Source organism: Daphnia pulex, chromosome 12 (assembly GCF_021134715.1).
Source record: "Daphnia pulex isolate KAP4 chromosome 12, ASM2113471v1".
Taxonomy (NCBI): Eukaryota; Metazoa; Arthropoda; class Branchiopoda; order Diplostraca; family Daphniidae; genus Daphnia; species Daphnia pulex.
In genome coordinates, this window is record NC_060028.1 from 6,430,791 (window position 1) to 6,500,890 (window position 70,100).

General features: G+C 40.0%; 5 protein-coding genes and 3 long non-coding RNA genes across 12 annotated transcripts in view; 6 read left to right on the top strand and 2 right to left on the bottom strand.

Annotated features, from left to right (window-relative positions):
* The first annotated feature begins 299 nt into the window (after positions 1-299).
* Positions 300-5,897, top strand: LOC124209849 (peptidyl-glycine alpha-amidating monooxygenase B-like). 2 transcript variants are annotated; one of them, XM_046608070.1, is made up of 16 exons: positions 300-1,525; positions 1,585-1,727; positions 1,786-2,004; positions 2,062-2,126; positions 2,195-2,313; positions 2,425-2,575; positions 2,665-2,900; positions 2,965-3,177; positions 3,243-3,376; positions 3,526-3,657; positions 3,721-3,838; positions 3,896-4,070; positions 4,147-4,326; positions 4,391-4,618; positions 4,694-4,891; positions 5,134-5,897. In XM_046608070.1, the coding sequence occupies exons 1-16, from the start codon at positions 1,391-1,393 to the stop codon at positions 5,307-5,309; spliced, it is 2,622 nt and encodes an 873-aa protein (XP_046464026.1). In that variant the 5' UTR covers positions 300-1,390; the 3' UTR covers positions 5,310-5,897. The 2 variants fall into 2 exon arrangements, with proteins under 2 accessions (XP_046464026.1, XP_046464027.1); XM_046608071.1 differs by having other exon boundaries at positions 1,136-1,525; positions 4,697-4,891.
* Positions 5,898-10,308: 4,411 nt separating this feature from the next.
* On the top strand, positions 10,309-11,640 carry LOC124209850. The gene is made up of 3 exons (XM_046608072.1): positions 10,309-11,139; positions 11,200-11,328; positions 11,399-11,640. The coding sequence occupies exons 1-3, from the start codon at positions 10,498-10,500 to the stop codon at positions 11,477-11,479; spliced, it is 852 nt and encodes a 283-aa protein (XP_046464028.1). The 5' UTR covers positions 10,309-10,497; the 3' UTR covers positions 11,480-11,640.
* Positions 11,641-11,708: 68 nt separating this feature from the next.
* Positions 11,709-13,713, top strand: LOC124209851. Of its 2 annotated transcripts, none has more exons than XM_046608075.1 (7): positions 11,709-11,916; positions 12,001-12,103; positions 12,168-12,352; positions 12,429-12,689; positions 12,764-12,972; positions 13,035-13,199; positions 13,268-13,401. In XM_046608075.1, exons 4-7 carry the CDS (start codon positions 12,608-12,610, stop codon positions 13,385-13,387), a joined length of 576 nt encoding a protein of 191 aa, XP_046464031.1. In that variant the 5' UTR covers positions 11,709-11,916; positions 12,001-12,103; positions 12,168-12,352; positions 12,429-12,607; the 3' UTR covers positions 13,388-13,401. The 2 variants fall into 2 exon arrangements, with proteins under 2 accessions (XP_046464031.1, XP_046464029.1); XM_046608073.1 differs by having other exon boundaries at positions 11,713-11,916; positions 13,388-13,713.
* Positions 13,714-37,419: 23,706 nt separating this feature from the next.
* LOC124209853 lies at positions 37,420-38,361 on the bottom strand. The gene is made up of 3 exons (XR_006881086.1): positions 37,900-38,361; positions 37,669-37,839; positions 37,420-37,536 (listed from the first exon to the last, which is right to left on the bottom strand). It is a non-coding gene; the product is annotated as an uncharacterized LOC124209853 (long non-coding RNA).
* A 6,039-nt stretch (positions 38,362-44,400) lies between these two features.
* Positions 44,401-45,555, top strand: LOC124209854. Its single transcript, XR_006881087.1, has 4 exons — positions 44,401-44,483; positions 44,546-44,822; positions 44,883-45,205; positions 45,269-45,555. It is a non-coding gene; the product is annotated as an uncharacterized LOC124209854 (long non-coding RNA).
* A 13,686-nt stretch (positions 45,556-59,241) lies between these two features.
* Positions 59,242-70,100, bottom strand: part of LOC124209855 (putative mediator of RNA polymerase II transcription subunit 26) — a 12,088-nt gene continuing 1,229 nt past the window's right edge. Inside the window, exons 1-7 of one of the 3 annotated variants that reach the window (XM_046608078.1) lie at positions 62,692-63,383; positions 61,717-61,803; positions 61,400-61,657; positions 61,134-61,222; positions 60,815-61,046; positions 60,334-60,651; positions 59,242-60,267 (exon numbers count right to left, since the gene is read on the bottom strand). In XM_046608078.1, coding sequence (XP_046464034.1) covers positions 59,389-60,267; positions 60,334-60,651; positions 60,815-60,817 — 1,200 coding nt within the window. In that variant the 5' untranslated portion in view covers positions 60,818-61,046; positions 61,134-61,222; positions 61,400-61,657; positions 61,717-61,803; positions 62,692-63,383 and the 3' untranslated portion in view covers positions 59,242-59,388. Of the gene's footprint in view, positions 60,268-60,333; positions 60,652-60,814; positions 61,047-61,133; positions 61,223-61,399; positions 61,658-61,716; positions 63,384-70,100 lie in introns of those variants that run through there. The other 2 variants (XM_046608077.1, XM_046608076.1) reach the window with 2 other exon arrangements.
* Positions 65,258-66,628, top strand: LOC124209857. The gene is made up of 4 exons (XR_006881088.1): positions 65,258-65,425; positions 65,482-65,708; positions 65,793-66,058; positions 66,119-66,628. It is a non-coding gene; the product is annotated as an uncharacterized LOC124209857 (long non-coding RNA).
* On the top strand, positions 66,915-67,920 carry LOC124209856 (endoribonuclease dcr-1-like). The gene is made up of 3 exons (XM_046608079.1): positions 66,915-67,158; positions 67,215-67,287; positions 67,356-67,920. The coding sequence occupies exons 1-3, from the start codon at positions 66,999-67,001 to the stop codon at positions 67,675-67,677; spliced, it is 555 nt and encodes a 184-aa protein (XP_046464035.1). The 5' UTR covers positions 66,915-66,998; the 3' UTR covers positions 67,678-67,920.

Sequence of the window (70,100 nt, forward strand, 5' to 3'; positions counted from 1 at the left end):
AGGCGGATGTTGATATGCGCTGCTCGCCTTTTTTATCTGGAACAAGTCAACGAATATTGATGAACTTCACTTCCTCTCCGGTGAACTGATAAACTCGTCATTCTTTTTTTTATTCTCCTCCATGAAAATGTTTTCCTTTTTTTTTTTCTTGACTAGAAAATGTCGGACGGCAACACACAGACACGACACAGTGTGTAGTGAAATAACAGCAACTCTATCTGCGAAGAAAAGAGAAAACTGGAACATTTGTCGAGCGATAATTTCAATGAAATCCGGGCCGTCCGGTCGCTGTTTGGCCTTATGCTGTGTTCGGTTCTATAGAGCGGTGACGTCACCAAGTGCACGCACCATTTTACCTGCGCTTTGGTGATCGATTTTCTATTAAGGCCTACGTATTCGGGTAGAAACACGTCAATTTGTTATTTCAACTCGATGTTCTAAAGGCCCCTGTGGACCCCTGTCACTTGTCAGCATTATTACAGTGTGTTGAATGTAGTAGCTATATTGCTAATTTTATTAGATGCTGAATAGCCTAGTAGGGTAGTGATTCAGAGGCGGGAGATTTAATCATTCTTCTGCTTTTTGTAAATTGGACAAAATCGTTAGATCGTTAGATTAACTAAACAGTATTTTAAACTGATTTTAAATAGCTATATATTTTGTCCTTTAGTCCAAACCCAATTTGTTTAATTTGCCAAAAATACGGTTTGACAACCAAGAAAATCTCCTTTGCCAATTCCCAGCAATGAAACGAGTCGAATGGAATTATGGTTGATGATGGTAATCTCTCCATTTTCAAGTCTCGATACCATTGTTTCTGTTTCTGAAACCCTTCGACGAGAATCCACAGGATTGCGAAGCTATTTTACTACGTAAAGGAGTGCAATACTTGTACTACTAAAGACCTCATTTCGGCATTTCCCCTCTTACGTTTTCCATTTTCGCAACATCTCAAATCTCGAAAGTCGAAACAGTTAAATATCTGTGTAAAAATTGGCATATATTTTTCGGGAGATTTATTTAAATTTACTTCGGCTGTTTTTTTTTTTTTAATTATTATGTCTTTTATGATTTTTGGTTAAATATTTTACATTTGACGGATCAGCGCCATCTTTTGCATTATAGTCGGAATAAACTGGAAGTGTGGAGGCTGTAGCGGCTCAAGCCTCAAGGTCTCCCCAGAAAAACTCTGACGTGACCACCGAACCTCGGTGTTGTGTATTGTGTATACTTATATGCCACTATTCTATTCATCATCCAATCTTGTTTGTGCGTAGAAAAGCCTTTCAATTTTTCCAGGCGCTTAAGGCTTGTAGATTCGCCATCATATTTTGACACGTAAGCTATCAGTTCGTAGTTCCATCTTGGCGAGGAAACCTTACACAACAAAATGGAAAAGGTCCTTGTGTTGGCCATGGTGTTCTGTGCTTGTAATGGATTAATCAGAAAACTACCAGTTGGTGAACCCACCACAAATGGTGGCTCAAACATTAAATTGAGAATGCCAGGGATAATCCCTCAGAAGGTAATACTTTTTCACAACGTAAATATACATTTTACTGAAAAATGAATTCTTTGATTTAGAATGATGACTATCTTTGCACTGCATTTGATGCCAGAGATGAGCAATTATACATCACTCAATACAAAATTGAGGGAAGTGCGGAAAGGGCTCACCACATGCTTCTCTATGGTTGTTCAGATGTTCCATCAACGGAAATGTCATGGTAAACAATTGAATTAGTAAGAAAAATTAAGACATAATCACCTCAATTAATTTTAAAGGGATTGTGGACACCATGGTGTGTGTTCAGGATCATCAAGTATTATGTTTGCTTGGGCTAAAAATGCCCCTCCTACAAGCTTGCCTCCTTCAGTTGGCTTTCGTTTTGGAGGCACTCAAACTTCAGTGAAATATTTGGTCCTTCAAATCCATTATGCACACACTTTACCTCCTGGTGAAAAAGACTACAGTGGAATGGATATTGATGTGACTAGTGAAGAGTAATGATTTACAAAAAAATTATGTTATTTACTGAAATTAAATCTTCCTTTGACTAGACAAAAATATATTGCTGGAATATTTTTACTGATTGGAGGAGCAGTTATTCCACCATTCATGCCAAGTAAGATTTTTCTACTCTTGTTGATTGAATTTGACTGCATGAATCCTTTTGAACCATTTATTTAACAGAGGTTCATGCTGATGCCTGTTGTACTGTTAATGTACCTGCTCCCCTTCACTTATTCGCATATCGCACACATGCGCACGCATTGGGACGTGTCATTACGGGATACAAGCTTGGACAAATGGTATCTTTCTTCTTTAAACTAATCTCGCCTTTGGTTTGCATGAATAGGATTGTCATTTAGTGTTCTTATTAGCGTAAACTTTCAATTGACATACACATTTGACAAACCTAGAACAGGCAAATAGAAGAAATTGCACGAGGAAATCCGCAATGGCCACAGGCGTTCTACGGCATGCCTCACGTATTTGATTTAGAATCGGGTGATATTATTGCTGCAAGGTGCACATATGACTCCACTAGCAAGAACGAAACAACGTATATGGGTGAGTTTTCCCCTTCTTTGTAATCAATCATTAAATATTGAAGTATATCGTTATAAATTTAAAAAAAAATTTTTGATTGTAACCTATAGGATCAACTGCCGGCGATGAGATGTGCAATTTGTATCTGATGTATTACACGGATGCAAAAATTGGAACTTCCTACCAGATTTGTACTGACCAGTGTTCTCGGGTGCCTACCTTATTTCCCCTAGACTCTGATGAACCGCTACCCCCTAATCCGTTGCTGGAAGAGCATGCTCTTCATGGTAGCCATGGTCAAGAAAATGGTACCGTAGTAATTTCCAATAAAATGTCAATTAATCTCGTAAGTTTCTTTTAGAAAAATGAACTGCTGGTGTCACTTTAAAGCTTTCATCTTTTTGCAATAGGAGCAATTGGAATACAACAACGTCTTTGGTACGACAGACGATCCCCATAAGACGATTCCAGAGCCTGAAAAAAAAGACCAGATGGAGTACTTAGCTAATCATGGAGGTCATCGAAAACCTGGTTCACTGCTTCCTGCCCAAGACGATCAATTCAGTAACCATGTCGAAGAAATTACTCAAACGCACTTTGAAACGAAAACCACATTAAGACCGGTGAGTTTACCTATTCGACCATTTTAAATATTAAGTTTTCTACAGTAAAACTATTGGAAATTCAGGAAATTACACAAATCAAAACGTACTCCGATAAATACGTTGCTGACTCAAAATGGTTGTCGACCATTCAAAGTCAACCTTCGGCGGTTGCTATCGATTCTATGGGGAATATAGTCGTCTTTCACAGAGCTGACAGGTATGCAGTTTTAGAAGAACACAAGTGTTCTTAAGATAAGATCGGATCATAACATATATTGGTTAAACTTAACCAATACATGATCCTAGTTGGTGGAACTAAAGAAACTGATTTTACCTTTATGATATTTCTTATTTATTGATTTATAGAGCTTGGGGATTTAATACTTTTGGTTTCGATAACCGTTTGGCCGATCCTAGTATTGGTCCAATTGAAGAAGCGACCATAATCTTATTCGATCATATTGACAGTCAAGTAATCAACAAAGGCGGTCAAAAAATGTGAGTTTTAATATGAAGAAAATAAAAGTGACATTCATTATTCGCGAGATCCGAATTATTTAGGTTTTATCTTCCGCATGGATTAACAATTGATGATGATGATTGCTTGTGGGTAACGGACGTTGGGGCTCACCAAGTTTTCAAGCTAACCCCATTGCGGAAGAACACCAATGGTTTACAGGTAACATTGAAATTATTCTTACGATTGACGAGAGAAAAATCATCTCCATATTCTTAGATTTTACTGGAACTTGGCAAAAAATTAGAACCTGGATCTGGAGATGGAGAGTTTTGCAAACCAACCTCCGTTGCTGTTTTGCCTAGCGGCGAATTTTTTGTTGCTGATGGCTACTGTAATTCTAGAGTTATTAAATATACCAAAGCAGGAATCAAGATATCTGAGTGGAAAGCTGGTAAGTGTTTTGCGAAAAAATTCCATGATATATTGTTTGTTTCCATTATACTAATATTAATTGCTTTTATTACTAGGAACTACAAGTCCTATGAGTGTTCCTCATTCGCTAACATTGGTACCGGAAAGAGAAATGGTTTGCGTTGCTGATCGAGAGAACGGTCGGATCCAATGTTTTTCGATTAACGATGGACGCTTACAAATGATTCTGAAATTTCCTGAATTCCGAACTAGTCTCTATGCAGTAGCCTACACAGGTTAAAAGATCCCGTAATATTTTTGGGCTTGTTGAAATCATCCTATAATTTTTTTAAATATTAGGCGGGAATATGTATGCCGTCAATGGACCCTCCTCTTCAAATGGAAAAGCTGTCCCTGCTGAAGGGTTTATAATTGATATGAAAGGATCCGGAGAAATCGTTTCTGTTTTTGGAAGCAAAGCAAGTACCCATTTGGGCACACCTCACGCGCTTGCCCTTGGTCCTAATGGTTCATCTATCTACATTGCTGATATATCCCCTTATAGAGTTCTCAAGCTTATACCAGAAGGTTAGGAAAACATTTACTATTAGGGTGAATTGTTTAACACATTTTTCTTATGTTCGCTTTGGATCTATTATATAGAAGCTGTTGGTATGGCATCAAATCTCATTAAGACGAAAGAATCGATTCAAAATCCTGCATCAAAATCGTCTTCTATCGAGCATTTAATAGATTTAGACGTTTCTTCGTTTTCTACGTCCATGATTATACTGTCAATCCTAGCGGTTCCTTTACTCGTAATCATCATCGTCGTTTCCATCATAAGGTTGAGACAGCGAGGTAAATGAAGTTTGGCTATGGGTATTTTTTTTCTCCCGATTTTTCACAACTCTGGAAAATTTTTAAAAATAATTTGAGCTTTGCTAAACTTCAAGAAACAAGTTTTTTATTTATGCGCTTTAAAATTCACAAAATTTGTTTGTGTTTTAGTAGTTGTTGAAGGTTAATTGTTTGGTTCAATAAGTTACGGTTGTTAATACTGTTAAAATGTGTAAAATTTATCAAATGTCTTTTCATTTAAGGTTGTTGTTCAGACAGCAAGAGAACTGCTAAACTGGATTTGGGCAGCTTACTTGGACACCGCGACCCGATTCGCGGAGGCTTTGAGAAACTTGCAATGGAAGACAGCGACGGAGAAGGAGAATTGGATTCAGATTCTGACGCTGATGTGGTTGAGTTCACCAAGGCAAGCGCTTAGGAACTTGAAAATCCCCCTTCTGATTTTTTTATTTTTATATTCTGGAATATGCACAAGGCCGCGTTCTGTCATGTCAAAAAGCCTGAATACTTTAATCATATTTTTTTCTCATAATTGATCTTGGTTGCGATTGATCTTCCATACTCGGCAAACGTTAATGTTAGACATTGTTTCATTTGTGAACATTCCTTGTAACCTAACATTTGAAAGGCTGCCTTATCCACGTTATCTAAATTAAGTATTAATATGGTGCAATCGAAAATTGGTGTAATTTTTCTCACTCCTTTTTCTTTGCTTTGACGCCCCTCAAATTAACTGTAAACTGTGGTTGTGGTTTTACGTTTAGGTTGTGTCGGGGTTGGTTTTATGTTATTCATAAAATGTGAATGAAACTCGTGTGGTTTTACAGTAGGTAAGATACGAAGCTGTGTTGAAAAAACCCCATTCCGCTTTTTGATGATTTATGGTTTCCTCGGTAGTTTCTTTTAACAATTTGTTTAAAAATTCGTTTATTGTTGATTGAAGAATTTGATGAATTATATCCAGAATGTAAAAAAAAATCACAAATACAAATGTTACGGCACCGAAGATCTTTCCCATTTTTTAACACGCAACAAACAATCCGCCACTCGAATATTTTTTTTTATTCTTCTGCGTTCTCAGAATGATGATTAGTCCTTCCAGATCGAATATTTGAATTTGGCGGCTTTGACGATGCCATTGTTTATTAATTCATTTGACAGGGGGAAAACCATGAGTCCATTACACACACGGACAAACCTTGGTCTGGTATATTAGAAACCCGAACTTTTCATCTAAAAATTTAACCAATTGTAGTATTTTCCGTCGACTTCGCGGGATCAGGTACCACAGAGGGAAAGGGAGCACCGCGGCAGACTTGCATTTTCGCCAACAAAATATGAATACTAAAAATTTTTTGAGGTCTACTTTTTGTAAAAAAATATGACAACAACGTCGCAGGCTCTTGGACTATAACCTATACTTACTGAATTTTGTTTCTTCATTTCATTCCCATCCATATATCACAAGTAGTAAGAAGTAGTTGTTTTTTAAGTGCCATCGTAGCTGTTAGCACCAAAATATCGCCATAGATCGGGTCTGCCCGTCTGGCTAAAAACCATAACAGAAAACTAGAAATACGTATATGCGTTATTGATTTCACTGTGCAGACTGTTAAGAAATGATATCACCGAATAACTAACGGATATGAAATTTTTTGGCTTGTTCCAATTGACGGATAATATTCTCTATTTCTGATTTATCCTAAAACGTCCCGTTAGATTTTTTAAAACCACGATCGAAAAAGTACGATTCATTACGAAAAAGTATATACAAGTTTCGTAAAACAAAGTAAACTAAATAGTACCGCTATGGCGCGCTATGGAGAAAAACGACTAACTAACCAAAGAGTTAAAGTAATTAAAACAGGGGGATTGGGGGGTTGGTTGATAAGGGTGACGCGAAACGATGGTAGCCGCCAATTCAACCAATTTTTTTTTTTAAAGCACTTCAGACTTTCTAAACTGCTTCCTTTTTGCTGTCAACAGTAATAGTTTTCCAATTGGATTCTTCTTCTTCAGCATTTTCCTGTTCTTCTTGTTCCAATTGGTCATACCGCGAGTTGGTTACGCAACCAGATTTGATGTGGGCCATCAACTGTAATTTTAAAAAATAATAATTATCAATCATTCACTACAGACGATGAAGGTGCGCATATTTTGTTCACCGCTTGCTGATCCATTTCTCTGATTGAATCTGTGAACGGTCCCGTGGCATTGATGACACACTTAGCTCGGATTTCCCATTCCTTGCCGGTAATCTCGTCACGTACACGGGCACCAGATATCTTTTCTTGGCCTTCGTTATCTTTATTTTTCATAAGACTAACCTGTAAGATTCAGACAAATATAAGCCAAAATTCTTAATAAGAGTCATCAGTCGATGATGCTTACCACTTTCACGTGATTGTCCCTGTAGCCCCAAGTAGGGCTGTGGCCCGGGACGTTTTTAGCGGGGTTTTTTATATGGGTTTTTTAGACGGGTTTTTCTTCTTCCGCTGGTCGGAGCGGGTTGGGCCAACTGAGTGAACGGGTTTGGCCCGGGCCAACCCATGGGTCAAAAAATTTTTACCGGTCGGGTAACGGCCCGGGTAAAAAATCGGGTCAAACACACTTTTTTTTTACAATCTTCTAGTATACGCAATGCGTATTAGACTGCAGCACTCTTTGCGACTTTCACGTTTCAGGTTAGAAGTAAATTTCATTTTTAAGACAGTAAGGAGCAAAAAAAAATCAAATGTTTGGAAAAGAAATGTGGACAATTGGCAATCTAGTATACGCAATGCGTATTAGACTGCAGCACTCTTTGCGACTTTCACGTTTCAGGTTAGAAGTAAATTTAATTTTTAAGACAATAAGGAGCAAAACAAATCAAATGGTTGGAAAAGAAATGTGGACACTTAGCAATCTAGTATACGCAACGCGTACTTGGCTGCGGCACTTTTTGCGACTTTCACGTTTTTCCCCAAACCTCGACTGATGGGAATGGAATCAACATTGAGCGTGACACAGGTCAAACCCATGATCTTTGTCTCTCTATTATTTAAAAAAAAAACATTAGCATAAAAAAAATTAGTAATATGTCTACTTCTTACACGAACTCCATAGCTTTTCCAAATTTTCGATGAATGGTCTGGACAGGGTTCTTAGGCCAGTAACTGATTGTTCCTCCGGGGGCAAGAAGTGGGGCGATAACCGCCCACGTTATGTCATTAGAAAACCCCGAGTCTTGGAATATAGCCCCGGCAAGGGCTTCCTAGACGTCAGCCAATTCCTTAGGGGGCTCAGTGAAGGTGGCGAAAGGCAGTTCTGGGTCGTCCACCGACTCCACTATCTCAAAAAACTATCAAAACAACTTTTTGTTGTTTTGATATATATTTATATGCTAAAATCGTCCCGGGCCACGGCCCTAGATGTGGCCATGATGTTTTTATTGTAAAATATGACTTTGAATTATTTCGTGAATCGTGTATGGGATTTTTTGGCGTAAGAGGTTATAAGATTATTTCCCTGTATAAATATTTAAGAAAATTCTATTGGAAAAAAATAAAACAACTAAATGATCTCAGACTCAATGCTGTACTACCGAAATCTACGCTCTAATGAATTTGAACGTACTTCTAGTCGTAGTATTCGTAGTAGTATTCGCGCGGTTTTTCTTCAAATATAATATTCAAAACATTTCGCTTTATCGACTTTTTTTGGTCAAAAAGGTGTGTAAGAGAACCAAGGTAACATTTTAATCCTAGCTTTGGCGCTGACATCACATTGTATTCGCGCGGTTTCTTTTCAAATAGTATATTAAAAACTTATTGCTTTGTCAAAATTTTTACATCAAAAAGTGTGTAAGAGATTCAAGGTACTGTTTGAATCCTAATTTTGGTGTTTTTTTTTGCCAAGTGGGGTTAAAGAACCAACCCATCTTGGGACAGCTGTTGTTAATTGCTGATATTTCTTATCAGAACTCCCAGTTTTCTTTTTATGAATAGCCATTCTAAAATAATTAACTTAATTATTTCTAGTAATGAAACGTAAGTTAGAGACCAAAGAGATGGGTGTGAGCCCCCTGCCCAAGAAGAGGATATGTTTGGACGGGAAAGCCATGGTTGAATTTTTGTTCAACGGGCTTAAAGAAGTGGAAAAAACTATTGGCTATATCTTCAAAAATAAGTTGCTGCTTATTCAAGCAATGACCCACTCATCTTACAAGAACAATTGCCTCACCGAGTCCTACAATGAACAGGAGTGGATAGGTGACCGAGTATTGGGTAAGCTAATTTCTTATTTCTTATAAAATTCTATTATTCTAATATTCTTACTGTTTATTTTTAGGTTTTGAAATGGCAAAATTTGTCAGTCTGAACTGTCAAGACACGGTGGACGCAAAGTCGGCCACTTTTGCAACTCTGACGAGTAACGAATTTTGGGCAGTTCTCACCGTTAGGCATGGCATACATAAACACATCAAGCTATGTGATAACAACCTAACAGCTAAAATCGATGCCTTTGCCGAACAACAGACCCGTAATGGACACCAACACATGCATGAGGTAAGAGATTCTTACATATAACAAAACAATCTTTGTGTTGTTGTTGTGTATATAACAAAAAAAACAAGAGAAGGTGCCAAAAAAACCTTTGTGTTTTTATGTATTTGAAGTCCGTCTCTCAACAACTTCCATGGTGTAGTGGTTATAGTACTCGGTTAGTAGAACATATTGAGCAAGAATGTTCCGAGTTCGAGTCCGGTGGCGGACAATAAATTTTCAAAAAAAAGGCTCTCAGGTACCGAGAAATAAAATAGGGGTGATCCCTCAAGGGACGAGGGGTGGGCTCAGGGGTGCGCAAAGGGGCGGCCAAGGACGCTACGGAAGCCCGGTAAACCAAAAACTTTAAAGTCGATTTACTCAGGGATGCGTTCATTTGCACAAACTTTCCCATATACCATTCGAATCGGCTTAACGAGCTCTATCGAATGGCGTTAAGTTTGATTAGATTGGAGATTCCGTGCCACTCTAGGCCACTGCCGAGAAATGTTTCAAACGCTGTTGGTGCTGTTTCAAAGAAGATCAAAAATCTGATTCCTAGAAAACATAACCAGCAACGTCTTCATACGTAAGAGGAAAAACAGACAATGTAGCAGAGACTACTAAATAACACATATCAACCCCGACTCTAATAAAAAGCCCACCCCCACCCCAAACACTAATACCCACCCGACACTACCCACCCCCCTCCCCCCCCCCCAAAAAAAAATAAAAAAAAAAATAAAAGGGAAAAACAGTAATGCATATCATTTCGATGTCTAGACATAAACGGCTTCAAATTACACACAGCTCTGATGTTTGGCTCCACAACTTCTTAACCGCTTCACACAGCCTCAGTATGAAACTAGTCTTGGATCGATCAAGAACAAGATCTTTCAAGTCCTCTGCGCATAGAAAGTGTATTATTTTTTAGTGAGTGTTAGGATTATTTTAATTTTGATAAATCATGAGCCGTTGGTTCAGTAAGCTATTTTTAGTAGTTGTCCTTACTGCGTTGGGAAAGCCAGAAAGTGAAGCGGAAGACAATGCAGACGGTCTCCAAACAATTGAAGGTTCAGCTGGATGGGATTCGACGGAATGTCAACAGTTGCAGGATCGTCTCGAAGCCTTGGAATCGGCCGTGAAGAGCATCGTGTCAGCCTTGGCAAGTCAGAAGAACGAAATATTCGCACCGATAACTGCAATTCTGGAGCAGAATGCAGCCCTGCGTGTTATTCTATCGTCACCTCTAGTATCCCAAGGCGCGTTACTGAAAATTCAACAATTCATCCTGATTTTAGCTACAACACGACTATCAACACAAACAGTAATTCTAATTATTATGAAGAAGAGCCCAATCTTTCTGGGAATATTAACGCCTCGTTAAGCAGAAACAAATCTATTGAAATAGAATGGACCCCACTATTCCCCGAATGTATCGCATACAATTCCGGTGTCTGGATTCGAGTCTTTGAATCCGACACTCCTTCGTCAGCAGAGACGTACTTGTCCATCCCAAGGAAATGCTTGACCGAGAAATACAACTCCATCTTCTCTTTTGTCATACACTCGCCCACGAAATCTGACGACCCGAAGGAAAGCGATTGCCACTTCGAGCTAACGAATGTTCTGATCGAGTGTCGGTCTTACAAGATTGAACTTATTCCGAATTATGAGTCACTCAAGGGGAGACCACTTACCACCGAAATTGTTACTCCTTCCACAGTTGAGTACAGATCTATCAAATGCAATCAAAGCCAAACTTAAATTAATTTTTTAATTCAGAATGGCAACTCAATCGATATGAAATCGCTGTTAAGCGTTGCCACTAGTTCGAGTTCGTTGTCTTTAAATTGGAAAGACAATTCCGGTTGCGCAACTCAACTGACATCCTTTAATTTAAAGACTTTCCTTGTAGGCCTACAGCTCACTGAAACTCAGTTTTTTATATTTAATCATATCATAACTTTGAATTTATATCAAGGATGGAAAAGTGAATGCTACAGAAGAAGTTGAACCCGCACTTGAAGTTTCCCCGCACTTGTCTGGACCAACAGAGGAATGAAAAGAATCTGTTCTCACTTACTTTATCTGCCGATCACACATGCCCGGTGAAATGGACGTCGTTGGACGCTTGTAGGAAGTACGCATTTGAAATGAAATCAGAGTATTCCAAGACTTGGAGTAGCGCGCCACATTTTTGGGAGACATTCACGTCCCAACAAGGTCCTTTTCCACAAATGCCTTTTCTATAAAGAATAATCAGTTATCAATTTTCTGTTTTATAAGACGTCGCCCGATAGATAATAAATATTATTTTCGCTATTGCTCGGAATCTGAGGGTTTTTATTGCATGAACATTGTTTATCGCAATCAGCAGCAGCAATATTATTTGCGCGTTCTCGCGGTGTTACTCAGCCTGGTTGCCTGAATAGAAATCAAATTTGCGATGGACACACGGACTGCGCTTCTGGAGTCGACGAGGAGAACTGTGATGGCAATGTAGATATTATTTAGAGGAATTCACACACATTACAGTATTCTCACTATTTCCTGTTTAATACGGGCCTTTTGTGCAACCTACAGTGCATCGCTGGATTTAAGTGTGGTCGACAATGCATTTCCAAAGAAAAAGTGTGCGATGGCAACTACGACTGTGTTGACGGTTCTGATGAACACTATGATTGTGGTAATTGAAAAGGAAAAGCTCAATAATTTCATTAAATAATACCCTTTGTATTTCCACGTTTAAGAATACGCCAAGTCGTGCAGTGAGCTAAAGGACACTTACGGAAGTTTCTCTTCTTTGACTATCGATTCGGATAACGTATTTAAAAATGCCGCCCAAAAAACTATCGTCGCAATATCGGTACAAAGCAACCAAATCATTTGGCTATCTTTCAGTATGTTCAACACTAAAGAAAACCATTTAGTGAAGGTAGGAAATACGAAATGCCATCTGAATTCTCAAGATGGCACGGGAGAAAATTAATTGCGTTGCATATTCGATAAAGGTTTAAGATGGGCCCTATTCGACCAGTCCTCTTCTTTTGTCACAAAGCGGATCTACTAAACCTTCCTCCATTCGATCGTCAGCCAATAATCTGTATGTGGAATTTCCTTCTTATTACGACAAAAGCTACGGCATTAGCGTGTCCCACACAAGTGTTCGTCTTATTAATCACGAAATCGCATGCCAAGCACAATGCATATCGATGATGCTTCTACATTATTGTGTTCACAGATGGACAACATGGAGAAACCGTTCGTTCCAGGTTTGCATCAATTTTAGATTGAAAAAGATATTTTAAAATGTAAATAACTTATGTATGCCAATTTTCCGTAACAGGGTGCGGCGGTTATGTCTATGGGGACGGTTCGGTATCCTCGCCGAATTATTTGTCTAATAATAATAACAATTTTGACGAATGTTTCTGGTTCCCGGAAGCTCGGCAAAGCGACGGAGTCATATTTGTAAAGAGAAATAGCGCCCCGACCGTCAGATCTCTTCCTTTTACGGTTCTCTCTACGCTTCCTTCTGAGCTTCCCATCATGACTGTACGGCATATTTTCTATTTAGATTTAACTGTTTTCTGCTCTTACCTTATTCTTTTTCTAAGGTCTACGACGGTTGGAACTCATCAGGTCAAGTGTTGTACGATGAATTGGATTCTTCTAAACCAGCTCAAGCCAAAAGTGTCGTCTATTCCGTCAGCCAGAAAATGATGATCCGCTTTACTCGGCCAAAAGTATCTTGCAGCAGTAGGAACTGGAGCGTGACTACCGTATGTATAAAATTAATTTCAATTTCAGGCAATCTTTCAAAATAACCCAAACTTACTAAAATATGTAGATATCTAAGGTTTCTACCACCACAAACTTAGTCGGGATGATAGGAACAATAAACAGCCCCAACTATCCAGCCTTTAGATTTTTAAAAAAGAAAATGGATTTTAACAAATTTACCTTCTAGGTTTACGACGGCCCCACGGTTAATTCTCCACTGCTCCTTGAGAAATCTGGATTATCTTCGACACCTTTCGCCGTCAACTCCTCCTCAAACGAAATGCTCGTCAGATTTACATCGGATGAAAATATTACTCTTCCGGGATTTCTGGCGGTGTACTCTACCGTGTAAATCTTTTAAACTCTTAATTTGAATCTTCTTCTTGTTTTCCCATGTTTTGAAAAAAAATTCTGATAAGATCATGAGGTTTCTTTGATAGTTCCCTTCAGTCGGCTGGAAACATGTCCTGTAGCCACTGGTGGTCAAAATACATAGCCACCCTAAAGATTTAACTTAATTGTCTATGTTTGAGCGACGTCCAGGTACAAATAATAGAAGCATTAAGTCAGAGCCATTTACAGTAAATGGCTCTGATTAAGACCGTCACGGAATTGATCGCCCACTAGGTTTTTTCCATTCCAATTCCAACAAAAACGATGCTTTGGGTACCAAATAATACAAATACACAGATATTCCATTGATAAGTAAAGCGAAATTTATGTTTAATAATTCTTGACAGGAAAGCACATTACAAGAAAACATCAGACATGACAAAACTTACTTGACAGGAAAACGATGACAACGCTCGTGAAAGATGAGTATACTATCATCCACAATTTTTTTCATTACAGTGCCGGTCCACTTATGCGACCACTTGGTGCAGCGGTCGTATAATTGGATGGTCGCATAACCGGCCAAATGAATTAGTAGTATGTAGAAGGTGATGAATGAATCTTAGTAACACTTTGCTTAAGGAAAACAAATTGTTACGACTGACGAAATTCATCTTTGTTCGAAAAAGTCCAACCCTTTTTCAATAATGAAGGTCAACGATGATTTAAAAACAAAATACCTTGAAGTGGATTAAAATAATTCAAGTCGCGGCATGTTTATCGACAGAAAAATTTGAACTAGGGGAATCTCGCGCCAGAAAGTGGTGCAAGCAAAAGGGTGGTCGTATACCTGGATTGGTCGTATGGGCAGGCGGTCTGATAAGTGGACCAGCACTGTACTGTTTTTTATTAATTTTGCAATCTCAAACTTTGAGCAACAAATATTTCCGCCAGTGAAAATTTTCGGTAATCTATACATTGAAAAATACTTGCTCCCACCAACCTCCTCACCAAGATTTGAATTTTGAACTGACAAACTCATACTTCGGAATTCTTCGATTATTAAGTGAACCCTAACCAGCTCACACGTAAATACGTTGCTATAGTTGACCCATATTTATTTCGTGTCCTCCCCAACAAAATAATTAGTTCTAAGATCTCTATATAACAGTTTGGCAATGCTGAAAATGTTTTATTCTTGAGATGGAATCCTCACACGAAGCAACGTTGCCAAATGAGAATATATATTTTTTCTGCGTTGATTTATATGTCTTTGGCAACACTGTATGATGAGAGAGCTGTATCAGAAAGCTGTGAAACTGGCACGCACTCCCACTGAAGGGTCGGAGTCTACCGTAGAGTAGAGACCAGACTGCTCGTCTCTAGGAGTGGATTCAATTCAAGCACGATTGCGTGTCAATTTCTTTTTTAGGGAAACAATTAGGGGTGACAAGATGACATTTTCTTAGCGTAGATGGCATTTTGAAAGTAAATGGAAATTGGCATTGGAAAAGGAAATGAAATTTAAGTTGGCAGATGAAACGGACAAGGAAGAGTTTTCCTTGTCCAATTTGACAAGACATATTTTTTCCTTAGCCGTTTCATATGCCAACTTATATTTGATTGCCTTGTATTTTCTCAACCATTTTTTGTTTGTTTCTGTACAGTGGTTGAACTTCAGCGTGACGTAGTTTTCAATTCTTTTGCATCTAGTTTTTCCTCCATACGTACCGGGGTAAACTTTCTCCATCGCATCTATAGATAACACAAATGCATCAAATATACTGTACCTCGATTTTGCTGAAGTTCTTGCTCCGGCAACGGAATGTAGATATCCTCACATTCTTGACGTTTTGTTGCCTTTGACGTTTTTTTATGGATTTCCACGTACAGAGGAGAATAGAGGTGATTAATGAGAGTTCCGGTGACAGCTCTCTCTCCTTTACAGTTCCCTTTATTTTGGACCTTTGACACCCTGAAATCTCCAATGACAGCTCTGTTATGGGGAATGCATCATAAATATATTTAAAAAATGAGTTAATTAAAATATAGTAACAATATATTTAATAAATTTCAATATTTTACCTTCAATGCCTCTAAACCACTTTTCTCTCCGTTTTGCATTTCCCGTGCAACCTCTTCTCGATAGAATTTTGCAAGATCGAGGCGCTGAACGGAAACGCGTACGGAGCGCATCGTACGGGACGCATCGCAGTAGTCGGCAGCGGCGGAAGGAGAGGTTTATTATTTTTTTAATCAGAAAGATAAAGAAGTAGTCTTCATCTTTCTGATTTTTAATTTCCAAAAAGTGTTAGGGTTCTATAGGTAAATTCATCATTTTGAAATATCGGTTCACCCAAAAATTTATCGCTCGGCCTGTCCCTACCAGCGGCATGGCCTTAGGATATGGCGGGGAGGAATCCTTCGTCTACCTAATACTATTTATCTAACTTAACCTTGAGGATATTTTTGAGACTATAAACGTATCTGTGCATTGCATAATGCAATAAACGTGCCTTTCGATCGAAAGATGACAACATTCAGCAGGGAATTCGTCAAACGGTAAATTTGCAGATTTTGTCGCATTGCCTCCAGCGGTAAGTTCGCCAAGGTCGCGAAAAAATTTCGACCAATGGTAGTTTTTCGCAAAATTTTTTTTTCGACCAATCGCAGTTGGCGACACATTTTCGACAAGCGAAGGAACACCACCAAGCGTCGTCAGGAATACAAAAATCTTGAACGAGACGTGAGTCATTCATTCGTCCTTGAAATGCGTGCAACACGTGCCTAACTACAAACAGTGCCAAGAAAGCTTATGCTCTTTTACAACGATTCTCATGGTACGTAGCTATTTAATATTTTATTCTGTGAATCTGTGTCCTAGCGATTATATACTGCCCAAAAACTGAAAAACACCACGCCCACAGTTACGGTGTCTTTTGTTATCGAGCCCTCCACTAGAAAAATTTTGTTGGCCATCTTTTTTTTTCAAAGAGGTTTTTTTCAAACGGTGAAACTTCTTACCGTAGCATTCTTTGTCAGCACATGAGATCATTTCATTATCAACATGTAATTCGCCGTTGCAAATACAAGGAAAATGCGAGTTGGAATCGTTCTCAGGAGATCGTTCGTTCCTAATCACCAGATGATTTTCTTGATCTACTTCAATGATCACGACCTCTTCAACGGTGACTTTAGGGAGTCGGTATCGTCCAACAGTCCAATACTTGGACAACAGTTCAGAGATTACAACATTTAGAGCAAACAACTTAAACTTTGGAATGTTTACATAAACCCAATGTTGATCGGAAAACACGGGGACACATACGAAATCTTTGGGGGTCCACACACCAAATAATAATCTATTTGCATCACATACATACATTTGGACTTGGCACTGATCATAGTACATGTGAGAACGTTTCAACATAAAATTATTTTCTTTTCCTTCTTCGAGGCAAAATGATTTATCAGCAAGAATAGCATCGCGTATGGTGAGATCTCGATGAGAATACGGACATTTAACTTCGATGAGAGATAGACCATGGCATTCGCACAGCACTTTACTGTCGGGTGTAGCGCCTACGAAGGGCTGCTGTTGGCAAATGAACAATCCACACGGAAGCAGAACAGCATCGGGCAAACAAGTCTTCTTAACATGCTCCGTTACTGACTTTAGGGCTTTTTTTTTCGTTGACTCGGCCCCATCTGAATAAATGAAATGCAAAACGTTAGTTTATGCGACACAAAATCCGAACACTGATCAAATGTTACTGAGTCGGAGTAAAAAACGCGGCTCTGTCTGGATAGCAAATCTTTTGAACGATAGTCTTTGAGGGATTTTTCAAATCGGTGTGAAGAACAGCATGAGCGTTACTGGCGGTTATTCTCCCTTCTCGATGTTTACCCCACAAAATGGATTTGAACTGGTTTCTGGTGAGGAGCTCCAGTAAGATACGCTGATCTTTAGTAAAGTTAAAGTTGCTAAGAAAATCTTCTGCCATACTGATCAACTCTTCAATACTGTGGCTTTCATTAGCGGAGTCGAAAATTGATGACATTGGCTTTGGAAGGGGAGTCTTCATTTGTAAAGGAATGAAGTTAGCGTAGGTGCTTTCTTCAACTCGAAGTTGGACACACGGTTTCTTTTCAAGTGCCAGTTGATCAAACATCTACTGCACCTTCTCTTCACTGGCTGGCGGAATACCTCTAGCCTTTCTTGGTGTTGAACTTTTATGTTGTTTACTAACTGCTAGGTCAGAAATTTTGTCAGCCAAATTCTGTAAAAGAGAAATAATAATATAATTATACTCATACAAGAAGAACTGATCAGTATTCAATTAAATGTATATACCAAGTCTTTGTGGTTTGTCGTATGATGGCCCCATTCTTGACGATGGCTAGTACACGCCTCCTTCTTTATGGCCACCAAGCAGAACAACAAACAGCCAATATGTGAACATGTTTCGTTCAATTTGTGAATGAAGGATGGGAAACTGTAGAAATATAATGTGATTTGAACAGCAGATAAAGCTAAACTTCTTACCCAGCTGGACAGTTGCAATGGGCTGTTATTACACCTCCTTCTTTATTAAGCAATACCCACAGCTGCCTGGGTGATTTACTAATAGACATGGAACGCATCACCTAGATTACAAAAAGATGCACTTATATATCAATAAGCAGATGTAAAAATAACGTAAATAATACTGATATAGCAGACCATACTTTTCCCAAAACGATTCCCTTGCCATCCTTCAGTTTATGCAAGGCCTTGTACAGAACATATCCATCTTGAAACTTCTTGTAGCTTTGCATACTCTTCAAATTTTCAGTTCTGTTTCCATCATGACGACTTTTTGTTACATAAAGGTAATCAATTAGGTCGTATTTGGTTATGTTGGGTAAACTTCTCTGTAGTTGGCGAAGATCTTGAACAACAATAAAGTATTTATCGTCAATGCCCCATGGACAGTCATTCACGCCACTGCGTTGAAGCTTTGAGGCGTAATTTTTCTTTTGATCAACAGTTTGGTCCAATGAATAAGCAGAAAACTTAAAAGGAACTTGGTCTAGGCTATCGTTCAACTCGGCCATGCCGAGAATCGCCTAAAAAAACCAAAACAAAGTTTTACATTTCAATTTTTAGCCCAAAACAATTTTTTAGTCCTAGTAAATTATACATCAAATTAACGACCAATATCTTACCTAGAGCACTGTGTAATTCTTTTGAAGAAATATTCCGAATTAAAAACACTATATTTTTTTTATTGAAGCCACTTAGATTTCTTATGGCCTTTGCCATGTAAACGGAAAAAAACTACAAAACGCATGCGTTGCCAGATTTCTGGAAGTCGGATTTTCGTGATCTGAAAAAGCCCTATAGTCTATTAGTTTGCCTCCTCCCAGGTCCCGGTGTCTGCCGTGAAATGACCCTCCGAGAAAACGAAAATTTAGAAACGTAGCCACAGGTCAAACACGAGACAGTTGAGTTGCTTGATGGTGTGTCTTGATTATCCTCCCCCCAAAAAAATTTTCGTCGGCCATCTTTTTTTTCATCCCTTCATTTTTTCAAAAGAAGGGGGTGGGGGTGTTACGGGGTTAGCAAAAAGAAGTTGCCGAATTCCACAGTGTTTTTACGCAATAAAAAATAAAAAAATACAGTTGATGACAACAATCGAAATCATTTTCGGAGATGGTACCGCTATGAAAATGGGGGATGATTGCTGTCACTGGTTGTCGTTAAATTGAATTGCCTTAATGTTTTTTAACGATTATTATTTTTGTATTGTTTGAAACGATATAGAGACTGAAACGAGAGATCGACGGTCATTCGGCAGAATTCGGAGCGGCTTGCCAGCGTTGGGCCTCCTGGAACCCTAAACTTGGCCGGCTGCTGGAGAACCGCTATCACCGCCTGCTGCTTCCCATCCTCGTGTGGACATACCACTTGGAGGCCTTGACAAACCACCGGTCAGTGTAAAACAGATCGATCGTTACCTTACCTTCTTCTTATCCCCCTCACCTTTTGGTTCTTTTTACTTTTTCATTCTTATCTCTACTAAAAAACCCACAATGGGCGCACCTTTTACGGCGATTCGGCTCTCTCTCTCTCTCTCTCTGTGTTTTGTTATTTTTTACGCCACACGAAGCCATTTTCCTCTATCTTTTCTTTATTTCTTTATGTGTCTGTGTGTATTTTTTCACTCACTCACACGTACGCGCACACAAGTGAGAAACAGGCATCTGCTCATCCAGCAATCGGGTCACACCGTCGCGCCATTTTTCGGGTGGTTTTCGTCTCTCTCACCAACACTTCCGGCCGGAACGTTAGATAAGTTCCACTGATTATCGAAAATAATATATTTTGGAGAGAGGGAGAGAATTTTTCTGGTGGCGGGACACGGCAGCACTTCACGCCGGCCGGCCACCGAGAGAGAAAACTCAAAGGAGTGGATCGATTTCTATAAAAATCCACCGCCACCCGTAGATTTTAGATTTTTTAGATTTTAGATTTCGATTTTCCTAGTTGTTTCTCCTTGCCAGGAGTAATCGAATTTCCTATTGCATCTTTGTCCTCCTCCCGGTTAGCGGAGGAGAGAGAAGTCGAGGTTCTTTTGTTTAGTCTAGATTCTTACATATCTTTTTTTCCGTCCAACAGTTTCTTTTCCTTAACACGACCCAAGAAGATTCGCTGGACGGATATCGCACGACTGCGAACACAGAAATGTCTGGCGAGGAGATGGTACCGCCGTCGGCCGTTCCGATCCCAGACCCCAAGATCCTATTCACTGATGCCGCGCTGGCAGTAATTGAAAAGACCCTTGGTTACGAGTTCAGAAATAAGGAAAATCTAAAACTGGCTCTGACTCACATTTCTACAAACCCAAACAAGGTTCCAAGTGAAGACAGTGACCGGTTGGAGACGCTGGGGGACAAATTACTAGGTAATTAAAATTTTTTGCTGTTTTCTGTTTCACCCGAAATAGTATTTTACTAATTTTTTTTTTTTTTTTTTAAATACTAGGCGCCTTGGTGATGGCAATATGCTACACAACATGCCCTACTTATGGGGCAGGTGAATTGGCTAACCTAACGTCCATGATCAACTGTAACGATACTATTTATACTATACTATTTACAGACGAGAGTTGGTTGCATAAGGCAATTCAACAACCGAAGGCCAATGTAAAAAACGCAGCCAAGGAGGCAGGGAAGTTGGAGCTTATTGGCGATCGGGCTCTTGGTAATATTTCGTAAGAGGTTAATTAGTTTTTCAGTGTATTATCTATAGTGAGTAGGGTTGAGACCGAAGCGGCTGTTAGCAAAGCGCAGCAGCCGCTTTGCTCACGCACTCAACTCACCAGATAATACACTGAAAACCATCCATGGGGGGATAAAATTAAATTTTAATTGCTGATTTTTTTGTCCTTTTTTGAATTTTTAGACTTAATTATAGTGGATGAATGCGAAACGCGGAAGCCAGAATATGGAGCGGGCCAATTGACTACCGTCAAATCAGCTTTGACTTGCAACAATACCTTAGCGGTCATCGCGATTAGAAAAAAATTCTCTCTCAAACTTTCGGGCCAGACTAAATCGTGTGCGCATAGCCGTGTGCGTGTGCAGACTAAATCGTGTATTTTTTTCACCGTGTATGTCGTCTGCTCCGCCCCGAAGGGGAGGGGCTTATGACAGTTTTTACACGATTTAGCACTAGCAGACGACTGTTGAAATTGACTAAATCGTGTAACGTTAGTCGTGTATTCGTGTAGAAAGTCTGTTATTGTAGTTGTGGAAGTAATGAGTCAATCATTATATGTTATGTTTGAATGATTATTTTTATTTGTCAAGTTTATTTCATCTTCTTGATCTAAACCCTCGGTATAACCAAGGACAGCTATCTGTCTTGAAGTCGGCCATAACATGCAACGACACGTTAGCTGTTATCGCGGTCAGAACGGGCCAACATTTGTTGCTGCAGCATCGGCTCCCAGCAAAGCAAATAGAAGAACTAGAAAGTTTTGTGGACCATCAAAACAAAAACCAACACCTAATTTCGCTCCAGAAAGTAAGTAATTTAGCTTAAATATAAAAAAATTATAAATCTAACAAATTTATTTTAGGAACTAGTCATTATCTCTTCATCTGAAGGAGACCGAGCCTTTGACATAGACTATCCCAAAGTTTACGCCGATGCGTTTGAGACGCTGATTGGCGCGTTGCGTAGAGATTGCGAACGAGAGGACAAGGTCATCCGAAAAGTTGTCTTAAACCTCATGGGCGACGTAATAGGTAGTAGATTTAAAACTAATTTATTGAACTTTAATAATTTTTTTAATAGTCAAATTCCACAATAACATTCTCGTCTGCCCACTACAACGTGTGAATCAAAATAGGATCAATTCAAATTCAAGTAAAAAAAAATTTTAATAAAAAAAAATTTGAGCTAACTTTTCAAACTTTTTTTTTAGGGAAGAAAAGAACCTTCCAGACGGAACTTTCCACGTCATATTGAAAGTAAAGAATTTGCAATCCTTCCACGGATCCGGGCCATCAATGAAATCAGCCAAGACTGCTGCTGCAAAGCTTGCAATAACATCGATGCCTTGGTGTCCAACCCAAAACCAAGCACAAGGGAGAAAACACAAACGAACTAAAAGTGACCCCTTGTATGGGCAGCTTTTAGAGAAGGGGCTGGGCACGGAACACGGAGCGTGCCATCCTAATTATATTGATCGGCTTAAATAACAGTTGCCGCTTTAAATTTTATCCTGATAGGCTTTGCCGTTACTGCACACGACAAAAAAACATGGATTCCTTATCTCCCCCACGACCAATTACTGCTGCGGAATACATCGAGAAGATGTTAGGCTACCGATTGACAATTGACTACAGTCAAATCAGCTTTGGGCTGCAACAACACCTTAGCGGTCATCGCGATAAGAAAAAAATTGCATCTAGTAATGCAGCAGAAATTGACCTCTAGCCAAGAAACGATCTTACAGGCCTTTGTGGATCAGCAAATTGAAAATAGACACATTTTCAGTCATCAAAAGGTATCCATCCATCCAGCACAAAATATCAGTCTTAATTAACTATTTATTTTTCAGGATGTAAGAATGATTCCATCTCCGAATTTGCAATGGGAAATGGATTACCCAAAAGTATTTGCTGATTTATTCGAGGCAATTCTTGGCGCCGTATACAAGGATTCGGGAAAGGACCTTGAAAATACTCGAAAAGTTGTCCTTGACGCGATGGAGGAAACCATTTGTAAGAAATTTTAATAAATAAGTTTTAATAATATAATTATTTTGATTTTTATAGCGAACTTTCTGCAAAATACCCCCATATGCCCGTTAAGGACTGATATCAACCCCCAAGCAGTTTTCCGGTAAACAATGAAAATAACCTAACCTAACCCATACGTGAACCTATCTGCTTCACTTTGATTTTTTTTGCAACAATCTCCACCTCCCAGATGGGAGCGCTCACGTTACGCTTGAAGTGAGTCCTGCAACGCCACTCCACCCCGCACAATCATTTGAAGCTGCGGGGACAAACATTCAGGCGGCCAATACAGCAGTGGCCAAATTCGCTCTCCGATACCTCCCTTGGCTGTTCATGAAAAACAGAAAAAGAACCATCAGCGCAGGTGGAAGTGGTGAAGCCGGTGGCAGCGGAAACGCCAAAGTTAGCATGAAAAAACGGAGTAAAACCGGAAACTAAGTTAAGATCCATTCCAGCTATCCATTATGAACTCGCATTTTTTGTTTAAGACACACGTGATTGGCAAACCACGGTAAAATCATCATTAAATTTGTAACCTGTTAAAAAAATTCTATCGTTGTAGAAATCTTCTCGTTTTACGTACCCAAATAAAATTGTTGATGGAAAATATTATAAAACTATAAAAACTAAATAAATGAACTAAGTTTATAGACCCTGCTTCAACGTTTTCTATCAACGCTACAAATCTATTCAGGATAAGGCTATTTTCTCTAACTCCCCGTTCGTTCGCAACGAAATTTTCACGTATTTATTTCTAGTTTCGGATTATTAATCGATTCGCCACGATCAGAGCGGACACGAATGTACCCAACGGCGTCCTCTATTTCAACTGGATGTCGCATTCAACTTCCAACCACGGAGAAGAAGGAGGAACATCGCTCCATAAGCCTCTACAGAAAAAAGTGACTACCCCAGTGTCCCTTTCTGAAAAGTTGCCAGTTTTCGGGAACTGGACCTGAGACCCCACATTGCCAGTTCTAGGAAACGACGTTTTGGTGAAAGTACCGTAAATTTATGTTTCCATGACGACAGTCGTCAGAGAGAGCAATACCCAGCCCTTGATTCCAACTTTGACCACCAGGGACCCAAATCAAAACAACACAATTTTCTGCTGTTTTTTCTTAGAACTGGCAACGTGGGGTCTCAGGTCCAGTGTTAAAATCCATAAAACCAAAACACCGAAATTCAAACCATCCACGAAACCGAATTAAGGCGGCGATGGATTTTCGATGTTCCACCTCTTATTTTTTTTACAGACTTTTTTTTTAAATTTCCCAATCTTATACCCCCCTCCAACTATATCTACTTACATGTGTACATATTCGTCATTATATGACGGAAGAACACTAGACGCATTAAGGAGACGACATTTCAGGGTCCCTTTTCTCTTTTTGGGTGCGAATGTGAAAGCAAAGAAAAATAGGGAAAGAAGAGGCTCCGTTGTGTGACGACAGTAACAAAACAATCACGGGAACCCAAGCAAATAGCCATAGTAAATGAGAAGAGGAGGAGGAGGAGGAAAAAGAAAACGAATGGCGACGGCGACGACGACGCGTGAGATGAGAGAAGCGTCGAAATGAAAAAGGACGCCGACATTGCCGCTCTGCCATTGGTCAGCATAGCCTATAACGAGAAGCACACACAAGCACACAGCACACACGGATGGTGCGCGCCTGTGTTTTGATTGCGTCAATGCGCTTCTCTCTCTTTCTCTCCACCATCACCACCCATCCACCCACTTTTTCGACAAAAGAGTCGCGAGGAAATAGGACGACAACATAAAAATGGAGAAACAAAAATAAGAGACGTTGGGAGAGGGAGAGCGTCAACGGCATGCCTCTCTCGACAATCCTAAACAGAAAACTGCAACCAAGTTGATATCAGATGCGACGTGCAACACTGTCGTAATAATAGTGGGCCAGTAGTGATACACTGAGCTACACAGTGACATTCTGCGACAGGTGAGTCAGAAAAACTGAACTATAGAATGAGACTCTGCGTCGGGTTTTATTCCGAAAAACAAGGTCAAAACAAGTCAAGGGAAAGTGGTTAATAATAGTTCAAGAGAAAGGGAAATAGGTAGGTCACAGCAGGTCACAAAAGAGAAAGGCAATTGGATCAACTTTGACCCAGATCAAAATAGAAAGGCGCATCTCAGAATCCTTACAGTGTGTAGGGGAGAATGTGAGATTACATGCGACGACGTACTTCCACTTTCAATGGCTCGTTGGAAAATTTGTTCCACAGTTTTTTTTGCATTCCACATTTACACCCCAGATAGGAATTTCGGTTCCAACGCAAAATCGTCTCAATGGGACGACGGGCGCAGTGTTATCTGTACACTGTATTCCCAAGGAAAGGAAAATGGTTTCAGGACCGGTGACTAACGACGGAATGCTTTGATGATTGAGTTTCCTTTTGGAAGCTTGTCTACTAGAGACTATATACCCGAAGCCAACCTCATTTATTTTACAAGCTGCCGTTCTCGATTTGGTAAAATTTTTGAAAAGAACATAATAGTTTCCATGCTAAAATCTTATTTGCATTTTTTGATAATGTGTTTTCCCTCTACACAGCCAAAATCACCGGTGATACCAGCGCTCCAGCCACCAACTGCGAATATTTTATAACCGCTACAATCGTCATCCTGATTGAAGTTAAATTTGCCTTTCTATCCATCGTCGGGGCCTTTATCTAACCGTGGCAATCAGGGCAGAGGCGAAGGCACATTCTCCAACAATTTGATAACAGAATGGTTTTTTCCTGAGCGGAGGTTTTTTTCTTTTCATTCCGCCCATCCAATTTTCTCAATCAATTTTTAATTAGAAGATTCTTTTGTTTTAAAGGTAATTGGAGGAAATTGGTGATGCTTTCTTCTGAAGAGTCAACGCCCACGCCATGCTGGATGAACGAGGCCAATGAAATCGTTTCGAGGAGGACGACAATGAAGTTTTTCGAGTTGAAGGTAGTGGATCTCATTGAATTATTCGTCTTTCATAATTGATGTTCTGTTTTCTTTTTCAAATTCTAGCGATTTTCAGCCTTCCAGACGAAACTTTTTATTGCTATTACATTTGGCCCCCTGTATGCCTTGATATACTTTGAAATCTTTCCTCTGGGATTTGTACCTTCGCCTTCTGTCTGCCACTACTCGCCATCGAGTTGACCTTCTCCTGATGAAATCTTACTTAAACGGTTTCAATAAATGATAAATTAATGGAGACATTAAAATAAACCAGTGAATTTTTCAAATATGTTATCACGAATATATAATCATGAATGATGAACAAACTGAAACTAGGCTGTTTACGGTCTGTACATTTTTAAACTAAATCAGCTGTAATAGGTATGGAATTACAGACTTTGTGTTACATATAATTCCCAGGTATATAAAACTTGTTCGCAACGGAGTTTACACGGATGTATTACATGTATGTTATCGACATCTTACATATAGTCTGTATTACATGGCTGCTACAGCTTACTTATTTGCGCTCATTATACCGAGCCAAAACAGACATGGGAAACAACCCTGTATCTGGGCTGAAACACAGTCTGTGTTCCCCTTCGGAAACTATATATCTCGATTTCAAGCATTTGGCCGAGTAATAGCATGACATATTACAAATATCCTCCCACAAGTAAACAGTTTACTTGTACACCAATAAATCTGTTTTCCATATAAATTTATTGAGGGACAGAAAGCCCAGAATTTTCTTTTAATAATTTTCTCTTCAATGACAGATAAACATTATTAATTTATAAAATAACTATCAACTCACAAAATCTGTTAAAAATTGTTGAAAAATCTAACAAATTTGAACACAACAACAACATCTATGAGGTTTCATATCCTGAATATTTGGAAAATCCTATTTCTCCCCCTTTGATATAACCAATATAAAAATTCCGGTAACATTTTGACATTTAGTGAGTGAATCTTCAATCTACATTTGAAGTTTATTTTTCCAATTACAAAAGCTTGTTTCCTTTCAAAAGGACAAATCTATCGTTACATCATTTTCAATTAAACCTCAAACCCTCAAATGAACCTATTTACACCGAGTATCTTATTTTCTTCTTTCAACAAAATTTTTTTGCAAAATTCTCAAGGACGCTGAGGATGACACAATCGGCAACGAATGATGGTGGATGTTTGGCGGAAAGGAGTATAAATAGCGATAATAACGCACATTGAAAGGCAGGAAAACCAAGACAGAAACGGAAAAATCGGAGGAAGGGCATCAAAAGTGTCGGGGTCAGTAGCCCATGTTAGTTTTCTTATTGAGAGAACGAAACAGTTGTCGTTATCTGTGCTAATATTTGGAATGTTCATCTAATAGCATTTTTTTCATTAACAAGTGGTATAAACTCACTATACACACACAATTATTCAAATACAGTATTGAAAACATTGTAAATGATAGAAATTTCTTGTTAAAATAACCAGGGTGACATCCCCTAATTGGGATGTTTTATTCTTTTGATGGGATTTTGACACCTGATGGATTAAAATGAATGATTTTGTTAAAAAATGTTAAGAAATTTACATCAATCTTTAATCATTCATTACAAATGAAACGTAAAGAAAAGCAAGCTGAGATGGAGGTATCAAAATCTTCCAGTAAGATTTTTCATTTTTATCCCGAGGCAATGATGCATCATTTTTACATTGGTCGAGAGAAAAAACTTGGCCACTGTTCAAGCTTTGATCCATCATTCATTCAAAAATATTGTCTTACTGACAACTACAATCAGTTCAAATAGTTTGCGGATTTCTTTTTTTTTCAACTGCTACGATTTGATCGACACAAAATCTGTGACCTTTTTGACTCTAACGATCGAGTAACAACTATTTGGCTGTTATATCCATTAAATCCGGTTTAAAGAGATTTTTTGTTCTGATCGTCATTTGAGGGATCGAATTTATCAGTTTGGCAAGACACAATCTGCCAACGGGCATCAGTTTACGCACGAAGTATTATTATAATTAACAAAAAAATATTGAGAGTGCTTTTTACTTGAATGAATAAATTAATTTTTGTTTTTTGTTCTCATGAATAAACTTTGAATATGCCCAAGGCCCCCCCCCAACATTAGCGTACTCGGCAAAACGTTTTAAAATGTGGACAATAATGTGGACACACAATTCCCCAAAAAATTAAAATGCTATTTGAAAAATGGTTGAATAACAGAGCAGTTTTTTTTAGTTCATCATCTAGTGCAATAGGTTGTAGCAGTAATATGTATCCGTTTACAAAAATCATCCAATTTATAATACTCTGGTGGCAAAATATCTTAAAGAACAACAAGTTAATAAAAAATTTCAAAAGACCACCATTCGCTTGTTTTCAACTTAATAAAATATATTAACAACAGCGAAGAGGACGTAAAACCTCGCTTTTTTTACATTTTTTGACATAAAATGCCATCTATAACGTTAGCAAAAGAAATAAAATATGTCTTGTCGTTGTATGTGTCATCGTCGTATTTTCCAAACCTCATTCAAAAATGAAGCAATAAGACTGAATTATAAATCATGCCCTTTGACAGTATAAAAAAGGGTAGCTGGTAGAGGACACTAAAAGTTATTTTTACCCCCATAACATAAAACAATGTTTTATTGTTTTTCCTCACATATTCATAAGATCACTTAGAAAATCTAAATTGCTGGTTTCGTGACTTCTTTCTCTGTAAATTTCATCATTATAGGTGAAAACTTTTACATGTCCATCGTTTTCAGCCACTCCTAACCCTGGCAAAAAGAAAAACCATATTACCCATAGAATTTCATTACAGTTTACATTTTAGAGCTTGATAGAGAATCAGAAATACCGATCAAGAAAACAATTTTAAAAACCTTAATATTATTCATGATTGAGTGCGCAATTGGATTTTTTCTTAAAAACGCTGATTTTCTTCCACAAAAAAGTCTGAATAAAGTATTTATATCTGATTTCTTGATTTCAGACAAAAGACTAGGTAGTACAGCAATGAAAGAGCTCTTCAAAGAAAACTTTCGATCTATTACTGCACAAGTCATTGGCCAGATAGAATACTTTGCATTTGATTTAAAAGGTTTGACTTTAGAGGACTGAATAACACGGAAAAATTACAAGGATGCATTATATTCCATATCTTTGCTAACAATGGTATGCATTACCTAGTTAATACATTTTTATTCTTCTTTATTTATTATCTGATTTGGTTTTTAGGAAACAATGGAGAGCCCATTACTCATGATACTTGGGTACTGTTATTGCTAAAATATGACGATCAAGAAACACAGACTGTTTGGAAAACAAGAACGGATACTCAACCCAAGACCAACTATGGAGTAAAATCAGAACTAGACTCCACCAGTCAATCGTAGAAAATTAGCCAATATGTAAAGAAAGCAGCAAATTTGAACTGCCTCAACTAATGCGCATCACCTGTTAAACGTCAAACTGACAGGACTCGTCTATGTTCTGCATGTGAAAAACTGGTTTACACCAAGACTGTCACACACAAGTAGGTATATGTAAGTGAAAGACAGTCTTCATGAAATGCTTCCAACTGAATTTCAAAAAAATGTGGATTCCTTGTAGAATATAAGTATTAGTATGTAAAGTGTTTTGTGGAAATGTGCCGACGGTGTAAAAATTTATATTTTTTAGACCTTCTTGTTACTATTCTGGAACCAGCAGCGTGTGGTTCTTGCAATTCAATCGGTTCTGTAAGAGTTCTATAGCAGGTCAACTAGAACTATCCGGTTGTATCTAGCTTAGGTAAAAAAACATTCTTCATACATATATTTTCTATTCATTATTTTAATACTAGTTATTATTTTATGGGCAATTTGGCAATTTCGTGTTCACTCGTCAGCGTTCAATTGCATCATATCTGTGGAGCTGTTAGAGAAGCCACTAGTACAGAATACTGTATATTTTTTCTGGTTATACTGGCCAGGATGTTACAATAGCAATAACTACTTTTTTGGGGGAATTTTCTGCTTCTGTGGTTCCATGTTCGACCATTGACATGAACATCCTGGCTCCTCCCAGCGCGGGTGGATCTCTGGGGTTAGGAACGTTTAGATACCATTAAAGCCAACGACAGTCTTTGTTTGGATTTCAAAACTTCTCGATTGTCGGCCAGGTGGAAGGCTAATCAAGCTGTTTGTAGTTCTGATTCGTTGCATGTTATGAAATTCCGTGAAGAGTTTGTGAGAAATACAAATATTCTAACACACACTAATGCTTGTACTGTTCCATGTAATACTCAAACAATAGACGTATTTTAAAAATGAGAATTCATAACTTGATACGCTTTGCGCAAAAAATTGACTATTTTTGAATTCATATTTATATTCCACGTGAAAAGCTGTGAATAATGCATTATTGTTGTTATTTATTTCGGAAGCCTGCATTGGGATGATAAGCATTAGCATTAACTGTATTTTGACTCATCACCTGTTTTAAAAAGACACCAATATCCGATTCACACAATCAGTCTTTATTCTTCTTATTGAGCAGCATACAGAGGCTGTTGCCAGATCTGGCTTTAAGAGCGGCGGCTGTATATTAACAAATGACCACTCCCCTTCCGTTGCCCTTCGTCGCTGCTGGAGGGAAGAAAGCAACATTACGTAATGATTGATTCCCCCCACCGCCTCCTCCGCCGCTTTTGTGACTGGAACCGGAACGTAAACTGTCGGAAGTCGAGGATCGCGTGTGGAGTTAAACTGGTGACTATCAACCGGCAAAACTGGGCGGTCGTGATTGAACGACTCAACATTTATTCAATATTTTATATTTTACCTATTAATATGAAACTGTGTTAAGATCGTCCATCGATCGAATTGAAGCGACCGAACATTCACGTTGTTCTTCTTTCCTCCCCTTTCCTATATTTATATTTTGTTCTCTTTATTTATTTTTTATTTTAGAGAAGAGCGTTGGAACCGATGTCAATTGAACCCCCACGAATAAAAAAGTTTAGAATGGATCGTTTACGTGGTGGACTCAAAGCACCGAAACAAATGAAGTAAATCCGAATGCCAGGTGGCACAACAATACAACAACCACTAGTAGCCGAGCGCTATATAATAAAAATAAAAGTGCTGCCAATACAAGCTCAATGGAAAAGAGCATGGGTGGAAGGAGCCAAAATAAATGAATCAGTTATTGAATTACCTTCTAGCGACTATAGCGACGAACGAAAAAAAACAAACAAACAAACAGTCTCTTGTATAGTTTTCTCTTGTTTTGCTCCATAGCATTTAGCAAGGCTGGCGGCCTGAAGGAAAGGTATTCCAATTTGGTAGACCAGGTTACAGTGTGGATATGGGGTACGGTGTGAGTCCTTAAAGAATTGTGGCCACAGGTGTAATTATGGATCATGTTAAGCTGGGACCACGGCTTGGACAGGATGTAATGTTGCCAAGTCCTGGCGTGAAAAAAAAACATGACGTAGATTTCGTGGTTGGACAAGAGAAAACTGTGTGGCCATCAATCATTTTGTTGTACCTAAGTGTGAATTTAAGTTAGGGTAAGGATAGAATCCATTGCGCGGATTTACCCGCGACACTGGCTACCTGGGGGGTCGACACTGGCTACCCCGACACTGGCTACCCACCACTGGCTACCCATAAGGCCGACACTGGCTACCCCGACACCGGCTACCCGACACTGGCTACCCAAAGATGGTGACACTGGCTACCCCCGATTTGCAACCTCTTAAAAAAAAATTTATAGGCAACAATGGTTTAGCTTGAATTCGAAAAGCAATAAAATCCGTAATGGAACAGATTGAAAAGATTCATTCATTACTAGCGGCTTAATTCTACTTTTAACAGTAAAGTGTGCAACACGGAGATTAACCTGGTGCAATAAACTACCATTATTCCGATTAATATAAATATGAACCCTCAGTATTGGCATTAGACAAAATTTAATCAAAATACAACATAACGATGATTAGCATATCATAGAAACAATCAAATGGAGCTCGCCGAAATTTCGGGTTCCGAAATTGTCTGGCCGATGTTACTTTGAGTGGAAGATTTACTTGACGTGACACGGACTGACTGTACGCTAAAGCCGTTTCAACCAGTTTCTGGTATAGTTTCTCTAATGATGGTTTTTCCGTGTGATCATACTCCACTAACAATCGATTCAATGAAAGGAGCGTCGAAAGGAAATTTACCAGCAATAACATGAAATGGCGCAGTTGACGAGGGAATGTGACGAAAATGTCGAGACAGAATAGTGTGTTTCCCTCCGTCATATCCTTGTCTTCGCTTCTTTTCCGCCGACGCCGATCGTCTTTTTCGAGTGGTAAGGACTGCAAGTATTCAGTCATACGGATGCAAGCGTCTAGTTGATCTTGTGGTTTAATTAAACAAGTGATAGAAATTGGGAGAAAACTCTTAGATCAGGAGCGATTCGGTCTTTATCATCTTCTTTGTCCAATCCTCTTCCCAGACGTTATCCTTGAATGGCCACGTTCAACAGAATGAGTGTGGGTGCCAACCACAAAAAAATTTCGGGATCCAACGTCGTAAACAGCTTGTCAAAAATGGGAATTCTTGTCAGCCGGGTGAACGGCACACAAACGACATTCCAAAGCCAGTGTCGGCGTATCCATTCGTCCTGTTAACAATATTTCAAAAAAATGAAAAATAGATGAACAAAAGAGGGGAAAACACGGACAATTAACCTTCAGGGATGATTCAGCCGGTAGAGTTGGGTGCAGTTGACCTTATTCATTTTGCCAACATCCGTCAGGTAAGGTGTCCGTCAGGTCAAGTCCGTCGAGATTGGCGGCGCAGATGAGACCGATTGTCTTCACTACCGCAGGACTTCCGCCTGCTGCAATTGCTCCAGCGAAAGCGACGAGTTTGCGAAATGAATGTCCAGTTAGAGTCAAGTTGGCGTGTATCTTTTACGCCGAGTCAATCCGGATGTAAAATTCTCCGGTAGAATTTCAGTTAACGACGATCATTTTCGTCCGGAATCAATTCTCTTGCCCTTGATAAATAACCGTTGGTGGCGGTACGTAAACGAGGACTTGTGATGGCACTAGCAAGGCTCTAAATGCGGATTTCGCAGAGGATTAAATGGATGTAATAGGAGCAGGGCGATGATGATCAGGGCCATATCTGAGGGTCCCGAATTTGTTGTCCTCCTGGGAACCCAATCTTTGGTCGGGAATTGCTTCCTCTTGACCACAATCTCTACGAAGGATTAGGAAGAGTGCGCACCGCTTATTGGAGCCTCAACGGCGAATAAGCAGTAGCAGGATCCACTGGCTCCTTGGGAGGAGAGATCCTGCTAGTGATGTTCTTGTCGACCAACGATGGACACCTGAAATGTGAGAAAAAGAGAAAACAACTAAAATAGATTCATTGGCGGGTCACGAAGAGGAAACTCTTACACTATGACCCAGAGGTTATACTCTTGGCCGTCCAATCGGCCAACCCCGCCCGGATCTACACGATCCACACGTACGTTGACGAATTTCAATTCGCTGCGAGACATGAAAGTCTTTGAATCCGACTGAGTGCAGTGGGTGGTGAGCCGATAAATCCGACATCCGTCACCCTTCAGCCGAATCGATTGAACAGTCGTGAATTTTTAAATCTGTAGCTGACGAAAAAGATGGCCAGATCGTCTCACTTGAAGTAGATCTCCTCAATTAAGGCGCGGATCCACAGCCCCTATGGAAACGGCCGGCCACCAGCAGATCCAGTTGCTAAATTCAAAAATAAACAAAAAAAAAGGAAAAGAAAAGAAAAAATATCTTGAACGTTAAATGACGTTACCAGTTCGCTTAACCGAGGCGCGGAATTCTTGTTCGCATGTTCGAATTTGAGTTTGAAGCTTTTTCAGCTGCCTGCGGCTTATATCACCGTTTGGGCTAGGAGAACTCTGAACTTGAATGTAGAAACGCTCGCCGTCGACGCGAACACGTCCAGTCAGCTACGCGTAGCTCTCGTAATGATTAACGGCCAGCGGAAACGAATATACGTATGTGTGTTTCCGGGCCCTCTTCTTCTCGGTTGGTTCGCAAAGGGAAGTCGAACCCAAATGATCCAGCGATTGGCGATTTTTTTCTTGCTTGAAATCGTTGAACTGACTGAGCAGTAAATTCCAATAGGAGGAGCATTAGTACTCTGGAGGAGACAGTGGCTAACGAATCGTGGTGAAGGTGATGGACTTACTCGCCATCGAGTTCAAATGCAACCAATATTCACCGAGTTACATTGTCCCGCGTCTTTTCCACGCAAGATTCTTGCAGGAATTGAGCTTGCGGATCGATTCCGTCAAACGGGCGATGGCTTAACTTTGGGTGGAATGTCACTGCTCACTGCCGTGGTTGCCTTTTGCAATCGCATACTCATATCCAGTTGGCCTTCCCGGATGTAAGGTTTGGTGTTATTGAGGGAACCGGTTTCGTTCCTAGAATCTTTGGAACAACTGGTGTCTCACTTGCTGTTCCCTAGAATCCAGGGTGTGCAAGGGTGTGCAATTCAGCGAAATGGGCTCTCCTATGTGAGACAAATCAAGCAAATGGTTAAATTTCCAATTTTCTAAACGGGTGGACGTAGGAATAAATTCGCCTGTTTGATAGCTAGGTCGTATTCTAATTTAACGCAACATTTTTGTCCAGTGTACGGCTGTACGAGAAGGAGGAGAATAATATCCTAAATGATGTATAAATTTAAAATTTTGTCATTTATAACTAGAAAGCTAAAAAATACGGAGTGTTACTTGATGAATAATCGGACGGGATCCAACAAAAAATGGACTTGCCGCGTAAGACTGTTGTGGCCGGCTAGCAGCGGATAGAAAATAGCGAAGTTCACTGGCCAGTTCTGCAACACATCGACGGTTGGATCATAGGAGTGGTAACAAGCGGGTGGATCAATTGACCTTTTTCCGGAACCCAGCGACGGAAGGATCACAAGAAGGGTTCCCGGAAATCAGCGGCGGTTGGATCATACGGTCGCAGCGCATTGGCTGGAATGGTACACTGGCAAGAGAGCTGGAACTTCCTTGGTGTATAAAAGGACAGTGAAGAGTGAGAAGAACTCATATCATCTCTCAGTTCCAGTCGCATGCAGTCATCTACTTCACCAGTCATCCAGATCGTCCATCATCCGTCGAGTATTCGCCCAGCTTCTGTCCATTATCCGTCGAGCATTCGCCCAGCTTCTGCCCATCATCCTTCAAGCATTCGCCTAGCTTCTGTCCATCATCCGTGTGGATAAAAGCAATGAAGTGGAAATAAGCCGTAGATGGGACACAATGCCAGTCAGCTTGGGAGAGAAGGTTAGATAACAAAAACATTGACCCCGAGTTTAATTTATGAGGAAATTCTTTTATATTTTAACATCTTTTTTACATTTGCTTTATCAATAATAAGGCACTCACAAGAATTTTTAATTTATTTTATCCATTCAACTTTTCTATTATTATATTATATTTCTTATTTTACTTCTTATTTATATTCTTATTTTTCTCATTACATTTTATTCATTGCCTGATGAACTGAACGGACAGGAAACTTTAGCAGTAAAGTGCTTCCTGGATGATAGTGTTGTGGATGAGACCACAAAAGGATACGAGAAGAAATTAATAAATATAATAAGGAAAAGAAGGGGTTCAAACATAATATATTTCCACACACAAATATTGTTAAGGGAACATGTATAGCAAAATTATCAAAACTCCCTCTTAACAGCCCCCTTGGCTCGGCATATCCAAAAGAAGTAGGAGACCCACAGATAAGGAGATGGCTTACTCTCGGGCGTGTCTTAAGTACAAAAGCTAGGACGGCTAAGTTGCTGTGTTATTCACGTGATGATTTCTGTATTTCTCATTGGTTCCAGTATGTTTTCATGCTATTTCTACATTTTGGCGACGTTGTGACTTATAAAAAAATACAATGCGACTGTATCTAACCAAAACCCAAAAAGTCTAGGTATTTAGGGAAATGGCAACAAATAGGTTTTCGGGTATGAAAATAATAAAAAAAGGTTAGCAAGCAAAAAATAGCGTTCCTAAACCAAGAATTTTGATTTCCATAAAAAATTTTAATAAGAAAATTGGTTTTGGTATTTTTCACCAACTTTTCTACTTAACCCAACATTCTGATTAGATTTCATCAACATGGAGATTTATCTCTTCAACAATCATGTTCCTATTTATGGTGTTTTTGACAATGGCGCACAAGTAAAACTTAGCAGAAAAATCCCAAATCCCCCCTTTGAAATTCATATCTTCTTAGGCCAATAGCAATAAAAATCCATGTCACGTGACATCTAATAAGCCAAGTTGTCTGCATGCCAAACCGCTTCAGCCTCTCTACTGTTTTTTACTTTAGACACGCCCTATTAAAGTCCAGCAGACGAATTTGACTGCGCTGCTCCTTTTGTGAGCTCCAAAAGCATTGCTTTGCGTGGCGATATGGTTCTTCGCCCCCATGACGTAAGAAGCGGAGCTATTCAACTTGTTTTAACCTTACAACTAGGCCTACTTGGACTAACTAGCTAACACACTAGCCATGTAAGGCAAAGTCCAGAGCTCACCGAAAGGAGCACCGACGTCTGGGGGTCATGAATGAATACAGTTAAGGAACAGTAATTGCGGGAGATATGATATTCATAACCGTAGTTAAGTTTTATTTTTCAAATAATGTCCACTCCACTTTCGAAACCCTCCTGTTTGGACTTTCTACGTTCACAAAATAATATTTGAACGATGGCCAAATGGCCAAATGGTAACGCACGGCAGAATCACTAAAGTTAGGGACTTTCCCCGCAAATTAATAGATTTTAAGTTTAGAAACATTTGCGCTTACGCCATATGCTTCCATACTAAAGGGTGTGGCACTTAAAAAATTGCCAAAAATCAAAATTTTTTAATTGTTTTATAAAACTTGCTCTTGGGCAAAGTTTCAAATTTTTTTAATGAAACGCTAATTTTTAGCGATTTAAAAAAAAAGCTGGTTAACTTTCGTGGTACAGGGGCGAAATCCTTGCCCGAGATAATGCAGAAATGGATCAAAATGCATGTATGATTATTTTATTGAAATTGAATTCAAGTTAAAATTCAATACACAAGTGATCGGCAAACATTCCAAGGAACTAACGAATAAAGCACCAACATTGGCACAAAAGTGCTTAGCTATTTAGAAAGACTGCATATGAAAAAAAAATAAAATTTCCGATAACACAGATTTAGGATAATTAAAAATAAAAAAAAAAAAAAAAGAACATATAGAAGGCGGTACTGCATGCAGTTCCGCAGTCAATTAGCTCATAGTCTACGATGAGAAAATAGTGCTTGTCGTTTTCCAAAGTACCCAAACAAAAAATAAATGACTGACTCAAATGTTTTGGTTACTCATCTACAAACTTTTCCAAATCTGAATTTTCCTACAATGGAAAATTCAAAGAATAATTAAATAAATTACTACAGTAGTAATTTGTATAAAAAGGAAATACCTTTAAAACAATAACTAGTTTTTAGTTATTCCTAGTGTTTTCGCAATGTGAATCCGAATAATGATCTTAGCACACAACTTTAGATATATCAGGAAAGCTTTAAAAAGAAGAAATAAGTGGCGGTGTCCAAGTGATAATTTTACATTTGTTAACTTGATTTTGTCGTCCGCTGTTTCTGGAATTTCTAAATTCTCATAGTGAGCAAGTCGTTCAACCTATTTTGAATATTTCGAAATGAAAGTTGACACATTGGGGGAAACTGGATATTGGTGTTTAAAATCATTGATGATATATTTAAAAAAAAGTTCAGTTACAGTATTTTAAGACGTTCATTCAAAAATGCCTACCAAAGCTCCGTGATAGAAATTCTTTAATCTGGGATATTGAAGAAAAATGGCTGTCGGCGTCCTGAGTGCGTTGATTACTTCGAACTTTCAGAGTTGAAATGTACTGTTCACGAGATCAATAATTTATTTCTTGTTCTCAGCGAAAACTTTACAAATTTGCAACCAAGCAACCTGTTTAAGAGTTTTAAATGAATACACAGTGTAATAAAAGAACAATATTGAATTACATACCTCGTCTTTCGATTTAGTAACATAACCTTCATCTAAAGAAATTGCAGCTTCTACCACTTATTTCTTCTGCAGTGTTTTCCGTTAACCCTTCACGATTGTATCTTTTCCCTAACTTCTTTTTCTTTTCCGTTCACTGTCTGATAAAGCTGCATTTCTCATCCGCTTCAAGTGTTGGTCAAGAAAAGCGTTTGTGGTCGCACTGTTGTAAATATAAGCATGTGATGGTAGTCAAGCCCGAGTAAGTCCCATTTGAGGAAATGCCTTAACGATCGCTTTGGCCAACTTCTCCTTTGTGCTGGATTTTGGATAGTAGTTGCCTATTGCTTTCACAACATGACCCATTGAAACAATTTTGATGATATGGTTCCTGTCTTTATCATTGACGGGAATTTCAGGATTGCCATATTTTTGCACAAGCCTCGCACCAGATTCGTGAAGACTTAACAGGGATAGGATGTTGAAATTCAAATCCTACAAATAAAGTGGATTAAGTTGGTATTAGAATAATAATAATAAATATAATGTTGCATACCGCCTCTGCTACGCTGGTCGATGAAGAGGATTGGTGTGACGTTATGAAAAAATCAAAACTTTCCTGTGGAATAAAATCTTCAGTTTGGATATTTGTTGATGTTCCTGGAATACTCTTGACAAAACCACGTCCTTCCATTACATCTTCAGCAGAAAAAGTTAAAATTGCTTCGCTACTGATTGCCACTTAACCAAGACTGGTTTCTGACGATGGTTTCATACCAGCATCGGAAATACCGGAGATGTAACGAATTAACTTAATTTTTTGCTCCAAGAATATTCCCAGTTTTTCTAGATGACCATCATCTAGCAAAGTAAATACATCTTCGTCTATGTCATTTTCTGCAAAAAATAATAATTTAGGCAAGAGTTAATTTACAATTATATACGGAACCGTTCTGTGAGTATTTTTGAACTGCTAAGACAATCAACACATTTGGCTGATAGATACAATCGTCACTTTTTTTGGTCTAAACGATGTGGCGAGGACATGCAAATGCCACATTAGAATATTAGTTGAAATTTTTCAAAATCCAAAGAGGTTCGCACTCGGCAATAGAGTCCATTGAGGTGACATGACTCAGCTGTCATCTCAACTTCAAACGAATGAAAATGTTCGTAGAAACATATCGAGTTAAACTTTTTTTATACAAACCATATCTCAGAATCCAATACCAAAATCTTTTTAATGATCGAAAATTCAGGAAGAGCAGTTTTGGTTTTTCATGAGAAAAACTGCGGAGAATTACTGAGTTTTCTCTGTATTCCATCCCATTTACTCTGGCCCAAGGACAAATTTTACGACATCGCAAGATATTAAAATTGTTTCGTCATCTACGTACCAATAATCTCCCTACACAGTTTTGTTTTCAATTGTCCAAGTGTTTTTTTTTGTATTTAAAAGATCTTTGTCTAGAATTTAATTGAAGTTTACCATCTGTAATGGGTTAGCAACAGACAAGGTGATATTTTAAAATTTAAATTAGCTTGAGCAAGCCTTTTTGCAAAATTGTGGTACGCTTCGTAACGCATACACCAGGATCTCATGGGTGGTCCCTGTTCTCTGATTATCTTTCCGTTATGCACCATATGATGCATTTTGTTTATCACTTGAACATCGTCGGGGAATGCCAGACGAAATTCTTCAGAATAATGAGATACAAGCATTTCTAAAATTACTGTGTGCTCCCTCATTAAACAGGTAAAAATCTGATAACAATAATGTTTCTCAACGTTAAAAAAATGGCAAAGATTATGTTTTCCTTCGGGAACTTTTTCACCCTGAACAGCGGATAAATATTCAAAAGGCAGAAATTTTGCCCAACTCTCTGGTGTGTTGAATTGATGTCTGCACGCTAGATCATCAAGACAAAGACGACAAAATTTTTTAGCTGAGGAACTCATAAATCTGCTTAATTCGTGAGCACATTTCTTTTCTTGACATATGGACACTAGAGTTCCTCGAATACGGAAATGGGGTAAATCAGAGACGTCCAAAAGCATCCATCGTCCTATTCCAAGTCATGCAATTCCAGCAAAAACTCATGCAAAACAAATCCAAAATTATCCTTATCAACATCCATTGCCTTGCAATATGCTATATGCAATGCTATATAGCGAAAGGATGTATGTGAGCTAGTTGTGACAGCAAATAAGGTGGCAAGTTTAGAATAGAGAAGAAAAACATCACTAGTTGGTGGATTTTTGTTTTAGAATCAAGCGGGTTAAACACCTCTAGATCATCATTAAAAATTTGAATTCGAAGTGCACGTGGAAATTTTTTAAAAGCAGATGATTCCGATAATGGGCAGTATCAATATGACTGCGCATTTTTCCGTCAGTGCTAGGCTTTAAAGAGAACTACATCGTACGAAAATTAGGATTAGGAAAAAACGTCGACAACGTTTGTCTAATTGGAATATATTGAAAATATGGAATGAGTCTTTGATGTAAGAAACTACTCTGAAAATGATTAGCCCATCTACTTCTTTGCAATGACAACAGCTGCCTTGGAGACTTATAACCAAAGTTTTTTACATAAAACGCAGTTCTGTTGGTTTTTGAGTTTATATTCAAGAAGGCATGCTGTAACAAACACGACACATCAGGAAGATTACTAGTTCCATCAAGAATTTTAGCCATTTCACTCGAAATAAAATTTAAAGACGTGTTGGGGACCTTGTGTTTAGTCCTTAAAGCAAAAACCATCTTACCCAATTGAAGTTCCCGTTTGTCAACTTCATCTTTCTCCTCAATTGGGTAACAAATTGAGACGTGATCCAGACCATTAATTACTTCACTGTCCTCTTTCAAAATTACTCACAACAAATTTGGAGTTCGTGGCACATCATGCTGAAAATGTACCAGCTCACAATTCATCAAATGATAGCGAAAACTATAAAAAGTTTGCAATTATTTTGCCCAAAACGTAAAGGGGTGATTACAGCATTACTATTCTTGTAAACATGCACATTTTTCAAGTGTACTACTAATTTGCTGTATAGACCTGGAACGATAGACTTACACAAAAAACAAGGAAAATTTCTTCTTGTGGTAAAAATTTTACGAGAAATGATTCAATCTAAACTATACTAGCCAGAAATATCCCTACTTACACAAAGTTTAGGTTTTTAAATGTTAAAGCAGTGCAGTAGGGTAGACTGGAGTATGCCGGGAAACCGGGGAAAGAGGGACAGTAGGGGGAAAATAGTAGATTTTAATAAAATTTGTAGTATGTTATTTAGATACATGTCATCTATTTTGGCATAAAATTTGAAAAAAAATTAAAAAATGGGTTTTTTTAAGTTACCCCATAAGAATTCACAATTCAACAATGACAGCTGCTCCATGGCTACATCTGTTAAAACGTATTATCTCATAGATGCGGTTATGAACGTAGATATTGATGGTGGACGTCAAATTACTGAATATATGACTTAAGTAGCCGATTGTTACTCAGCACTTCTAAGAGACGGTAATTTACCATTAAAATTTAGATTGTGTGATGTGTGCATAATAAAAAATTTTCTAACAATGTAGTTCATCATTGAAGAAGACTATACGTTGCCAAAATTTGTATCCATAAAAGTACTGTGATGTTGTTCATGAAGAAAGTTATCAAAAGTTAAGCTGATTTCTTGTGGATGCAAGAGGAAAATAAAAAATTCTAAGGTGACGAATCTAAGAATCCTGCAATTGAAATCCATGTATAAAAGTCTATATCAGGGATAACACAGTTGGTTGGGCGATGTTCATCCCACCAAAATTCATTGATCATTTCTATCAGGAATACGAAGACTATTAAATCCTTTCTTTAGTGATGATACATCTTATTTTAATTGTATATTATACGTGACAAGAATAAAAAATGGTTTTTGTGAAATCAAGGTGGATCAATGTTTTCCTCTTTCAACAACAGAAACTTTAAACTGTACTTTAAACAAAATTTGCTTTTTCCATAACTCATCACTTGTACCTTGATTAGTACATTCTCTTAAAGGTATGTCAGTTAAATACTACTGGTGGGTACGAAGGCGCTTAGTACTGGCTTCGTAAGTGTGTTACAAATTATTCTTAGTATCATCGACACACACAGCGATAAACAAATATTTGGAGGGAGGCAGGATATTAAAATATGTTCGGTTCAACAGCAATTCTTCGCAAATGGCACCATTCTTAGCACCGGAATCCACCATAGCCCTCAGATCACCGATCCGAAACACGTCTGCATTGATATGGATTTTTAGATTCAGCTATCACGGGGACGATCACATTCATTCCCGGCCTTGCTCCGTTAGACCGGAGTTCCCGTTTCCCGCAGCTGTCAAAGACTTAGGCCAACGAGGGTATGGCAATGGGCAGTCGCGCGAGATATGGCCAAGATTGCCACAGTTATAACACTGAACTACATCTCTCAGAAGGAGGGAGTCGAAGGTTACTTGTTTTGTGTGTTTTTGTGTCGAATCAAAAGTGGTTCAAGGTTCAGCATCTTCTCTTTCTACTGGCAAACGTTGTGAAAAGCGTTCCATCCATCGTTGCTCTTGCAATTGACCGAGATTTCGACTGTCGAGTAGCAGTTGAGTTACTTCCACAAAATTTTCTTTCTGGTAACATCGTGAAAAAACCAAATGGAGGGCGTTCCAACCTTCTTTCGTCTTGTTGTAAACGTCGATGTCGCATAATCGAGCAGCATTTCGACCACGTCAATGAATGATCTTGTTTGTAAAATCGACATACCAAATGAAGGGCGTTTCACTCTTCATTGCTGACCCAGTTAACGTCGACTGTGATGGATTGTCGGATTCCCCGATTTCTTTTATTTTTCGCTTACCGAAAATTCTTCGCATACTTCAACTTAATTAACAGGCGTACGAAGTGAGCGAGTGTGTTTTTATAAGCCTACTTGTCGTGTCGAAAATATGTGGCTAATATTTAAACTAGCGAAACATCTATTTTTCATTTGAACTTGTCTATTTTGGGTTTCAGACTCCTCGGGGTTGATCTTTCTTAATGATAAAATCAGAAATTTTGTATTTATTGTGGATTCTTTTTTAGTGAAAGATCGAAGAGATACCATGTAATTCCAATCCCGAGCGATGCTGAACACGGACACAGACTCACAGAGACGGAAAAGTCGCCTTCGCTGCCATCGTGGCGACAGTGTGCCAATTTCTGCCGTCCATCACCTGTGAAAGGCCACTCTTAATCTGATTTGGCTAGTATCTATTTCAAGATTTCAAAATGGGAAACGAAGATTACTCGCCGGGATCGAGTACCATCTCGCCTATACCAAACGAGACTACACCCAACAGTGCGTCATCCAGTTCAAGTCATAAGAAGTGCAAATTTTCAGAAAGTAAAAAATCCGAATCTACTTCTTGCGGATCTACATCATTCGTATCCAAAGTGGAAATTATGTCTAACTCTGATTCACACTTAGACGAGTACTTGGAGAAGTCCTACCATGTGTTCAAGGTAAGATAACTGTAATAGAATACTGGCACATAATTTCGTCGCAAATTCCACTTCATTTTTATTCATCTATAAAGTATAGCGAATCTTACTTTTGGGGGAGACCGATACCGGAGCGGCTTTAATCTGTCCCTCCCTTAATTCAGTTTGCGAGAATGTGTAATCAATTCAACTAGACAAGTTGGATTGAACAAAGTCATCTCGACAAGATGTTTATAACATTTTATTTAACGTTTTTAGATGTTCACATCTATGCCGACGGAACTTGAATACAACAAAATTCGTGACACCTGTAATCAAAGAAATCCACGGAAGGAAATGCTTACTCGATTCGAGAGCTGCCAAGAGCCACAAAATTCGGCTACATCCCCCTGATTGTTGCCCCTGCTTCTAGTACGTCGTCGTCATCCGCTGGAGCACAGAAGAAGCAAATTTTCCATGTTCCGAATGTAAAGGGTTTTCTGCCCGCCATACCGGAAGCTGCTACACCGGCGAGTAATGCGCCTGGTCTTACATACGGTTCCAATTCTCCATCCGTCGTCGTCAGAACAACCGATAATATCTCGGATATATCCGATAATATCTCCATCCAATCCGAAAATTTTCGCATTCCCGAAAAGTCCAGCGATTTCCAACCTGGTTCAATGTAAGTAAATCTATTTATATAAATCTATATATATATTTCTGTCATTGTTTCTTATAGATGTATATGCTATATGTATGTGCACTATATATATATTTTTCATATAAATAACGTTTTCTCATAAATATATTTTCTCGTAACATGTACATCTTTTCTTTCGTCCATCTCCTGTGAAAGGTAACACTTGGCGATTTGATAAATTTCAGCCAGAGAATCGTTTTTAACGTCAAAAATTTTCTAGTTTTCCAGATTTTGGATTGGGAAACGTTGAGTGATCGCCCGGCTCCATGACGCACTACCGTACGACACCCCTCCGAACTACAGTACTACGACCGGAAGTGTTAATTTCGAGGCTAACTACACGCCGTACGTTTCTGTCTCTTGCCGTTTTTATGTCCGCTTAAGAAAATTTCAAGTCTTGGCTTTAGAAAAGTTCAAGGTAAGGTAATTTTTTAAAATAAAGACTCGTACACAATTTAATTTCTTACAATTTTTTTTAAGAATTGGTGATGTTTTCATGGGCAATGAAACAGCCGACGATTGGAAGCGGATAATATTTGAAGACGTACCTGAGCCTAATTCACTGCCTTTCGATCTTAGTGCCAAACAAGTGGATATTTGTCCACTAAATCTTAGTGCTAAGCCAGTGGATCTCAGTGCCAGCCGTCTTCGGTATTCAGCCAGTCAACCAACTGAAACTCAGCTAGTCAACCTGTCCTCGGGCAACGCGCCTACTCCATCGGCTACATTAAACCTGCCTTCCGCTGGGGTTTTAAGGGTGAAATTTCAATTTCTTTGATTACTACTAATGCAGACTTTAATCAACGTTCTCCCCCAGGTTGATCGTTCAAAGTTTCGTGATCTTTCATCAGAACATCAATCCGGATCGTCCAAAAATTCCTTTTAAAATTGGAAATTGGGTTTCGCGGAACCGCTGTCAAACACAACTCGACATACTGATTGACGAGGCGCTCTGCCTGTACTCCAAAGAGGACGGCTACAAAAGAGCCATGAAAGCAGAGAAAGATGCACAAAACCAGATAGCATGGGAAATGTCAGCGGAATAGCCAACGTTAGATATGTGCATGAGTATATTTATGGGGGCTATTTACCTTGGCCACATTAACGACGCCATTAGGTGGATCCGGATTGACATACAAGGTATCTTTTTTTAGATTTAAAAAAAAAATTATATTTCATTTCAATATCAATTTTCATCCACAGACGCCATTCTATACAGACAGATGAAGAAGCATGTGCTTATTCTTGAGCAACAAGATGTATCTGGTTTCCCTCGCCCGGATCCCAACAGTAGTGGCCGTGCCGTTGTCAATTCCACAACGTTATTCCGCATAATGGTTGAGAAAGCCAACAGCGAAGGACTGGCCGGCAAACAGTTTAGTTGACATTGTAGTCATGTACTTTTACGACAGTTGTGACTTGTTTCTTCCAAAATTTGTACAAGGGACGACACCAGTTTCGATGGAAAAATGCACTTGAATGTTCGGAAACCGGAAGTCTCATCAACATAGAGGGGTCATACCAGCCTCTATTTGTGCAGACGATGGCCAGAACGTCGCGTCTCCATTGAATTTACGCCGTTTACGCTTTGGATTGCGACTATTGCCTGACGGCGTCTGGACCTGAAACCACACGAGTCATCGGAACCACGCAGCGGTGACATTAAAGAGAAAGAAAAACACACGAAAAATCTTAATATAAAAACATTTTTTATTGTCATGAAAAGCTAGGTAAAGGTACCCGTCACAGACATAAAAGATTAAAAACGGACATTGACGGCTTCAAATGGCATAGTTAATACAAACAAGTATTGTTCTCGCTAGGATACACTCCCCGGCGTAATAGCATGTTTTGCCACTAGAGCGCCGTGGATCCACAGTGCAATAGCACTATGTGACACTAGAGCGCCGTGGACTCCACGGTGCAATAGGCGTGACCCTGTCTTAAACTATTAATGTCGCCAATATTAAAGATAATGATGTGCCCAATGCAGTGGTAAACAACGAACATGATGTACACCCGAGTCCATAAATATCTACCCCCCCCCCCAAAAAAAAGGCGCAAAAAATAATAGTACCACAACGAAATTGGTTGTGCGCTTACTGTCATCTAGAAATGTCATTTTTCAACGCAAAATAAGTGGGAAGGATGGGTGATAAGCATATTGTTTACAGTGGCGGTTCAACCCGTCGCCCGTCCCGTAAAAAAATGCCTCGGTGGGTTGATATTTTTTTGAGTTTTTTTTTCCTTTAGCCCGAACAGTGGCCCGGGTTTTCATGGCCCGGGCCACAGCCCTAATTGAGAACCACGAACGTGAAAAGCCGTCGAAAATTCCTTTGATTTACGAACGCGCCTGCTAATAGCAGAAAAAATGGGCAATCCCTTGATGTAGCTATTCACGGCATGTTTCTTATCACTTGGTGTCCTTACCAATTGTTGTTTTTTTCTAATTTTTCTTCTTTTTGTCCTCACGAATTTGGTTTATCTAATTGAAACCAACCCAACATACCAGTTTAAAGGTACAAACACATTTACTTGCTTTTTCCAAGAAGTACTAAAATATTTCCATTTTTAAGTTAATTCATAGACAGCATGCTCAACCAGCAAAAATTTTTTAAAGAGCAATTTGGTAAATAATGACAAACTTTTATGTATAAAACGGGTCATATGAGTGAAATTTTGAAAATTTAGTCGCCCTTTAGCGTTACTCAGCAAAAAAGTTCGCTAACTTACAGGCTGACAGTTTTGCGTTCCTTTTTTAAGTGCCAGCTCCTATGTAATCTTTTTTTTTCAATCGATATTGTGCACGAAAATTGTCCTTTTTTGAGGAAGGAAATTTTAAATAAAAAATTAATTAATTTTAAATGATAATGATAGTATGTAAAAATATAATGAATTATTTTTTACTTGATTTTCATCGATGGCTTCAGTTTGAGTAGAATCTCATCGGCTGGGAGGGAAAAAATATCTAGAATAGGAAAAATATTTTATTAACAGGTTTTTGTTTTCTTTGGCATTTGGTTTGTGCTGCACCAGTCCCAGATAAAGAGAATCGGGAGCGGGTGGCAACGCTGGGAATAAAATTTTAATTTGTTCGCGGTCTACAGACGCGAGGTCAATCCAGGGAGAGAGTTTGCGTACGCAGTGTTGCAAACAACTTGAGTTATTGAGTATGCTTTAAAGTCACAAGATTTTAGGTGAGCGAATCTTCATACAATTGGAAAATTGCTCTAAGTCGCGAAGCGACTGAAGAGCAGTTGAGATTGTATGGAAAGTTAAAGCGAAACCTTAAACCTTGGTAAAAAATATCCCGCCCTCAAGCCCAAAATTAATTCTCTGATGTATTTTTATTTTCAGAGGACGAAGCGGATCCTTCTCGAACGGCGGTCGCCGCGGTTCACAGGATTCCTCGTGTTTTTCTTCTGGGATTTAATGTGGCTCAATTTTTATGTTGTTATGTTATGCCTCTAAAGGTCTGAGGGGTAAGACCGATAGAGGGCCAGAAGAAAGCTCACTTTAAAAGACAGCTAATAAACGGGTCAACACAAGGTTTAAGGTTTGCCGTGTGTGTGCCGTTCGTGACATTCCAGCACACTGATTGACAGTGTTTGATCAGCATCAGAGAAACTTTTTTGAATGATTTGTTCACGTTGACCTTGGTCATCCATGGCTTGGAGCGTGTTTACATAAACAAAATCGTCAGTTGTTGGGCTAATTGGATCAAACTAAACAAAATTAATGAGTGGACTGGAACCTATATTCAAAATTGTTTCAATTAATTTTTTTTTAACTAATAAATATAGTGATTACGTACCACCACGTTCAAAGCTGTGACAACTGTTTTCATCCCATTCGCGTTCGAACCGAGGGTAACCGACGATACCAACCTCAGCTTGCTGTTCTTCAAAGGAATTTACAGATTTATTTGGATTTTCTTTATTGACATCCATATGTTCAATAACAGTGGCGCTGTCTACGCTTTTTTTCTGTAACCTTTTCCAGTTTGCCCCGATGCGATTTACTTATGACAGTTGTCTTTCCCCTTCTTTGAATTTCAATCGGAGCAGGAAGAAAAGGACAAATCTATCGTTTACATCATTTTCAATTAAACCTAAAATGAACCTATTAACACCAAATATCTTATTTTTTCTTTCGAAAAACGAAATTTTTTGGAAAAATTCTCAAGAACGCCGAGATGAGATGATAATAGACCCACATCACAGCGAACTCAACGAAAGGCCCATATCAAGACGGAGAAAATTTAGAGGTTTTAGGGAATGCCACCTTGGGTAATTTTTTCGCTATGGCTAGAATAAATCGTATGCTAATAACATATGAATATGAATTTCAGATACCGTTGTTTTAGAATTGCCGTAAATAAGTAAATGTAGGCCCAATCCTTTGTTCGACAAACATACGGTTCTCGAAAAAATAATTGGGCCTACATTGGGTGCCAAGCGTAATAACAATCTTAGTTCTGCTATCGGCCGCTTTGGTGCGCATCGGCGTAAGCTGCGCAAAACTTTTGGCTATGTCAAGTACTTTTGAATTGCAATAACATCTATACCGATTGAGGAGGGCGAAACAGAATTCCGGCCAAGCGCAATAGTCGTGGGGTCAAAATTTTTTTTAGACTTTTTTTTTTCCCAACAGCTATGTAAGTGATATCCTTTAGACACTTTTATTGCTAAGAATAATAAATATTTAAATTGTATTTGAATTTTAAAACGCTTTTTTAAATTGTATTTTGACGAGTATTCTGCATGTTGGGTTTCCTTGACCAGTATCCCAGTAGAACGATAATATGAATTCTTTTGTGTGAACACGAAAATAAATACATGATTTTTAAATCAAATGGAAAAATCATAGCTCTTATCTGTAGGTTTGCTGGTTAAATTGAATTAATAAAATATAATTAGATTAAAGTTTAAGACGAATTATGACACTCTTCACGATTTAAATTCACTATATTTGCTAATCAAAATTAAGATCATTCAATTTCCCGAAATGACTTTTTAAAATTTCGAAATTATTTCAATTCAAAATGAATTGTCTTTAATATCGTTATTCAATGTATTGCCGTAGCTCTACAGATATGGGCGTGTATTATCTTACTCTTGAGTTCTTAAAACAGATGTACAAGCCCATATACCGATTGAGGACGGCGAAACAGAATTCCGGCCGAGCGCAATAGTCGTGGGGTCGAAATTTTTTGTAGACTTTTCTTTTTTCCCAACAGCTAAGTAAGTGATATCCTTTAGACACTTTTATTGCTAAGAATAATAAATATTTAAATTGTATTTGAATTTTAAAACGCTTTTTTAAATTGTATTTTGACGGGTATTCTGCATGTTGGGTTTCCTTGACCAGTATCCCAGTAGAACGATAATATGAATTCTTTTGTGTGAACACGAAAATAAATACATGATTTTTAAATCAAATGGAAAAATCATAGCTCTTATCTGTAGGTTTGCTGGTTAAATTGAATGAATAAAACATAATTAGATTAAAGTTTAAGTCGAATTATGACACTTCACGATTTAAATTCACTATATTTGCTAATCAAAATTAAGATCATTCAATTTCCCAAAATGACTTTTTAAAATTTCGAAAATATTTCAATTCAAAATAAATTGTATTCAATATCGTTATTCTATGTGTTGCCGTAGCTCTACAGATAAGGGCGTGTATGATTCTTAAAACAGATGTACAAGCCCGTATACAGATTGAGGACGGCGAAACAGAATTCCGGCCGAGCGCAATAGTCGTGGGGTCGAAATTTTTTGTAGACTTTTTTTTTTCCCAACAGCTAAGTAAGTTTTATGCTTTAGACACTTTAATTGCTAAGAATAATAAATATTTAAATTGCATTTGAATTTTAAAACGCTTTTTTCAATTGTGTTTTGACGGGTATTCTGCATGTTGTGAAAAATCATTCCATCTCAAAGCTTTAAACAGCATTGTTGAAACAACAGACGTGTTCGTCGTTTCCCAAATTAATCTTTCGTGTCGCAAAATTAATTGGCCGCTGCTAAAGAAGAATTTGAGTCATCTTGCCGATCTCACCCTTCCACCAATTGACACTTCGTTGGTTGAACCTTTAATCGGCATCGACCAAGTTTACGCTCACGCGTACCTTGATTTAAGAAAACCCGTTGATGGCGAAGTTGGTCCAACAGCCGTTAACACGCCTTTCGGTTGGGCCATTATCGGCAGAATACCCCCGGCCCTGGTTTGCGGACGAAGAAAAAAGAAGAGCATCAACATCCAATCAATATCCGAGGACGTTTCCCTCTCAACACTCACTGAGCGTTTTCACCTCACGGAATCATTTGGCATCGACTTGACAGCTCCAAACATCATTTCATTTGATGACTCACAGGCGCTGAAGGTACTTGAAAATTCTATAAAATTCATTGGCTGTGGCTGACAAGTACCTCTTCGTTCCCCTAATCTGAATTTACCGAATAATCGTACCCAAGCTGTATCTCGATATTTCGGCATATGGAGAGAAGATTGCTGAATCCAGAAAATGATATCTTACCAAAGTGCAATTCAATAATGAAGAAACTAATTGACTCTGGAGTAGCAAAATATGTTCCTCACTCGGAAGGACTAATTTGGTATTTACCCCATCATTATGTTATATACCCAAACAAATCTGGAAAAATCAGAGTGGTGATGGACTGGGCTGTTCAATATTCTGACTTCGTATTGAACAAGCAATTGTACCGGGGCCCTTCATTGATCCCAAGTCTCGTCGGTATCCTACTTCGCACTTGACAATTCCGTTTGGCGGTTTCAGCAGACATCGAGGCCTTTTATCATCGCATTGGTGTCTCGGCGCAACATCAGTCTCTTCAACGTTTCGTTTTTACGGGAATTTGGCACCCATATCCATTGTTAACCTACCAATTCACGACGCTAGTATTTGGCGCTGTTAACGCATCAACGACGGCAATTTGGACCTTAAGACACGCTGTGAAACAAAACAATTAATATCCAAATGTCGCCGCAACCATTGAAGAAGACTATTATTCAGACATCATGTCAAAATCATTTGTAACTGAAGAAGAAACAATCCGATTCTCCTAGGATTCAATCGCTTCCCTATCTATAGAGGGGTTCAACTTAACAGCATTCGCATCCTCATCTAAGAAGGTCCTCGAAAGTATCCCAGAAAAGGACAGGGCAACTCCTATTCGTGACTTACATGTTGACGCACTACCGACTGAATATGTCCTGGGACTTGGCTGGGATTGCACTACGTCCGACAAGTACCACCTTCGCGTTAAACCAATGCCTTCAGTAAATACCAGACGCGAATTACTTTCCGCTCTTGCCCGTTCGTTCGACCCACTCGGTATTTGCTTGCCAGTATTTTATTGCATTTGCCAAAATTTTATTTCAATCCACTAGCACTTCACGCACCCTTGTAAACTCAGACTTCACGCCCTTGGGCTGGGATGATCCTTTGCCAAATGAGATTTTGACAAAGTGGAACATGTTCGCAAATGAACTACACTTACTCTCGCAAATTTCCATTGAACGTTGTTTCCGACCAGACAGCTTCCCCCTCATCGATTCTACTATCACCTTGTTAGTGTTCTCAGATGCTTCACTTGCTGCTTTCGGAGCAGTTGCCTACCTACGCACATCGTGTGACGATCGCGATCATCTCTCGTTCGTCATGGAAAAAGGACGGATTGCACCAACCAGTAGGGGGAGACCAGGGCTAGTTGGCTCACTTTTTACACACCGGTCACTCACAGGCCAATTTTTAATGAAATTATTATTTTGTTTGTTTCAAATTATTAATTATTATCTCGCCTAAAAGATGGCATCGAAAAAATAAGCCATACGAAAATAGTTCTTACTAAAACAACCGTTTTATTGCGACACTTTCAGTGGCCAACTTACCCCGCCGCCGGGGCAAGTTGCCCTTTCAGCTGGGGCAGGTTGGCCTTACAATCAACATAGGCACATAGGGCCTACTACAGAGCCGTCTTAGATTTGAGGAAACATAACTTTCGTCATCTTCTTCTCTGTCATCGACGCAGCTCTTGCATGAATGAAATGTTTAATCCAAAGGTCCATGGTAGCATCATTCATGCAACCTGATTTTTTGGCTATACCGTCGCAACCTAGAGGTCATCCTGCGAGAAAATGATTCTTGAAATTCACTCTGAAATCGAACAAAAAGAAATTTAATAAAAGACAAATAACTTTATTAAAAACAATGTTATTTACCGAGGAAAGACAAAGAAGGGTGGAATAGTATTTCCGCAGCTGGAAACTGAACAACTAACCGTCGCCAACACACCTCTTTCTCCTGAAACAATTGATCCTGGCAAATGAATGCAAATTGTATGCATAATTAATGATATGCAATTAAAGATAGGCTATACAAAAAGCTTACCTATTTGTTTCTGGCCTTTTCTACCCTTCTCAGGTGTTGAAACTTTTGTTACACCAAGTTGGCAACACTCTTTGATAATTGTCAAAGAACAAATTTCAATTGTGGATAATAAATGATGACGTTCTTGCCAGGGAAGTAGCCTCAGGTTTTCTTATTGCCAGGGTGGGATGGCGTTTCATGAATGATGCAAACCAGTCTGGTCCAGCTGCAAGTTTTTCAGTCCACGAAGGTGGGATTTTTAGATTTTTAGTTAAGGCAACATTAAAAGCCAGCTTTCTAACATCAATTGGGGCCAATCCAAAGTAAATATCTGCTGAACGGTGAAGATAATCAGCTAGCAGAGCCTCATCTTCCTTTTTGAAAATCTGCACAATAAATGTTTACACACATAAGCTCATATTATAACATAAACTATAACAAAACTGTTACCTGTTGCACAGATGAAATGAATGTTTTCTAACATCAATTGGGGACAATCCAAAGTAAATATCTGCTGAACGGTGAAGGTAATCAGCTAGCAGAGCCTCATCTTCCTTTTTGAAAACCTGCACGATAAATGTTTACACACATTAGCTCATATTATAACAAACTATAACAAAACTGTTACCTGTCGCACAGATGAATAACCATTATGGGTTGGAGAAACACTATTGGGCATGTTTTGTTCTTCTAGACCTGACTTCTTCTTCTTTTCAACATATCTAGTTAGACTTCTTGGAATGTCAAAAAGAATAGCCACACTAGAACATGATTTTCAATCGTACAACACCATTGCAACTCCTCTTTCAATAACATCAGATGGGGCCTTTACTCTGTAAGTTCTTCTAACGTGGTTTCTCCTTTTTCTGAAACAAAAAAAGAAGAAATTTTGAATAGCCTCACTTTGACAGACCCACCCATGTTGGCCAACTTGCCCCATGGAAAAATGGCCAACCTTCCCCATGAGTCATTTTCATAGAATTATTAAAATAGAATTTAATAAAATTTAACTACAGAAAAAAAAATTAAACGGTAACATAGCTTGAGGAATAAGCTATCTACGAAACATCACTACACAAATATGTTACTCATACCTTAAGAGGGAATAGAAAAATAGTCCGCGAAAAAAAAGCTGGTCGGCAAAACTGAATCACGTTTTTGACGATCAAAACTTTACGAATGAAGTGCAGACGAAACATTTTTTGGTGGACGCCATCTATGAGTAAAAATACACATTATGGCTATTCTGAAAAAAGCGACATTTCAAATGGATACAAATAAGAGCAAAATGCGCATCTTACCCCGTATACCAAATGACCCCGGTCTCCCCTATTCTCACCATTCCACGACTAGAGCTTCAGGCCGCAGTACTTGCCGTCCGATTGGCGCAAACTATCAAGAAAGAGCTTCGGATACGTATCTCATCAATCGAATTATTCCGATTCTCGTATAGTCCTGCACCAACTACAATCAAGTCACCTTGAGCACCCCATATTCATCAAAAACCGGATTAACAAGATATTGCGCCATTCGTCACCAGAGGAATGGTTTTTCGTTCCAAGCGATCGAAGACAATCCGGCTGACGACTGCACGAGAGGACTCACTCCAAATGACTTTAAACCTGACTGCCGATTGCTGAACGGCCCACCACTGTCGAAAATCTGCACCTCAGCTACGAGTAGCAACTTGTTCCAGAAGTATGAAGATCCTGAGTGCCTCCCAGTTTATACCGTAGGTCAGCTGAATGTTTCACCTCCATCTCCGCAGTGCTCACATCCAATAGTGTCAAAACTTATTGCAAATTGCCACAATGATCTTGCTTATCTGAAGCGCACAGTGGCTCAGTCTTTTCGTGGAGATCTACAATGCAATGAGACTCTTACATCTGCTGAAATGAAAGAGGCCTTAAGAATCTCCCTGATTGTTGCGGCTGAGGAAGCCTTTCCAAATGAGATCAAGGCTCTAAGGCAGGGGAAGAAAATACCGCGTGATTCGACTCTTCGTAACGTTAATTCTTACAAAGATACAGTTTTGAGCATGCCGATCTTCCCGAGAGAACGAAACATCCGATCATCCTGGCTCCAGACCATCCTCTAACTGCGCTGATAATCGCCGAAGCTCATGTCGATGCCCATCACACTGGTGTGGAACACACACTGCCACTTGCCATCATAAGGACCAAATATTATCTACCCAAAGGCAGAAGATCAATCAGACGAGCAATAACCCGCTGTGAAAAATGTAGACGAAATCGCTCTCGTCCGAGTCCTCCAATCATGGCCAACCTACCAAGGGAAAGACTAAAGCCGTACGTCCGTCCATTCTCAACCAGCGGCCTGGATCTGTTTGGCCCATTTAACGTTGTCATCGGTCGCCGCGTCGAAAAACGCTGGGTTCTCATCGCAACCTGTTTTTTAACACGCGCTATTCACTTGGAGATCGTCTTTTCATTATCTAGCGATTCCTGTTTGATGGTGGTTAGAAGATTCGTGGCGGACCGCGGACATCCGGCAACTATCTACTCTGACAATGGTACCAATTTAGATGCCGCAGAAAAGGAACTAAATGAAGGAATGAAGAATCTCAATTCAAAGTTGGTCACGGACGAAATGATTGACAGAGGGATAAGTTGGGAATTTTCTCCCCCATACGGCACCCATTTTGGCGGGAATTGGGAAAGACTTGTGGCATACTGCAAAAGGTCCCTGCGAGCCGTTCTTGAAGAACGTTCTGTGAAAGATGAGGTTTTACTCACGAGCCGAACTCTAACTACTCGCGACCCCGTCATGAAAGAGGTCGCTTCTCTTCTAAACACTCGTCCGATCACTCGTGTGTCAACTGATCCATCGGAGCCGGAGCCTTTAACCCCTAATCAATTCATCCTGGGATGCCACCACCCCCACGTTCCCCCAAATGTCGAAACGGAGTTTGACGGTTTATCTAGGCGTCGATGGAGACAAGCTCAATTCATCATTGTTCGATTTAGGAGAAGATTGATGCGCGAATATGTCCCGGAATTGATTGAAAGAAAGAAATGGCAAAATCCTACGAGACCGATTCGCGTTGGTGACAAGGTCCTCATCTTGGATGAAAATACACGGCGCGGTCAATGGATAGTCGGCACCGTGTCGAAACTTTTCCCTGGTGATGGTGGCGTTGTGCGGCGCGCATCTGTTAAAACCGATAAATCCGAATTGATTCGCCCTGTAATAAAACTTTGTCTAATCTCAGATCCCTAGGTAATCGAATCGGCCGGCCGGACTGTGGCGCTCTCGCACCAACTTGGCATCTGGCATCTGGCAACACCTGACAGGAGTGAGGGAGGCGTGTGCAGTGAAGAAGACGACGCCACTGATACTTCAAAATTGTAACATTCGTGTCAACTAAATTTATGTACAATTGATGCCTTTTCCAAGCTGAATAAATAGCCGATAGAGTCAAAACTTCACATGTTGGGTTTCCCTGACAAGTATCCCAGTAGAACGATAACATGAATTCTTTTGTGTGAACACGAAAATAAATACATGATTTTTAAATCAAATGGAAAAATCATATTCAATTGCAAAATACCGCCGCAAGTAATTGTAATGGAAAAATAAAGGCACCAACGATAATATTTAAAACGCGAACGAACGGGCGAGAGAGAGAGAAAATAAACACAAAGAAACGCACAATATTTTATAGTTTTATATGTAGCAAATAAAAAATAAGGGGAAGAAAAATATCTCGGGCCAGGAAGTAGTAAGACAAGGAAAAGGATTGTATATAGAAAAGCCGGAAGCGCGTCAAATATTTTCCTCGGGATTATTATTTTTTAAATGTTTCGGGAAACGAAAGAAAATCTGTGTTTCATTTCACTGTTTTGTGTGTGTTCAAAACATTAGTCATATTTGTGATACTGAAATCGACAAATCATGCGAAAACCAATTTTTAAAAAAGAAAGGTAGAGTTAAAACAAGGAAAACATTTTGGGGATAAAATCATTTCCTTATCATTTGCTAAAAATGGGGGATTAGAGCAAAATTAAAATTGAAAAAAAAATGTTTATTTTTTTTTTGGTTTGCATTGGTTTAATAATCCGATTAGGGGGAAGGGGGAAAATTCGATTTTTCCTCATTTTCATACAATTGTGACGAGAGAAATTAAAGGAAGTCATCCCCTTTAAGAAGAATAAAAAAGGGAATTTTAGTCTTTTTTAAATGTATAATATAATCAAAATAATGTTTTGTGTGGATCGTTTGATTCATTCAAAAGAGGCGAAGGCCAATAATAACGAAGTGGAAAAAGAAATTCAAGATACTCCATCACACACGGTGGTAGTAGTAGTTTGGGGATTATTACGAACGATATAGTCATATGGGGGGGGGGGGAGAAAATCGAACGGACATTTTTTTGGGAGGTTTTCCGTTTCGTCTTTTGTTTTATCCTGTCACACACACAAAAATTATCCCACGTGAAAAAAATCTCTTCTTTCCTCTCTTTCTCTCTTCTCTGTCTCTGTTTTTTTCGTTTTGATATCACAGCAGTGACTTGGTACCGCGCGCAAACACTCGCACACACACACACAAAACACAAAAAGGGGGAAAAAAACACACTCACAAAATATTCAAAAAACGGAAAGGACGAAGAAAAAAAAGGAAAAACCCAAATAAGATTTTTAAGTATGTTTTTTAAAAAATAGATTGGAATTTCGAACGGAAAAAGAGAGAAGCGAAAAAGAACAGAAGAATCAAATCATCGGTAATCAACACCCAGTGCTGTACGTGAATCGATAAACACAAACGGAGAGAGAAAAATAAGCAAAAAGGGGGAGACTACGGACAAGCCATTTTCAGTTTAATGTGAAAAAGAAATGAATAATTAATTATCTTTAAATCCCTTATTTCAATTTTTTTTTAAATCGTTGTCGGGTGGGCGAAATTTCTGACTCCATCTCTCTCTCTCTCTCCATTGTCTATCGTGAAAAATTTATGTCTGTCGTCTGCATTTAGGGTGAAGAAGATCTACTGTCTTTAGAGTTGAGTCTTAGCGGTGGGGAACGCATGGGGCTGCAGGCCGGAGTGTTATTAAAATTGAATCCGGCCATTGTCGTAGAAGAGGACGAGACGGCTGCTGATACGCTGGCAGCCAGGAGCACTGGCACCGGTGGTGGGGAACCGACGACGAGGGAGTTTGGTTGAATGTTGATCGGGTGGCTGGAAGCTCTGCCCAGGTGGTTGAATCCGCTTTGCTGTTGCGCAGCCATGGTGCAATTGCAACTAGCCGCCCCCGCCGGCGAAGAAACAAACGACGGATGAATGGGAGAGAAAATGGACTGTTGGCCGTAGAGAGTCGACACAGAGCTCATGGGCGGAACAGGAGACATGACACCACCAAAAGGCCGGCCGAAGCTCAGTCCTATCAAGCACAATCGAAGCTAGACTGCCTTTCCTTAACAACTCTTCGCACACCTCCTCACTTAAACACAAATCAACTTAAATTTAAATCAATAGAACTAGAGACAGAAACCGCATACAATCAAAATAAAGCCAAGTGGGACAAGATAAGAGGGTTGTTGGCGGTTTAAGCGTGTGGTATTTTGCATTGGTGTTACTACTATATGACAACTAACCGAAATTAATGCCCAAGCAGAAAAAATAAAGTTTTAAACCAAATGAAACATGGGAAAATGACTCAATTCAAAATGTAAAAGAAGTAATCAAATATTAATTTCACCCATCTTTTTTGTTTTGGAAAAATGAAATTGTTTTCCCCCTTCAAAGAAGCAAAAAACCGGATCGGGTTCTAAAACGATCCATCAACACGGTTTTCTTTGGTCTCATCTATACCGCGATTAAGGGAATTTTTTTAAGGATCAGATTGGTGGTGTAGTAAAGATACCAGCAGTTTGAGTCAGTGAATGGTGTTGTTGCTGCTGCTGCTGCTGTTGTTGCAGATTGGCGACAGCGCCGCCATTGGCGCCGGCTCTCAGCTGATTCAACGTCGGCGCTTTCTCGACACCTTCTCTAACGGCTTTCTTGCTCTTCTCGGCTCCAGGTTTGCTGCCCAAATCCTGGACTAGACGCAACAGATCGTCCGTAAACGTCTTTGTCTGGCGGGTCGGCGTTCCGGGTGATGATCCGGGCGTCGCGTTGGTGACCGGGCCAGCAGCCCCACCAGCTGTGGCTGGAATGGGAACACCACGCCCTTCCGTATGATCTGGACTGGAACGGGCGATTGGAGAAGGAGTCCTAGGACTCTCGGTGGCTTCCTGTCGCTGCAACGCTGGTTGCGGATGTGGCTGTTGCGGAGCAGTTGGTTGTTGCTGTTTTCTCCGGGCGTGGAAAGAGGCCAACTCTTCCTCGTGCTTCCGGACGAGAGCTTTCTTTTCTTGCTCGTGTCGCAGCAATAATTCCCGCAATTCGGGGTCTTTATTGGCATCGTCCGGCAGCATTCCGGCGCTTGCCGCTGGGGCAGCAGCTGCTCGCTGTTGCTCGTCAGCCAAACTGACACAGAAACGAGAGATTCGGCGTCCTCCGGGCGGGGCCGGTGGCGGGGCCAGTGGCGGAAGCGACAACTTGCGTTGCAGCGGTTGCTGGGCAACGATCATCTGAGGCTCCGTTTGACTACTCTTCTGATCCTTTGTGGTTGTTGCGGTGGCAATCGCTGGAGCAGCGGTGACAGGAGCGGTGGGTTCGGTGACAGGAGCTACTGGAATCTGCGCTACTGGAACCGTGACTGGAATCGCTTTGAAGGAAGGTTGCGGTTGTTCTTCCGTCGGCGTTTGCGGTTGTTGTTCCGTCGGCGTTTGCGGATGGTCATCCACAACGTCAGGGCCATGACTGGCCGTTGTTGTTGACTGAGCAACGGGATTCGTTGCGGCCGGTGCCGCTGCGGAGGCTTCCGTAGTGGTAGGATTCACTTTATTTTCGGGCTCCTTGGCTTTCAACAAGGCCGGCAGATGACCAGTGCCCTGCGAATGCAATTTCGACAACTCGGAATGCAAGTCATGAATGTCGATGGTGGAGGGCAAGACTTTGCGCTGTTGTTGTTGGGCTGGGTTGCTCTCGGCCGCCTGATCCACTTGGACTCGGGTGCAACACATTGGACCTGCGTCTGATCCACCGACTGTTGCTGAACATAATTCAATAACTGACGGACGGGCTGCTGTTGTTGCTGCTGCTGCTGCTGCTGGGGAATGGATTGCGCATAAGGCTGGGCAACAGCTTCAGCTGGTTGGTAATGGCTATAAGTTTGTTGCTGCGGCTGTTGTTGCTGCTGGAAGACAGGCAATTCGGCCGGAACGAAATACTGGGCAGGCACTTCGGCCGGTTGCTGCTGATAGAGCTGTTGTTGTTGTTGCGGCTGTGATTGACTAAATCCCTGGTGATCAATTTGCTGAGAAGTTGTCATCGGTTGATTCATCAAGTTCTGTTGATGTAACAAGAGTTGTTGTTGGATCTGAACCGACTGTTGCTGCTGAATTTGTTGGTTCACTTGCTGCAACTGTTGCTGTTGTTGCTGGATCTGCCGATTTACTTGGTGCAGCGTTTGTTGCTGTTGGTGGATCTGATTCTGTATCGCCTGAACCGTCAGCTGTTGCTGGTTGGCAGCCACTTGCTGCGGGATCAAATGCTGTTGCTGTATTACGTGTTGTTGCTGTTGTTGTTGCTGCTGCTGGATGCAGTGCTGTTGAGGCGAAGTAACCAATCCCGTCGTTATGGTTAAAGGTAATTGCTGACTGGGCAACATAGGTTGCTGCTGCATCAACGGCTGTAGCGCCGGAGAAGGTTGTTGTTGTTGCTGGATCGCCATCGATTGATCCTACATAAAAGTAAATCAATACTAATTTTTTTAAATTAGAATTCAAAACATCTTGAATTAGCCTACCAGGATTGGAGCAGTTTGGGGCTGCTGGATGGGCTGCTGAATAACCTGCTGAATAGGTTGCTGGACAACCTGCTGAATAGGCTGCTGGACAACTTGCTGTATGACTGGTTGCACCACTTGAGGAGGAGGCTGTTGTACAACAACAGTTGCAGGCTGCTGCTGCTGCTGTTGGGGAACAGGAGGCGGCTGATTCTGACGTCTGATCTCCTCGCGTTCGTCATGTTCTTTGACCAACAGCTGGACTTGACTTCTGAGTAACTTTGCCAGCACCTTGACATCATCCTCCTCCATGAGGATGCCGTCCGAATCCTTTTGGGTCTTGCGGAAACAGGATAAAATAAACGACGCATTAATTCAATGGCGAAAAACAACAACGACAAACGCTAAAAGGAATGGATAGCCCACCCACCGAAAAACTTGGGTAAAAGAATGTGTGAATTAAAGTAAACAGAGCAAACTGCATGAAAAATTGTCAACCAACCATATCCTGGGCAAGTTTGTCGGCATCGTCCGTCACTACATTGAACTCGAACTGGATGGCCTCGTTCTCCTTGTGCTTGTCACGCCTTTTCTTTGGATCGAGGACGCGTAACCAGAATTGGACACTTTCGCTGGTGCTGGCCACCGCCTCGTCGCGCGACACTACTTCCACCTTCAGACCCGTTTCTTCGGCAAAGAACTCGGTGTCGTTCAATAAATCCTTGACGCTCGGCCTGTTTGTTTTCCATTTGGAATGCGAAAACCCAAAAAAAGGGAAAATGATTGAATTTCTTCCAGATGGATAATCTAATTCTACACACCTCTATTCCTTGCGCAGACGCGTGCAACGGTCGATAATGTCGCGAATCTCGCTGTTCTCCACCTTATCGAAACTCTGCGGTCTGACGCGCTGTCGTCGTAAAACAAGAAGAAGCCGCCGGGTTAATTCGACGAACCCAAAAAAGAAAGAAAGAGGAATAGTAGAACGCACGGGATTGAGTTTGGCAGCAGCTGGGCCGCCATCAGACCATCGCCTATATAACAACGTATGAAAACAGATGGGGGGTGGGGCGAGCCCAAAACTTACGCTGATGACTTTCTTGTAGATCTGAGCCGGGCCCATGCATTCGCTGTACGGGTACTCGCTGGTGGCCATTTCCAGCATGCACATGCCAAAAGCGTAGACGTCGACGCCTTCGTCATAGTGCTCCTCGTACATTTCGGGGGCCATGAATTCGGGAGTGCCAATCACAGATTTGACAAACGACCGATTCTTCAGCGTGGCCAAGCCCAAGTCGCCAATTTTCACGCAGCCAGTCGTCCCCGTGATGAAGATGTTTTCGCACTGTCACAAAATAAGACGTCATTAGATGACAAATTTTTAATTCAAAAATTCTCGTTTACCTTCAAATCGCGATGGATGATGTTTGGTGTCCTAGAATGGAGGAAGTAGAGACCCTTCAGGATCTGACGGCACCACGACTTGAGCACCTTTAAATTGATCTTTTTACATTTTACACATTACATCTACGCACACACGCACACACAGGCAGAGTGAGGAGAAAAACAAACTTATCGCGAATTAAAAACGAAATAAACAAGGCAATTGTCGACGACGGTCAAGGTCGGACCAAGTTCATCATAACAAACAAATCACACGCCAAACAGTAAAACTGCACAGTTCACCGTTTTATGGAATGCGGATTATCATTAGAGGTGGAATTTATTCAACCGACCCAATCGAAACAACACGACGTGATAAGACTAAATAAAATTCCTAGTTATTCCAATTTGTCACTTGACGTAACCTGCCGTTGACGTCATCTCCGCCGACGATGGACTATAACAAGTCGATAAGAATGTTCAAACTATTTCTTGTGTTTCGTTAGTTAATGACCAAAGAAGAAAACTGGATAAAAGCGGATAAACCCGCAATTCCCCCCAGCCTGTTTAATTCACGTCGCTGCGGGCATTCTTTCCGATAACAGCAAACAGAAAAAAAACATGAATAATTCATTGATTGAAGTAAACCCTAACGTTTTATCACTTAGCGGATGTCTCTAACGAGTGCACTGCACACAAAAAAAGCCAAGCACGATAAAACATACACGTCAAGGATGACGTCAAACATGTCTAGAGCGTGCGTGAAAAATAAAAAAGTCTCTTGTCGTGAAACTCCCGAGAACAACACGAATTTGCATAATAAAAAGGCGAAAGATCAAAACATTTGTTTTAGTTTTCAGCTAGCATTTAATTTGGCGCAGAGACCAATTTCATCACTTCTTTCAACCGACTTTTTCTTCTATTTTGGACAAATAAAATCTAAGCCGATCCCTGCTGGCCAAATCGACAACCATGTCCATCAAATGGCAAGTTTACCTTGAAGATGAAACAAAAAACGAGAAATCGACATTGACGGGCGAGGAATGCGCGGAACCGCCCCGTGAAAAAACCCCACCACCACCACCTTCATCAATGCAGAGACTCGTTCGGATCGTTTGATGGCCGTGAATGCAAGCGATACATAACACGAAAAAAAGAAAGCGCCGAACGAAATGAAACGTCAAAACACAAATAAAATGTTTCACTAACGAACGGAAGCACAATCATACTACCGCCTCCGTGATGTCTTGTCTCTCTCACACACTGCGATTCACGGTGGTGTGATTCTCACAGAGGCAAACAGTCAAGTGCTGCTGTACTCACAAATGCATGGTACACAGAAATTAAATAAATAATTTTCAGGAAGACAACACAGTGAGTACATCATACCCATCATACCATTTTTCCTTTCGCCAAGGTCGCCAAGGTCTCGAAAATTTTTCGACCAATGGTAGGGCTCCGCATAAAATGTTTTCGGCCAATCACAGTTGGCGACACATTTTGGACACAAGTTTGGAAAAGCGAAGGAACGCCACCAAGCGGAGGCGTCAGGAATACAGAAAACCTTGAACGATGAGTCATTCGCGGCCTTGACACACGTGGAACACGTGCCTAACAACAGTGCCACAAAGCTTGCCGAACCCCCCCACCCCTGTACTACGATAATACCGGTACGTAGCTATTTTAAATATTGTATTCTATGAATTTGTGCGTGTGTGTGGGTGTGTGTGTGTGTGTGTGTGTGGGTGTGTGTGGGTGGGTGTGTGTGGGTGTGTGTGGGTGGGTGTGTGTGGATGTGTGTGGGTGTGTGTGACCATTAACGACGTGAAAAGAATAGATGGGATTTGGGAGGGGAGTTGGCCAGTTGGGGGAGCAGCACTACAGTCATAGAATTCCGCACTTTACTTTGCTCTTTATCATGCCTTGGCCTTCCCACCTTGGAACTGGCGGAATGCTTGGGAGGTCGGGAATTGGGATGAAGACGGAAGAGAATCGTAAGGCGAAAAAAAGAAAAGTAATGATCAAAAAAGCTTCTTTCTCGTTACCTTTTGTTTGATTGTGCAATCAGAGTGTAGTGAAGTTGGGTGTAGGGCGCAGTAGGTCGGTGGCTGCCGAGCAGAGGGGGACGGCGACAACGTCAGGTAGCCAAGAGATGACTGGGCAGACTAGGGCGCTCCTTGGGTTCAACACTTGGATGGAATCGGGTGGCCCGGCCCAGGAACTCTTATTCTCGTAAGACACATAAAATTCGAGGTCGTTCTGCATAGCTTCTTATTACGTTGCTAGTGGCGGAATAGCAATTGCTTTTCCCTCTCTCTCTCTCTGTCTATTGATCTGTTTCGCCCCAATGTTTCGATCCAGTACAGTCACCGGTCACCCGTGTAAAAAGAAGAAGAAGAAGTTGAGAGGCACAACCTAGCACACGAATTTGAATCGATTTTTTTCTTTTTTTTTCTGATTCCCGCCGACTAGTCGTCGTCGGCGTAGTATTTGACTCGTTACTTATTACGTATCTATTACGACGTTCATGGACTCTCTATTTTGCTTTGCAAGTTGTTGTGTGTTTCCTCCCAATATTTAAATATCTTTTTTTTTCTCTATATTTGGACTCGCTGGGTGGTGGTGGTGGTGTGGCCCGCTCCTCCTGGATGGGAATTCTTCCGAGTAGATTGCAGCTACGACCGACTCCGGAGAAGACGAAAGAATCTCGTTTTTCTTTATCATCCGTCTCCCGTTTCAACCAGAATCCTTCTTCTGCTGTTTCTTCTTCTTTGAGAGGTAAATAGAAACAAAACCAGAAACGCTCCGTCATTCCGGCACAAGCACGACGATCTCGAGTCCATTTCCATAGATACAAAAGACACACATCTAAGCTGCTGTCAGCTGTATCTATAATATTCATAGGCATACAGACATGTAGTGTGTGTTTCTCTCTCTCTCTGTGTATGTGGAGAGAGAGAAAGAGAGGGCTAGACAGTCGCACAGCATCTTTTGTATCTATTGAGATTTTCTTTTTCTATTTGTGAGTTTCAATTTTTCCTTTTTTCGAAATGGTTAACAAGAGAGCAGACGAGAAAGAAAAAAAGAGTATCATCCGTTGCAACTGTTTGGTGGGAGGGTGGGCCCTTAGAACGAACGGCAATAAGAATAACAACAAGATGGTTGTGGCGCTCTGGCGTCAGGATCGATAATCAAAATAACTCTAAAGGGTGTTATTGCAGCTCGACGGCAGCAGCAATAACAAAGTCAATAAGTCAAACTAGAATCAATCGGCTAGTAGTTTTAGTTGACGATTTTCATTTTTTTTTTCTTTTTTTCGTTTTGACTTTTTTCCGTATTTTTTCTGAATTTTTACTCAAGCCCGACTCAAGAAGATTATTCAAACATACAAGTATGGCAGAATCCGCCAGCAACACTGAACGAATGGACCACACTGAGTCTGCGGGGATATTTCACATCGTGAACGTTCCGACAACACATTCCATCCAGCCTTAAACTTCCAATAACAACGCCATGTTGGACGACGTCGATCCTCTTTCTATCACTCGGTCGGTCGGATCGGTCCCAGATCCAACGAGCTTTTCTATGACCGCCCTCGAAGAAAAAATCGGCTACGAATTCTTGGGCAAAACATTGTTAGGTCGCGCACTGACCCACAGCTCAGCAAATGTTACGAAATGCCCATCTCGAGACGGAGAAAACCTGGAGGTTTTAGGGGATGCATCCTTGGGTATTAATTTAAGCTATGGTTAGAAAAAAACGTTTCTAATAATATTTAAATTTTAGATACCGTTGTTTTGGATCTTCTTCTGGATCTAAACCCTCGGTATAACCAAGGACAGCTATCTGTCTTGAAGTCGGCTATAACATGCAACGACATGCTAGCTGTTATCGCGGTCAGAACGGGCCTACATTTGTTACTGCAACATCGGCTCCCAGCAAAACAAGTAAAAGAACTCGAAAGTTTTGTGGACCATCAGAACAAAAACCATCATTTATTCTCGCACGAAAAAGTAAGTAATTCAGCTTAAATATAAAAAAATAATAAATCTAACAAATTTTATTTTAGGAACTCGTCGTTATCTCTTCATCTGAAGGAGACCGAGCCTTTGAGATTGACTATCCGAAAGTTTACGCCGATGCGTTTGAGTCTCTCATTGGCGCGTTGCGTATAGATTGCGATCGAGAAGACAAGGTCATCAGAAAAGTTGTCTTAAACCTCATGGGCGACGTGATAGGTAGTAGATTAAAAACTAATTTATTGAACTTTTAATAATTTTTTTTTAATAGTTAAATTCCACACAAACATTCCCGTCTGCCCACTACAACGTGTGAATAAAAATAAGATCAGGACCGAATTCAAGTAAAAAGAAATTTTTAATAAAAAAAAAATTTGAGCTAACTTTTCAAACTTTTTTTTTAGGGAAGAAAAGAACCTTCCAGACGGAACTGTCAACGTCATATTGGAAGTAAAGAATTTTCAATCCTTCCACGGTTCCGGACAATCATTGAAGTCAGCCAAGACTGCTGCAGCAAAGCTTGCTATAACGACGATGCCTTGGTGTCCAACCCAAAACCAAGCACAAGGGAGAAAACACAAACGAACTAAAAGTGACCCCTTATATGGGCAGCTTTTAGAGAAGGGGCTGGGCACGGAACACGGAGCGTCCCATCCTAATTATATTGATCGGATTAAATAACAGTTGCCGCTTTAAATTTTATCGTGATAGGCTCTGCCGTTACTGCACACGACAAAAAAACATGGATTCCACTTCTCCCCCACGTCCAATTACTGTTGCTGAGTACATCGAGAAGATGTTAGGATACCGTTTTACGGACGAGAGTTGGTTGCATAAGGCAATTCAACAACCGACGGCGAATGTAAAAAACGCAGCCAAGGAGGCAGGGAAGTTGGACCTGATTGGCGATCGTGCTCTTGGTAATGTTTCGTAAGAGGTTATTTTTTAATTTTAATTGCTTATTTTTTTGTCTTTTTTTCTTCTAATTTTTAGACCTAATTATAGTGGATGAATGCGAATCAAGGAAGCCAGAATATGGAGCGGGCCAATTGACCACGGTCAAATCAGCTTTGACCTGCAATAACACCTTAGCGGTCATCGCTATTAAAAAAAAATTTGCATCTAGTAATGCAGCAAAAATTGACATCCAGCCAAGAAACCATCTTGCAGGCCTTTGTGGATCAGCAAATTGAAAATAGGCACATTTTCACTCATCAAAAGGTATCCATCCATCCAACACAAAATATCAGTCTTAAACAACTATTTATTTTTCAGGATGTCAGGATGATTCCATCTCCGAAGGGTGATTTGCCATGGGAAATGGACTACCCCAAAGTATTTGCTGATCTATTCGAGGCAATTCTTGGCGCCGTGTACAAGGATTCGGGAAAGGACCTTGAGAAGACTCGAAAAGTTGTCCTTGACGCGATGGAGTTAACCATTTGTAAGAAATTTTAATAAATAAGTTCTAATAATATAATTATTTTCATTTTTTAATAGCGAACTTTCTGCAAAATACCCCCATATGCCCGTTAAGGAGGGTAATTGACATCAACCCCCAAGCAGTTTTCAGGTAAACAATGAAAATAACCTAACCTAACCCATACGTGAACTTAACTGCTTCACTTTCATTTTTTTTAGGAACAATCTCCACCTCCCGGATGGGAGCGCTCACGTCACACTTGAAGTGAGTCCTGCAACGCACCTCCGCCCCGCACAATCCTTTGGAGCTGCGGGGACAAACATTCAGGCGGCCAAGACAGCAGCGGCCAAATTCGCTCTTCGAAACCTCCCTTGGCTGTTCATGACCAACAGAAAAAGAACGATCAGCGCAGGTGGAAGTGGTGAAGCAGGTGGAAGTGGTGAAGCAGGTGGAAGTGGTGAAGCCAGTGGAAGTGGTGAAGCCGGTGGAAACGGAAACACCAAAGTTAGCATGAGAAAAAGGAACAAAACCGGCAACTAAGTTAAGATCCATTCCAGCTATCCACCATGAACTCGCAGTTCACCTTTAAATTTGTAACCTCTAAAATTCTTTGTTGCGGCAAAATTGCGCCTCTTGTTCCCAAACTTCCAAATTTCCAAAAGAAAACGTAATTTAGGCAGAAATAACTTGCATGTACATTGTTCTTTATGTTGTTCTTTAAGTACATTGTATGTACACGTTCTCAGTTTTCAACCTTGGATACAAATACAAATGTATTTCTAGTATATTTTGTGTGTGTCCCCCCACCACTAATCTTCCTCCTACCCCCCGTCATTAAAGTTTTACAAAGAGATGATGGCCATCAAACTGTACCGATAGCTTCTGGGCATTAGATTCCTTCCCATTTTTATTTTTATTTTTTTGGGGCTGTTGGCCTGAACGAAAGAATAAAAAACCGCAACGGGAAAAACAAAAGACAATAAGGGAAAGAGAGAATCGGGTGACCCAACTCCAATTTCCCAATCAAAAGATAAAACGAATAAAAGAAACTGAATTCCAACAACGAGCTTTTTGGCTCGCATGATCGAATAACAATTCACAGTCGACTTTAACACAGAGCAGGGAGAGATCAAAAGTTCATTGGGGCTCTGCCGTAACGCGCAAGTGCGTACACTTCATTAGAGGTTGCGCAACGACAAGTTTTATTACACCCGTCGTGGAGATTCCACATCACATTCATCGTGAGTGTGTGGAACAAGAAGAAGAAAAAGAAAAACAACAAAATTGAGAGGAGCTACGGTGCTGCCGCCCACCCTGATATCCCCCCACCTGTTTGGCTATGCCACTCACACCGGCCAACACGACAGCCCCCCCCCCGAAAAATAAAATAAAAATAAAAATTGTTTCAACAATCGGCAAAACTCAAATAAATTTATCAAGTATTTCCGCGGCCGTTAAACGCTTCTCCTCCCTCCAACTGCGTGATTCAATCAAATCAATAAAAAGTCGCCCACCCACCCCCCCCCCTTTTAAAAAAGGAAATGAAATTTTTAAGGATGAAATATTTTTCTGTCTGATTCCTTCGTGGAAGAAAAAAACTAAACGGGATATAATAAATGGCGCAGTTATAGAACCAGCTATAAATCACACATCACGAAAATCCTCCCGAACGAACGAAACAATAAAAAATAACAAAAAAGTCAACTTTGTGTGTGTGTGTGTGTTTCTTATACACGGGCCAGAAATGAACGTCGACGGTAATAACAATCACAGGAAAGAAACTCGATCCATTTTAAAATTTATTTGCGTCGATTGGCGTCGAATGTGGGGTGGTTATTTTGCGGGCCCTACGAGAAATCGGACCCACTTGACTCCTTATATACCCATGTCCAACAGTTGGGAGAAAAATTTAAAAAATCCTTGGCTCTTTTGCATAGACCCGCTAGGATTATTAATTTAACATTTACCTGAATTCCAATCATGGCGGGTTGGATTAGTAAATGATGGCCGGCCTTAATGACCTGCCTGGCCAGCATTTTCAAACTTGCACTTCGAATTAGCAAATTGGGTTTCGATTGGGGCGACCTCGTTGCCTTATTCTTCATCATCGCATATGCAAATGTTCGTCGCCCGACGCATAACCATACCGAACTGCTTTTTCAAAAGAATTTTCACTTTCAATCGTCTCACGGCGGAATCAAACTGACGTAATTCCCGGGATCGCTGTAACAAAAACTAATTCGACACTGTGTGCATATAGTGTCAAATGAAAAACTCGTTTCTTCCCACCACCGCCAAAATCAAAACGTCAAAAAGATAAGAAGAAAATTTAAACGAATAAGCCACAAAATTTGAATTTTTTTTTCACGTAGCGGGACATGTGAAATCCTCCAAAGCGGATGGACGACGACAAAGTCCGGATGTTTATGGTAAAATAACCAAAAAATAAAAATCGACTCGACCTTCAGAATAAAAAACGACAAATAAAATTGCATCACGTTATTTCTTAAAAAATTGAACCGAATGGGATACGTATGGAGATTGGGAATGCGTACGACATTCCATCCCCCTTTTCAATGTATACACCGTGTGAAAAAGTAAAATAAAAATTGTGCAATCGTGAAAGTGACGTTTCACGAACAGTCCCGGAGCTGTTTGACATTATTAACTATGCCTTATACTACTATACTATACGCACTTCACCAGCGAAAAGGAGAGGGGGGGGGGGGCATTTTAGAAAAAACTTCATTTTTTTTTTCTCCCGAATCAAATGTGAAATCTGAAAACGGATGAAAAAAACAAGGAAAAGTATCCCAAAAGACAAACACAAAAAAAAAGAGAGTGGAAGCGGTGCTGGAGTCAAGAGAGTCGAGACGCACGCATAAACCAATGATATACCGACAAAGCGTCCCAGCTCACGCGGGATAAATAAATAAACAAAAAAAAAGAGATGCGAGGAATCA

What these genes read in the sequence shown, in the direction of transcription:
- LOC124209849 (XM_046608070.1), top strand. Translation starts at nt 1,391, where the DNA reads ATGGAAAAGGTCCTTGTGTTGGCCATGGTGTTCTGTGCTTGTAATGGA. An exon ending in GATACAAGCTTGGACAAATG is followed by an intron (nt 2,314 to 2,424) that starts GTATCTTTCTTC and finishes TGACAAACCTAG; the next exon opens with AACAGGCAAATAGAAGAAAT. An exon ending in TCTCAAGCTTATACCAGAAG is followed by an intron (nt 4,619 to 4,693) that starts GTTAGGAAAACA and finishes TCTATTATATAG; the next exon opens with AAGCTGTTGGTATGGCATCA.
- LOC124209851 (XM_046608073.1), top strand. Translation starts at nt 12,608, where the DNA reads ATGCCAAGCACAATGCATATCGATGATGCTTCTACATTATTGTGTTCA. An exon ending in CTGAGCTTCCCATCATGACT is followed by an intron (nt 12,973 to 13,034) that starts GTACGGCATATT and finishes TCTTTTTCTAAG; the next exon opens with GTCTACGACGGTTGGAACTC. An exon ending in GGAACTGGAGCGTGACTACC is followed by an intron (nt 13,200 to 13,387) that starts GTATGTATAAAA and finishes TTTACCTTCTAG; the next exon opens with GTTTACGACGGCCCCACGGT.
- LOC124209850 (XM_046608072.1), top strand. Translation starts at nt 10,498, where the DNA reads ATGGGATTCGACGGAATGTCAACAGTTGCAGGATCGTCTCGAAGCCTT. An exon ending in AAATTGTTACTCCTTCCACA is followed by an intron (nt 11,140 to 11,199) that starts GTTGAGTACAGA and finishes TTTTTAATTCAG; the next exon opens with AATGGCAACTCAATCGATAT. An exon ending in TTAATTTAAAGACTTTCCTT is followed by an intron (nt 11,329 to 11,398) that starts GTAGGCCTACAG and finishes ATTTATATCAAG; the next exon opens with GATGGAAAAGTGAATGCTAC.
- LOC124209856 (XM_046608079.1), top strand. Translation starts at nt 66,999, where the DNA reads ATGATTCCATCTCCGAAGGGTGATTTGCCATGGGAAATGGACTACCCC. An exon ending in CGCGATGGAGTTAACCATTT is followed by an intron (nt 67,159 to 67,214) that starts GTAAGAAATTTT and finishes ATTTTTTAATAG; the next exon opens with CGAACTTTCTGCAAAATACC. An exon ending in AACCCCCAAGCAGTTTTCAG is followed by an intron (nt 67,288 to 67,355) that starts GTAAACAATGAA and finishes CATTTTTTTTAG; the next exon opens with GAACAATCTCCACCTCCCGG.